This window comes from Mustela nigripes, chromosome 16, assembly GCF_022355385.1.
Source record: "Mustela nigripes isolate SB6536 chromosome 16, MUSNIG.SB6536, whole genome shotgun sequence".
NCBI classification, from domain to species: Eukaryota; Metazoa; Chordata; class Mammalia; order Carnivora; family Mustelidae; genus Mustela; species Mustela nigripes.
This window is the reverse complement of record NC_081572.1, coordinates 25,129,572-25,199,854: the sequence shown is the minus strand read 5'-3', so window position 1 is coordinate 25,199,854 and position 70,283 is coordinate 25,129,572. Positions and strand designations below refer to the sequence as shown.

The following is a 70,283-nucleotide window of genomic DNA, read 5'->3' as shown; positions in this document are numbered from 1 at the left end:
AATGGCAACTGACTAGCTTTTGGGAACTATGGCCAAAATGGTGGGCCTGAGGTAAGAGCAGAGCAAAGACAGCCTCACAGCCAAGAATTGGGTCAAGCCGTCCCCTAAGTCCACGACTGAGTCTGCAAGACCCCCAAATCAGTGAAGAGCACAAGTTCACAGCTGCCATCACAAGATCAGTCGTGGACTTGTCTAATGGATGCAACCACAAAACTAAACCCACCAGACAAGAAAGGAGGGAGAGAAAAACAGAGCATAAAGTAAAAGCAGAAATCATCAGCCATATCATGCCTATAAGCCAAAATTCCAAAGCACATGGAGAAATCACATGCTAAATAAACCAACCAACTCAACAACTAAAGTAAGCACACAGATGAAATTTATTTTTTTTATTAATCTCATAAAGACTGGAAAATAAGGATGCATGAAGAGATAAATGAGGACACCATTTAGCAAACAAGAAATTACGAAACAATGCATGAAATTATGAAACAATGAACATGGAGAAATGAAATATGAACAATTATAAATCTGAGAAATAAAAAGTAGTCATGAAATAAAAACATCTCAAAAGATGGGATAAATTTTAGGCTGGACATAGTTGAAGACAAAATTGATGAATTGGAAGATAGTTCTGAAGGATGTACACAGAATCCAGCAAGGAGAAACAGGAATTAAAAAATAAAAGAAGCAGGGGCACCTGGGTGGCTCAGTGGGTTAAAGCCACTGCCTTCAGCTCGGGTCATAATCCCAGGATCCTGGGATCGAGCCCCGCATCGAGCCCCGCATCGGGCCGTCTGCTCAGCAGGGAGCCTGCTTCCTCCTCTCTCTCTCTGCCTGCTTCTCTGCCTACTTGTGATCTTTGTCTGTCAAATAAATAAATAAAATCTTAAAAAAAAAAATAACAATAAAAGAAGCAGTTCAAAGAGCAGGAGAATGGATTGGGAGCCTCTAATAGGACTTGCAAAAGAAAAGGATGAAGAAAATGGCAGGGAAATCATACTGAAGATATGATAGCTAAAATTATTCCAGAATTGAAGAAAAAATTCATAACATACAATAGAGATTTTATTTTGTATCCAGTCTGATCATCCATATCTTCCTAAGTGTGTTTAAGCCATTCACTTTTATTGCTATTAATGATTTATTTGGACTTTCTTCTGCTATTATGCTATATTTGCAGCTCAGCATCCATTTTCTCCATATTTTTTCTCCTTTCCTGCCTCCTGTTGAATGGAGATCTTATGTTTTCCTTTTCTCTCCTAGCAGGACCACACTTTGTACTGCTTTGGTCAACTTGCTTAATGCTTTCTGTTTTTTTTTTTTTTAAAGGATTTATTTATTCATTTATTTGACAGACAAAGATCACAAGTAGGCAGAGAGGCAGGCAGAGAGAGAGGAAGGGAAGCAGGTTCCCTGCTGAGCAGAGAGCCAGATGTGGGGCTCAATCCCAACACTCTGGGATCATGATCTGAGCCACCCAGGTGCCCCATGGGTGGTTTTTTTTTTTTAAATATAGTCTTGTGTTTTTGGTTTTTTAAGATTTTATTTAGTTATTTGACAGAGAGAGGGACAGCAAGAGAGGGACACAAGCAGGGCAGTGGGAGAGGGAGAAGCAGGCTTCCCGCTGAGCAGGGAGCTGATGTGGGGCTGGATCCGGGGACCCTGGGATCGTAACCCAAGCTGAAGGCAGATGTTTAATGACTGAACCACCCAGGCGCCCCTAATCTTGTGTTTTAATTATCTTCTATTCACCCCATTGGTGAAGGAAGGATTCCTGCTCTGGGGTTACGGACATGGCCGAAGGCAGGTTACCTAATAGTGGGCAGTTTCCTCGTTCCATATGCTCACTGTGCAGGGAAGTGGGGAACAAGTACACTCTGCGGGGGCATAGCAGGGTGGGTTCAAGAGCAGAATGTACAAACGGGCTGTGTGAGGCAAGCTTTACGCTATCAAAAGGTGTGATAACCCCTGGTTTTCGTGGGAGGATATTATGGGCTTGCTTGAATAATTACACAGGCTAGGGGGGAACTGAAACCTGTTCCTCAGGAATAAGCAGGACCTACTTTTGGTATCCTTGATAAGGAGAGTTCTTTGGCTCTGGGACCTTAGCCGAGGAGTGAAGCAGGGACAAGAACGTGTGGTCAGGCCATTCAAAGCCCTCTTAATTTCACCACATGTCAAGGCAACACTTGATATTGTTAATTTTCTAGTGCCATATAGACTGTTTGATTACAATAATGCTCAATAATTTAGAAGGAAAGAACTAGAATTCTTTATTAATTCAATTCGTTGCCTTAAGGGTTTTCAGATGTTTTTGGTGTAATAGTTAATGATAATAGTCTGCAGAGAACTAGAATTTTTACTCCCTGTTGTGGAAAATCAGTTTGCCCACATTCATTCCCACTTTTTCTTAACTTCACCTGGAATTATAAACTTTGTAATTTTTATTCATTTTAATTTTTGTTGTTGTTGTTTATTTATGTCAGAGAGAGAGAGAGAGCTCACAAGCAGGCAGAGTGGCAGGCAGAGGCAGAGAGAGAGAAGCAGGCTCCCCGCTGAGCAAGGAGACCGATGCAGGACTCCATCCCAGGACCCTGGGATCATGACCCAAGCCGAAGGCAGCGTCTTAACCCACTGAGCCACCCAGGTGTCCCCAAACTCTGTAATTTTTAAAAAGATTTTATTTGTGGTGCCTGGGTGGTTCAGTCAGTTAAGCATCTGCCTTAGGCTCAGGTCATGATCCCAGGGTCCTGGGATCAAGTCCCACTTCGGGCTCCCTGCTCAGTAAGGAGTCTGCTTCTCTTCCCTCTATGCTTGCTCTTGCTCTCATAAATAAATAAAATCTTTTTTAAAAAAAGTTAATTAAAATAAAACTCTTCTTAAAAAAAAAAAGATTTTGTCAGGGAGAGAGCACAAGTAGGGGGAGTGGCAGGCAGAGGGACAAGCAGGCTCTCCTCTGAGCTGGGACCTCTGATGTGGGGCTCAATCCCAAGACCCCAAGATCAGGACCTGTGCCAAAGGCAGACATGCCTGACTGAGCCACTCAGGAGCCCCCAATTTGAAAAAAAAAAAAAAAAACCATTAAAATCCATTACTTAAAAAAACCATTATTGGGATGCCTGGGTGGCTCAGTTGGTTAAGCAGCTGCCTTTGGCTCGGGTCATGATCCCAGCGTCCTGGGATCGAGTCCCGCGTTGGGCTCCTTGCTCAGCGGGGAGCCTGTTTCTCCCTCTGCCTCTGCTGCCTCTCTGCCTGCCTGTGCTCACTCTCTCCCTCTCTCTCTGATAAATAAATAAAATTTAAAAAAAAAAACCATTATTTAGAGAAATGCATATGTCTCAACTTCAAATAACTTATAATTTTACATTTTAAGTTTAATGCCCCTTATTTATGAAGAAGATCATTTAAAAAATGAGGTGAACAATTTCAAAAGTAAAGCCTATTTATCGCAAGAAATCAGTTCAAAAGTGTTTCAGGAAAGCCAAAGCCAGTGACTTTCCTTTCTCTGCCCCCTGGCCCTACCCTTTAGAATTAACCAGATTTTTATTTGTTTTTTAAAATTCTGGTTAGTTCACATACAGTGAAATATTAGTCTCAGCTGTACAATAGAGTGATTCAGCACTGCCATCCATTGCCCAGTGCTCATCTGGAAGAGTGCCCGCCTTCATCCTCATCTCCTACTTCCCCCATCCCCCCACTCACCTCCTTCTGGTGACCATCAGTTTGTTCTCTTGAGTTACGAGTCTATTTCTTGGTTTGTCTCTCTCTCTTTTCCCTCGTTGCTTGTTTCTTTCTAAAATTCCACATATAAGTGAAATGACATGCGATTTGTCTTTCTCTGACTTATTTCACTTAGCAGGATACTCTCTAGCTGCATCCATGCCGTTGCAAATGCAAAATTTCACTCTTTTTCTATGGTCGAATAATATAGAATCAGCCACCCCTGACAGTCTGCTTTGCTCCCTCCACATTTGTCTCTCTGCTCTTGTAAATGTATGCAGTTGTAAACCCTGAATAGGTCCCCCTCTACGGTGTACAGAAATGGGATCATATGGAAATTATTCAACTACTTGCTGTTTAAAATCATTTTCTCAGATGCCGTTCTGGGTTTACTTCATCATGGACACTCTTCCAGGTTAATACATGCATAGCTGGTTTATTAGAAATAGCTACATGACGTGTACTACTTTAGTATGGATGTATCATCCTTTATTAAACCATTAACTGGTTATTGGATGTGTTGGTCATGGCTGGTTATTTGCCCATTACATATACTGCTGCAAGAAGCATCTTAGTTCATGTATCCTTCCACACCGCTGTCTTTGCTTTTGTGTATACATTTGCAAGGGTGAAATGACTATGTACATTTCAATTTTTAAAAGCTATTGCCAGAAGATTGGAATATATGAATCCTTCTGAGAATATATGAGAGCTCTCCTTTCCCTAGCCCTCTAAGTAAATGTCTCAAGGTGGATTTTTTTTTTCTCATTCATGAGATTTTGCAACTGATTTTTTTTTTTTTTTGTAGTGTCCTAGCATACATTTGCAAAAGGAGTATGTGATTTAGTCAAGGACAGTACTCGGGAGGGATTAGTTTTTAAACAACGTCCACCCCTAAGAAGGTCTTTTTATTCCCTTCGTTCATGAATGACAACATGGCTTTTCCTTTAGGTGTCTTTAGATAAGTGTATTTCAAACCCAGGTCATAACTCAAATCAATTTAATAGATTGTGACCGCATTTTAAAAGCATAGGATGATGTAGGCAAAAATAGAAAATATTGAAGTGCTTTTTCGGTAATTTTTGCATCATGAATGTCTGAAGATCTAAGAGGTAGATTTAAAATTTTTATATCATCTATCTATCTATCTATCTATCTATCAGTTACAAAGTAAAATGTATTTTTTTAAGATTCATTTATCTATTTTATTTTTTTAAAAAGATTTATTATTTATTTATTTGACAGAGAGAGACACACGCACAGTGAGAGAGGGAACACAGCAAGGGGAATGGGAGAGGGATAAGCAGGCTTCCAGCTGAGCAGGGAGCCCGATGTGGGACTCATTCCCAGGACCCTGAGATCATAACCCAAGCCGAAGGCAGATCCTTAATGACTGAGCCACAAAGGCGTCCCAAGATTCATTTATCTATTTTAGAGAGAGAGAAAGTATATGTGTATATGAGTTGGGGGACGGGCAGAGGAAGAGGGGGAGAGAGAATCTGAAGCAAACTCCCATGAAGCATGGAGCCTAAAGAGGGACTTGATCCCAGGATCCTGAGATCAGGACCTGGGCCAAAATCAAGTCAAACACTTAACTAACTGAGCCATCTAGATGCCCAAAATTAAATGTATTCCTAACAATGAGTTGAGGTTTAAAAAATATATATATATATATTTATTTATATATATGATATTTACTTTTCTGGATGATGTGAGAAGTTTGAGATCATTTTAATTTAGACTTTTGTTTTTTTCTTCCCCCCATTTGTCTGTAAGATCCTCATTTATCACCCCTCCCTCCAATTTGAGCTTATTTTTTAAATTATCAAAGAAATATATGCATGTGCTTTATACACACACACACACACACACCCGAACAAAGGATACTGAAAGAAAAGTAAAACCTCTCTCCCTCTTCAATTTCATTCCAAAGCTCGTGTATATGTTCCAGAAATTTTAACTTTTTTTTTTTTTTTTTTGAGAATGCCGCCATAGTGTGTCTAAATGTGGCCTTCTTTTCATCAACTTTGCTTGGGACTCAGAACATATGCTCAGCTTCCAACCGAGTTCTTTCTGTATACCAGCAAAGTTTTCTCCTGCCAGGTCTTTGATTACTGCTTTTGCTGTGCCCACTCTTTTCTCCCCAGATTCCTATTATTCCCAGGTTGTATCCCCTGTGCCAGACTGCCTGCCTCTTTCCTTTTCATCTCTTCATCATTTTCCCCTTGACCATGTTAATTGTATTGTCTCCAGTGTCTCCTCTGCTATTTACAGCCTCCGTCATGGGTTTTAACCCAGCCATTGTGGTTTCTGTCTCCCTGCTCTACTTCCTGCTCTCAGATTTCTGCCCCGTTATTATGATCTTTTATAGATTCTAGATCTTTTCCAGAGCCCCCTTGGAATCCTATTGAGAATTCAAATCTGATATTCAGATGTGTGTGTGTGTGTGTGTGTGTGTGTGTATTTAAACTTGTGTGGCAGTAAATTTTTTTCCCCCAGAGAGATTCCTCAGAACCTTCGGGGGATGATTATACTTTGAGCTGCAGAACCTTCCCAGATCCTATGAGCTTCCATTTGCCTCATCCTCAGAGGGGAGTCTGCCCAGGACGGCTGTCAGGGTAGAATCCTTATTCCCCGGTTTCATTTCCGTGTGGGGGTAAGACTAGAGGTGGGGGTTAACTAGGGGTGGGGTGGGGGCCAGTGTCCTCCCCACTCCTCAGAGGAATATCTTCTCTCATTGGTAACGGGGGTGGGGGGGTGGGGAGGGGCGCGGGCGGCTCAGTTCCTTCTCAGAATATTTCCTGGGCAGCTCTGGGCCTGCAATACTCAGCTTGGGCCTGCAGGGGGCAGTGTGGCTTGGCTGCCTGCCAAGCCTGTCCAATTCAAGTGTCCACCACTAGGGAGCCCATTTGAGGAGCTGAAGCCACTCTCCGCAGTCCCTTTGTCAGTGATAAACCTGGCATTTTGATCTCCAGTTGTCCAATTCCTCTGACCTATTTCTCCAATGATGGGAAGAGAAGAAAGGGATTTTTGTTTTGTTTTGTTTTTGTTTTTTTGCCGATCCAGCAACTACTCAAGAAGGAAAAAAGCCACGTTCACTGGAAAGTTGGTAAGACTTCCTGCCTGAATCTTTCTCAGAGGGTTGTCAGGTTCACACCGAAGGAATCCAGGAAACAGACAGAGAACACAGAGAGAATGATCGCGTCAAACACGGTGCGGCCCAGGAGGCGTGGCAGAAAGCAAGAGCTGAGGAGCCACTGCCAGCTGAGTGAGTGACATCTCCACGGATGAACTCGTAGAAAAGGAAAAAGAAAAAAATGGAGTTTTATTATTTTTAAATTCTCAAGAAGACATCACCATTGCAAATAAGTTAATCGAAAGTTTGGGGGAATTCCTGGCAGCATGGTGGCCTGCTTTTCTGCTTCAGAGAGCGCCCCCCCACCGGCTGCTTCTCAGGGCTTCTTGGTGGCTGTGCCCAGGTGGGACCAGCCAGGCATGCAGAGCACACTTGGGGTACTTGGGGTGGTCGGGTAGCTGCGGGCAGGCACAGGTAGGAGGAAAGCTTGGTGGGGGGGTGCCCTCACCCCACCATCTCTTGGGTGAGAGAACCCCCAGCGTGGCCAGCATTCCCTACCCTGTCCTGGACACATGTCCCCTGTCTGAGGGGGTAGCAGGCTGGCTTCTCTTGTGATGCCTTCCCTGTGGCCCCATGGGGTACAGTCTGACAGAAAGTTCTAGTTTCCTGGGTGGGGATGGCTAGTTTCCAGGACTGACATGAGTCTTGCCCTTCTTCTGGTGGCCATTTCAGCAGTGTTCTGTTAGGGCAGGAGGAGGGGACAGGCTGAAAATGGTATCCAGAGAGCCATGTCTACACGACCCTCCTGCCAGGAATTCCCAGCCAAGGTTTACTCACTTCCTCGTAATTCTTATGTGCATTTCAACGTTTGAAAACAAGCAAACTCCATGTTTTCCTCTTCTTAACGCCCTACATTCCAAGCTTTTTGGATCCTTTCCCCCCAGTTACCGTGATAGGATTTCCTCATGAGTCAGGCACTGAGGACAGAGCCTTCTCTGGGGGAATAGCGCCGGAGGGAAGAGATAGGGGCCTGGCCGGCCTCCACGCGGCTGGCCAGCTGTCGCCAGGTGAACCCTACCTCGTCTTTCTGTGCAGCTTACAGTCCCCCTTCAGTTCTCCTCTTCCTGGGCCATCCCCCTTCTCGAAGCCCAAATGGCCACATGTGTCACCCAACCCCCCAACCACCTTCCTGTGCCCTCACCCCCTCCCATCAGTGTGCACCCCTGCATTTGCTGGGCACGTGGTCCTTTCTTGGCCTCTTCTGATTTTCAAAGGTTTCTTCCTCACCTTTGATTTCTGATTGTGGAAACATTTCAAGGAGCCATCTTCTGTGCTTTTAACATTTTAAAATCTCCTCCCAGAGAGGCTGAAATAGCTAAAACCGGCGCCCGGTAATCAAGCCTCCTGGGTGTTTGCACCTGTGGAAGGGGGCAGATAATGCAGCTGAGGAGCACTTCGAGGCCAGGAAGGGGTGTGGGGGTGCTGGGCGGGGCGAGGGGTACAGCATGGAGGGCCTCGAGGCCTCCTGAGACCTTGTTGGCAGGACCTGACAGAACTGCCTTCTGCAAGGTTGTGGTGGGCGTCAAATGTCCCTTTGCACCCAGGGTGAACACAAGGAGACACGAGTTCCGTGGATGGCCAGTGGGCTCTCACTTGTCCTTCCTGGGGAGGACCCTGGGTCACTGACCAGACCCCCCCCCCAAACACGAAGTCTGCTTCCAAATGTCAGTGGGGTGCGATGGTGTGGAGACCTTGATTTACAGACTCAGAAGCTTCTCAGAATGGATTTCAGTGGTCTGTGACTTGTGATGTGTGTGCGTTTTGTTCACACACTCACAGACGGGGTGGGCGTGAGTCGAGGCTCTGAGGAAGCTCACACAGGCCTGACCCTGACTGGCTTTGGCTAAAAAGAAACTGGCTGGGTCTGGCAGGACTTAACTTGGACCAGACGGCTGATGCCTCGTACGGTGGTCTTCAACCCTCAGGGATCACTAGGAAATGTCCTGACGTTGGGGAGTTCTGCCTCGTTTGGTGGGGGCTAAGCTAACACCCCGTGCGGTGTTTTCCCTGAGGAGGGTCAATAGTTCTGGCAAGCCAGGAAGAGCCGGGTACCATCATGAAATACCAGAGCTCCTGAGATGGGCCTGAAACTGGGAGGAGGGAAAACCTCTCCTGTCTCTGGGCCTGGGGGTTATTGGACCAGAACTCCAAATAGGGAAGCTCTTCGCCGTTTAGCATCCAGCGGATTTTACTTGAGCACCTACTATGTGCTAGGCACCACTTTAAGTGTTGAGATACGGGGGTGAATGGCACGAAATCCTTGCTCTCAGGTGGCTTCCAATGTACCGAAGAGAGACAGATGACACACAGGCCAAGGTGAAGACTGATTCAGCGAGTGACAGGTGCTGTGAGGCCCATGAAGCAGGCAGAGGTGGCAGGGAGGGGCTGGGTGGCTCCCGTAGACAGTGTGCTCAGAGGAGGCCTCCTGGAGCAACATTCGCAAAGGAAATAAAGGTCAGAAACAGCCAGCTGGGTGACCCAGGACAAGCAGAGGTCCTGCAACGGGAGCAGGGTGGGTGCGTTCTTGGAACAGAATGAAGGCGCGAGGAGTTGTGGGCTGATGAGCAAGGGGAGGAAATGAGGTAGGGGTGAAGGCCGAGGTCAGCTGGCAGTTTCCCTGCCCCCAGCTGGGGACGGGTTGGGTCCGCGTGGGCAGCAGGGGAGGCTGGTGAAAGCAGAGTAGCGGTAGGGGCACAAGGTGGCAGAAACGAATGCGGTGACACTCCCCCGCAGATCCCAGGAGTGCTGGGAAGGCTGGGCTTCCTCCAGCTGAGTGGGCCGGGAGCTGGAACGCTGGTGACCTGTGCTCCTTTGGCAGGCCGGGTGTGCCAAGACCAGGGCACGCCCATAACCTGTGGCAAGCGCATCCCTCTGGCTGGGTGTCCTAGGCATGCAAAGGCAGGCTGCGGGCTTGGAGAGCGGCCACATGCGCTCTTTGGTCTGAAATGATACACACAAGTGTGGGCTTTTGTGCTGCAGAAGGAGCCAGGAGGGCCTCTTGGATCCATGGGGGTTACATTCCTGTGTGTGTCTGTGTCTGCACACACACAGACACACACACTATGTGAAAGAAATCCAGGAATGAGGAAGTGAGAGAGGAGAAGGGAGGGAATGGAGAAGCCTGTGTCCCCTGGGGCAGCCCGAGGAACTGGTTAAGAACATTTTTTTTTTTAAATTTTAAAAATTACATTTTATTGTGATATAATTCATATGCCATAAAATTCACCATTTAAAAATGCACAATTTAGGGCGCCTGGGTGGCTCAGTGGGTTAAGCCGCTGCCTTCAGTTCAGGTCATGATCTTAGGGTCCTGGGATCGAGTCCCGCGTCGGGCCCTCTGCTCAGCAGGGAGCCTGCTTCCCTCTCTCTCTCTATCTGCCTCTCCATCTACTTGTGATTTCTCTCTGTCAAAAAAAAAAAATCTTAAAAAAAAATTCTTATAAAAATGCACAATTTAGTATGTTCAAGGAGGTGTGTAACCCTTATTGTTATCTAATTCCAGAACATTTTCATCACTCCAAAACAAAACCCCATACACTGGATGATGCCTGGCAGGTCTCAGAGTTTTATTTTTCTTTATTCTTTTTCCTTCTGTTTCTCAGGCTGGATAATTTCAGTTGATTTGTCTTCAAGATTGCTGATTTTTCCTTTTGCCTGCTCAAATCCCTCTAGTGGATTTTCCCTTTTAGTCGTTGTTGTTGTTCTTCTTCTTTTTTTTTTTTTTAAATTTCTTTTCAGTGTAACAATATTCATTGTTTTTGCACCACACCCAGTGCTCCATGCCCTCCATAATACCCACTACTTGGCTCCCCCAGCCTCCCAACCCCCACCCCTTCAAAACCCTCAGATTGTTTTTCAGAGTTCATAGTCTTTCATGGTTCATCTCCCCTTCCAATTTCCCTCAACTCCCTTCTCCTCTCCATCTCCCCTTGTCCTCCATGCTATTTGTTATGCTCCACAAATAAGTGAAACCATATGATAATTGACTCTCTCTGCTTGACTTATTTTACTCAGCATAATCTCTTCCAGTCCCATCCATGTTGATACAAAAGGTGGGTATTCATCCTTTCTGATGGAGGCATAATACTCCATAGTGTATATGGACCACATCTTCCTTATCCATTTGTCCGTTGAAGGGCATCTTGGTTCTTTCCACAGTTTGGCGACCGTGGCCATTGCTGCTATAAACACTGGGGTACATATGGCCCTTCTTTTCACTACATCTGTATCTTTGGGGTAAATACCCAGGAGTGCAATTGCGGGGTCATAGGGAAGCTCTATTTTTAATTTCTTAAGGAATCTCCACACTGATCTCCAAAGTGGTTGCACCAACTTGCATTCCCACCAACAGTGTAAGAGGGTTCCCCTTTCTCCACACCCTCTCCAACACATGTTGTTTCCTGTCTTGCTAATTTTGGCCATTCTAACTGGTGTAAGGTGGTATCTCAATGTGGTTTTAATTTGAATCTCCCTGATGGCTAGTGATGATGAACCTTTTTTTATGTGTCTGATAGCCATTTGTATGTCTTCATTGGAGAAGTGTCTGTTCATGTCTTCTGCCCATTTTTTGACATGATTATCTGTTTTCTCTGTGTGTTGAGTTTGAGAAGTTCTTTATAGATCCTGGATATCAGCCTTTTGTCTGTACTGTCATTTGCAAATATCTTCTCCCATTCTGTGGGTTGCCTCTTTGTTTTGTTGACTGTTTCCTTTGCTGTGGTTAAGAACCTTGATGGTGACAGGCGTGGGCAGGAAGCTGAAGGATGTGGGGAGACGGCGCACACCTCTGTTCCTCTGGGACCCCAGGGGACAGGATGTGGTGTGGAGCTGCAGAGAGGCCCTTCTCCCTCTCTTCCTCTACCTCCCAGTCTCCCCAGATCCTGGGGCTTCCCAGCCTGAGGGCTCTGGGCACCCCAGCAAACACCAACTGACAGGGGGCAAAGCCTCACCCCTGCAGAGCTCCGGAGGTAGATGCAGTGCAGGGCCCGGCTTCCAGGGGACATGTGGGCAGTGGCTGGCTGGGGAGGAGGTTCAGACAGGGAGGCTTGTCCTTGGGCACAGAGCTGTCCTTCATTCAGAGATGCTGAGGAGGAGTGGCCGGGCATTTGGGGCGCTGCAGGCCAGAGCAAAGAGCTTTTGTGGTTTGGGCATTAGTGATAATTTGTACCCACAGGTTATTAAAGCCAGGGGCTGGGGGACCCAAGAGACGTGGATGCCCCTTAAAACCGACATTTTGTAAACACATTAATTGTAGATGGAGAAAAACAGATGCTCTGTCAATGAAATATATATATGAATTCCCTAACGTTAAAAATGAGGGACTTACACGTCTATCTGCTACATGGTCTTTTCTGAACCATTCAGACAATGCATTGGGACGCATATTAAACTGTTTAAATATTAGACAATAAAAAAGATCTCACCTCCTGGGTAAGCAGCCTTCCCCTCGTGTGATTTGATTTCATAATTTCAGCTGAGGGCAGCTGCTGCCTTCAGGGAGACGCATCAGAGCCGTGGCTGCACCTTGAAATTTGCATCTTGGAAGAAATACACCACAGAAATGGTTGAGGGCTGATGGACAGTATTTTAAAATTTGCACCCACTCTGGCAGGAGTGGGGGTCCTTTAGATCCTGCCTCTAAGATGCGGGGTCTCTTATGGACATGTGAGTTAGCTGGCACTGCTTTTCTGATTAAGGCCAAGGGGTCCCCCCTCTCCCAGGCAACAGCCATGCTAGCCTTCTTCTGAACCTGGCCCTACCAGGAGAAGTTGGGTTATACTCAGACATAATTAGTACCAGGTTAAGGTAAAGGTAAGTATAACCCTTCAGTTTGGAAGGAGGAGAAAGAAAAACCGTCTCATGAGACAATCAGTGCTACAGTTGGAGCCTCAAGAAAGATTCAGGAAAGTTAATCTATTTGGGGGGAAGCCCTCCAGTGGACATCTGAAGCCTCCCTCTCTGGTTTCCACTTATTTTTTTCCTCCTCTCCCCACCCCTGCCCCAACCAGTTGCAGGCCATTTTATTTATCCATTTGCTTCCCCATTCCAGGCTGTCCATCAGATGGTTCTTTCTGGTTTTTCTCTTAATGGAAGTGGAGGTGGTTTGTGTGTGAGGGAGAGGTTTTAGTTCCCTCTGAGCAAACACTGAGCCCTGAAATCGTCCCAAAATGGATCCCTTCTCGCAGGGCACTTCACTGAGTGATTCTGCGAAGGAAGTATCTGTCACTTCCCCCTGTCTTACCAAAATACTTTCTTGTATATATATATCCTAGGTTGGCATGGGGCCTAAAGCGAGGGGGAGGGTAGGTGCCCTCCTGTGGAGGGTAGGAAGGGGAAATCCCGACAGGCCACATGAGGAAACACTGCTGAATGTCGGTAGATGTCCTAAAGAGAAACAGGGAGAGGTAATGAATGTCCTGTTTGAAAGTGTCCAAATGGGGCTGGTTAATTACCTCTCTGGTGAGAGATTGGACACAACGATCTCTCAGCTCCGTCCTAGAAGTAAGAATCTAGGGACATTTTTCCTGGCCACTTGTTCCACACACAAATCTGTGGGCATCTGCTGTTTCTGCCTCCCACTGCCCTCTTACCCTTCTCTCTGGCCTGAGAGGCACTGGCTTCACCCCAGCCCCCGTGAGGTTCTCGGTGATCACATTAATGAGTGCTAAAAAAATTTTCACACCTTGTGCCCCCTCCCACGGGCCCATCCACATGCCTTTCCCAAGACCTCTTTTTTTCCCAATCTTTGAATGCTACTCCTTCTAGGTCCCTGAACGACCAGCCAAACCATATGCCATTCCCCCTGAATTCACGTGCATGCCTATTTCCGGCCACTTCTCTTTGTGCACAAAGCGGATGACCAGCTGTACCACCTGAAGGTCAGAGCATGGGGAGGATTTCTCCTCTCTGCAACTCCAGGGTCCTCCTGAGCAGAGCTCCAGGGCAGCTCTCATCCTTTGGTGGCTTTTCCCCGCATGCCAAGCCAACATATCCATGAACCGGACATTGTCTTTTTCTTCTCCTGTCATCTGATTATAAGCTCATGGCCTCCAGCCCAAGGTGGCTATGGATGTGGTAGAAGCAGGAGGCATGGAGCTAATAGTGGTGGATGTCAGAGGGTCAGACTGGGGAACTAAATGGTAGAAACGATAAGACCATCCTTTAGGTCTTGAAGGGTGACACTCATCTCTGCCATTACCCTGATGAGACAGAATTATTTGTTGACTTCCATGGGCTTCCCCTTCTCCTGCCTCCCTGTTATGGCCCTTACCCCCTAGGGCAAGGACCCAAAGTGAGGATTCTGTCAACTCTCAGCTATGTCGATCCCAATTATATATTGTGAGGCCAGGAAAACACATACTGGTTGGGTCTAAGGACCTGGTGGCCCTATGGAAAACTGGCCATGGACTAGGACAACTTCCTGATCTCCATGTCCTGCTTCTGCCAAGGGCCATGATGATACCTCAGGTCCCTGGGTAAATGTCCACTTGGACTCTGTGATCAAGAGTTCCCCAAATGTCTACGTGGTCCCCTTTCCCCAGTGTGTGATTTCTCAAGCAATCACCCAACTTCTTCCTCTGGAAGGATGGGAGATACTCACCCTACCACATGCCTGGTGATGCGGGGCACTTCTTTATTCAGTAGGTTCTAGGTCTTACCTTAGCCTGAGAACCGGACAAAAGATCATGACTCTTTATTGGGGCAGCTGATTATTTTTAAATAAGTTAAGCAACGCTCTTTCTCTCTGCCCATCCAACTTGCCTCTGGGAACACCATGTCCTCTTCCCCAGTTCCGTGGGGAACAGTTCCAATCTCTCTGAGATTCCAAACTTCTGGCTGCCTTCTGGCCTGGCAGCTCCTGGGAGAGTTGTGCCCATTTTCCCAGAGTCAAAGCCTACCACTTGGTCTCTATTATTATAGGTTCCTCTTATCCCTGCCGCTCTCAGGGAACTCATTCTATAGCAGCATCTCCCGTCTTCAGCCCTGGCCAATGGAGGAGGTAGCCAACAAGAAGTTCCTTAAAGAAGCTAAGCATGTCCTAGGGGTTCTCCTGAGAACAGTCGGTGGGGGTGTTTTCCACCTCCTCCACCCTACCCCTCACTGCAGGATTATCCAGCCTCGCAGACCCTCTTCTCTAAGCCATGTGGTCCTTGCCTCTACCATCTGCCCCAGCAGTTCTGGCTTTTCTTTCACTTGGTTTGAACCATTGCTGTTTCTAGGCTCTCAAAAGCCATCCTAGCACCTTCTCTTGGTGCCAGGGAGTGAAATCTTCTATCGCAGCAGAGTGCTCCCATATTATTAAATCTTCTCTAATCAACCTCTTCTGTTCTGCCCCTGTGGCCCTCATCCTTCAGGACCCAGGCTCAGGTCTAGTCTCTGGTTCCTGCCAGGATACGGTGGCATGGTCTGGTCATTCTTGCAGAGGACAGTGCAGGCCTGTTCCTCTCTTAGCAGGAGGCCCAGCACTGCCCAGGCTGGGTTTTGTGGTGGCTTGACTCGTATTCTTTGTCTGGTGGCCAGAAGAGGGATGGGAGAACTGTGCTAGAGAGAGACCCCTGCACCATCTTCAAGCAAGAACGGGGAACTTTAGCCCTAAATGGGGAAGATGAAGCACTTCTGATCAACAGGACCAGGAGACCCAAGATTTTTGAGAGCATAGACCCAGATGTTTCCATACCAAGTCTCTGAGTCCCAGTCCTCCTCTACTGGGGCATGACCTTGGCAGAGCAGACTTGTCTTGGTGGAGAATTTGGCTTTGGAGCTCCATTCTTTTTTTTTTTTTTTTCCTCCCCCAGGGTTGGGTTTTCACACTGTTGTTGGGGCCACAGAGGGGCCCTCCTGCCTGTCAGCAGAGGGGCTCACGGTTTCATTAGCTTCTCCAAATTTGGGCCATGGGGGTCTGGGTGTGGCTGGGTATGTCGGGCATGTTTCCATCATGGCAGAGGGGCGCTGGGTAGGCACTGGGTAGCTGTAGGGTGGATCATGATGGTGTACTTGGTGTAGGGCTGAGTGGGGACAGAGTTATAGCAGGGACCCCAGAGAGGGGGAACACAATCATCCCTGGCTCCTTAGCCCAGGCATTCTTGAGGAAGGTGTCCATTCCCGAAGGGGGTGGGTGAGAAGGGTTGCCATTGTGGCCATCTTGCCTGTGGCAGCTCCTTTCCTCTTCCGGTGAATTCCCAGACCAGCTTAGCCTTTTCTGCCTCCCATCTGCAGAAGATAAGAGTCTCTCTTTACTTGCTGCCAAGGAAACTTTCACACTTTTGCCTAAATGGATGATTCAGTCCTCAAACTTTCATTGCTTTTCTTTAAGCACAGATAGCGTCCAGCCATGTGATTCCTACTTCCCTCCCACCTCTGAAATGCCTGGGAAATGCCTCCACCAGCGCCTTCCCATCCATTTCAATCCATCCCAGTGCAGCCCCAGCGAAGAGTTTTAACTCGGCTGTGCTCCGCCTTCCAGCTCCAAACTGGTGTTTGCATCTCCTTTGTAAAGTCTTCCCAAGCCTCAGCTATCCCAGGTCTGGGTCCCTGGAGACAGAGTCTGGGATGGAGATCTGCAAGCCAGAAATCCAGTGGGGAGTGGTCTCAGAAGCACGGGGTCTCGGCAAGCAGTAAGAAGGCAAACCAGGGAGGATTGAGCAGAGGAGGAAGGGGAATTGACATAAGGTTGTAGCAGAGGGCTCAGCTGGTCCCACAGGGAGCTCTGGGGCTTCCTGAGGTGGCCTTTCTGCTGTCTCAAATTCAGGCAAGAGGCCTTGGCATTGTACCCCCGCCCTGACCATGCGTTGGGAGGCCATGCATCCTCAGGTGAGGCAGAGGATGATATTTGGCTAGGAGGTATTTGAGGGCTTACTAGTATGAAACAGGGGTCGTGAGCCATCAAGGGTCAAAGCCACCTGACAGCTGGGCGACTGAGAGCCTTGGTCCCGCAGTGGGGTGAGGGGTAGGGCTCTCACTATCACAACCCCCAGAGAGGGGGGAGGCAGAAAGATACCAAGTTCTTGGTGACATCATCCTTCCAGCTGCTGGATGGAACCTTGCCTGAAGTCACATTTCCTTTGTCCTTTGCAGTCAAACACGCAAACAAATTCTCCTTTTTTTAAAGCCACATAACACGAGCTTTCTGTCGTCTGCCATGTAGGGCCAACCTGTGATCTATGGAGTTGCGTGCCAATACTAATGGCTTATTGCCTTTTTAGAAACCGGAAACAAAGATTAAATTTGTGAAACGGAGAATTTATTAGTTAAAAAAAAAAGGCTTCAGTATAAATTCATGAGGATTTTTTTTCCTTTTTTGGGGGGGGGTGCAGTGTTACCTGTGCATGATGGAGTGGAAATTACTTATGAAAATATTTACAAACTTATACTGTGGTATAGTCAGTGCTTATTTGAACACTTCATTAATATTAAATTTTGCACCACTTCTTGAACTAATTTATTGGCACGTTTTTAGCATGCCGCCAAGAGACTTAACATAAATCACATTAATAATAAATGGCATGAGAGCGTTTTATATTTCTTTTCTGAGCTATTATTTTAAACTAATTTTCTAGGACAGGGGATTCTAAATGTACTATTGAAGATAAGACTTTCTTAATATCTGCTTCAGCAATCAACAAGAAATACAATGTGATTTTAATTACATTCGTGTCTTGGATCCTAACTCTCATGAAGTTCACCTCTTCCCAAACGGGCTTCAGCCATCCATGAAAAAACAGGCTTGCTCAGACAAGCGCTTGCTGCTCAAATGAAACTACAGAAGCAAGGTCATCAGATGAAGCAAGAAGTTTCCTTGCGGGAAGGGAACTGGGGCGAGACATGTTTGTCAGGGTGTCAAGGACCTAAACTCTTCCGGCGGCCGATAATTTTGTGGTCAGACTGTTACGGTCCGTCTGTTTCCTGGAGAGCCACCAAGTTAACTCCTGAAGCCAGTGACAGTTAGCAGTAAGTCATTCAGAAGTTTTACGTGGAAGACGTAAGAGGGGATAAACCAGCGAAAGCATTTTTTTTTTTTTTAAGATTTATTTAGGGGCACCTGGGTGGCTCAGTTGGTTAGGCGTCTGTCTTTGGCTCAGGTCATGATCTCTGGGTCCTGGGATTGAGACCTGCCTCAGGCTCTCTGCTTGGGGACTCTGCTTCTCCCTCTCTCTCTGCCTGCCTCTCTGCCTACTTGTGTTCTCTCTGTATCTCTCTGCCAAATAAATAGATGAAATCTTTAAAAAAAAAAAAAATTATTTATTTATTATTGGGATTGGGGAGGGGAGAGGGAAAGAGAGAATCTCAAGCAGACTCTCGGCTAAGCATAGGAGCCCAACACGGGGATCGATCTCACCACCTTGAGATCATGACCTGAGCTGAAACCAAGTGTGGGACGCTTAATTGACTGAGCCTCCCAGGTGCCCCAGAGAGCATATCTTTCAAGGCATGTCAAATTAAGAATTAACCTGTAGAATTTCAAAACAAATGAACTTTCACATAGTTTAAATTTTAAAAAAAAACATTTTTAGCAAAGCAGATGGGTATTAAAACTAAAAGCAAAAATGATACTTTTTTTTTTCCTGCAATGCTTCTGGAACAGGATAGATTCTTTGATCAGCAAGTAAGGGTGATGCGGAGAAAGTAAGAAGGGAGGCTCTTCCTCCCCTCTCCCATATCCTACGTCTACTTCCAAGGGAACCCCAAGGGCTAGGTAGCTACTGATTATTGTGCTCACCAGCCTTCTCCTGCTAACATCACCCCTTTGTTTTGGAGCAAAAGCCCCTGATTCCCTGTGCTCTTGGTGGGCTGCTGTCAATCACTAGCCCCTCCCACTCCTGCGTAGGAGGGGAGCCAAGTGTCTCAGGCTGGGCCTCACCTAGTTGTAGATCCTCCTGGACCCAGTGATTGTTCCAAGAGGTGGACATGTGACAAATAGTGGCCAATCAGAGGCCTTCCTTCTGATGACCTCAGGGCTGGGTCTAAAGGCTGATCGTGGTAAGTGGGGTTTCCTGAGTAATGTGATGGAAAGGGAAGTAGGCAGGAGTATGGTTAGAAGCTCAGACAGAAGCCAAACTATTCCACGAAAGGAAGGAGAGCCCTGGAAGGGGGGGTCCATGGGAAGAGTCAGGACTGGCAGGAGAAGAGTGAGGTAAATGGGAAGGGTGGGGTGGTGAGGAGCGCAGGGGTCCCATGGAGACATGGGAGGGTTGGGTGATGCTCTCTCTCTATCCCTGGTTTCTCTCCTCTCTTTTTGGGACAGAAGCCTCAGAACAGGCTAAGGGCAAGGTGGGCTGGGAGGGCTTGAGGCATCTCCGGCTTCACCCTGCATGGCCGGACCCTGACCCCAGGCCCGGCCCCTCCAGCATGCCCCCGCTGTCCTGCCCCAGATGGGTCAGCGTGCAGACCTAGCTTTCATGAAGATTAGAGAGACCAACAAACAAGCAAGGATCAAGGAAACAGGAAGTGGGGGGCCTGAGAACCGCCAGGGGCTGCATGGAGAAGAGAGTCGCGGGCATCCCTTGCCCAGGGGCTAGGAAGAGTCGTGGGCGATAAAAAAAATCTGAAGAGTTTGTCTGTCTGTCTGTCTGCCCAGTTTTTGCTCTGAAATACTCCATAAAATCCACAGTGCTCGTGAATGCCCAAACCTACAAGATTTGGAGGGGGGGGGTGTTCACCAGGGCTGCTGATGTCTCTGTGGTAACCTCCAGCACCCACAAAATATGACCAGGAGCCTCCTTTCTTAACGTTCTCCATCTCATTCCTTTGAAAGCCACAGGCAACACCATATTTCAAGGGGCCGTCTTCACTGTTACTACGTGCTGTGGTTCTGGAGGTCCGGTTCTTTGCCCTGAAGAAGGGGATACAGTTGACAGGGTTGGGAAGGAGAGGCTCTGGGGAGGCCCTGCCTTTAGTTTCCTGGCTTGTATCCTCCCAGAAAGACCAGTCCGGACGGCACTGGTCACCAAGTCCTCCTGGACACTGTTGGGCAAAATTGTCTTTACCTTATTCTTGCCCTGGGGGCTTAGAGGACAGTGTTTGGGTGGGAATCAATAAAGCCTGAGCCTTTACGGATATGAAACATTAGATGGAACAGTCTGGCTCGGTCTAGAGGGGATAAAAATAGATGGGCCTGCCACTAAACTCTGTCCCCAAGTGGGGACCAGGAGGACCCTTTGAGCCTTCTGCTCTGAGCCTGGTGCCAGAGACAGGAGAGGGTGGTGTTTCGGCCATCTTAGTGGGGCCCAGCCATGCGGCAAGGGGCTCATAGACTAATGTGGTGATGCTTCCAAAATTAAGACCCACTTTATCTGCCAGCTGTCACTTGCGCAGGTACAAAGCCCCCGTGCTACCAAGCTTTGTGCTTCAAGAGAACCAGTTCGCCCCGGTTGAGCTAATGTTGGCGGAACCAATGAAGTTACTCAGTCAGGAGTCTCCATATTGGATGGTGACTGATCGATCCAGTGAAACCCTTTCTTCTTGGGAAGGTTGAAGGTGAGAAGCAGCCAAAAGGAGGTGCTGGGGGAGGTCCTGAGAGACGGAAGGGGAAGAGAAGCTGAGCTAGACTCCAGTCCCGCCTTCTTTGTCTGGCAGATGCCACCCTTCCCCCTACCACCCACTGCTTGAACGTGCAGAGTCACAACTCCCTGCAGCCAGAAAGAAGGGGACCCACACGGCCCCTGGTCCCGCCACCCCTGTCAGAAGAGGACCGCTGCCTAGCTTGGCAAGTCTTGTCTCGGGAGCCTCTCTAGCCCCCAGGGCTCGCCCGGCTCACCCACCATCTGTTGGATGATTCACGCCTGGCTGGAAGCAAAGTCGAGGCTCGATTTGGGTCTTGGGACTTGAATTTGTTCCAAAATCAAAGGTGTCAAGCTGAGTGGCCTTAAAATTCTGGAATCGTTTTGGGAAATGAGAACCTTGTACAATCTCTTGACGTGTTCTTTGTTATCATAGAAATGTGAAGAAAGTTCCCCATCTGTGCTGGGGCCCCTCTGGAGCAGGGGTGGGAGCTCTTGGACAGCTCCTGCTCACGGCCACCTGCCCCTTCCTAGATCAGCCTGCTTCCCTCCTGTCCCCCTTCCTCCTTTGCTTTTATGTCCCCTCCCACCCCCCACCCATTTCAGCTTCCTGTGCAGAAATTTGAGTGTATTATAGGCCTAATTCATGTTGATCTGTTATCACTAGTCCATGCAAGGCGCCTCTTTTGTTTGTGATTCTCTTTTATCCACAGTGCCTTTTGCCATTCTGTACCCCCTCTCCTGCCACAGGCAAATACTCCAGCAAGTGAATCTTGTCTTTGTAGGTGTCCTTGTGAAAAGAGTATTGCTGCTTTGTCTTTTGTATTTTTTTTTAGGTGCATGCATTTTATTTTATCTTATTTTTAAATATTTATTTATTTGACAGTGATCACAAGTAGGCAGAGAGGCAGGCAGAGAGAGAAAGAGAGGAGAAACCAGGCTTCCTGCTAAGCAGAGAGCCCGAAGCGGGGCTCGATCCCCGGACCCTGGGATCATGACCTGAGCTGACGGCAGAGGCTTTAACCCACTGAGCCTCCCAGGTGCCCCTAGGTGCATGCATTTGAAACACAAACAGTGTTAGGTTATTTATCTTTTTTGTCTCACCCAGTACCATGTTTTTGAGATCTGTCCCTGTGGCTCTGTGTGGCTCTAACCCATCGCTTCCAACCTTGCAATGTTCTCCCTGGTGTGCGCACTGGGCACTCCCCACTTGCCCCCAGGCCCGCTTTCCGAAGCCTTGCTCTGTGTTCTGGGAAGCGGAACTCTGTGGCTTGTAGCTGCCGTGTTCTCTTCTCTTCCAGCTTCCAGTTGGGTTTGGCCTTGGGGAGGCGCCATCAGGAGATGAGAGGATAGATGGAGGGTGAGGCCAGGATGTTTATTTGATCTGACGGGCTGGGGGAGCAGTGGCTGAATTCCTTTACCCACAGCAACACGCCAAGCAAGGCTCATGTCCAAAGGCCAGTTCCTGCCCTTGTACCTTCAGGCACCAGGGAGGTAACAGCTGCCAGGGACTACTATCTGGAAGGTGCTTTGCTGTCCTTTGTCTCTATCTCTGGATGCTTCCCATCCCTCATTGAAATCCCCCAGCTGCCCCGTGGGGTCAGCGTCCTGCCTGTTTCAGCAGGTACGCCCCACATTTATTCCTCTTTGCTCCACCAGCGAAGAACTGGGCTCCTACTTTGCCCCCAACTCCCGGCACCAGAAACACCTCCGGGATAGATAGCTGCACTCTCCTTTTGCCCCGGTCCCTACCTTTCCAATCTCAGTGCATTCCTCTAGCTCTTGAAGCTGGAGCGTCTAGGATGGTGGTTCTTCCTCCTCCTTGTGATCAGGTAAAATGGGGCTTCACAGCCTGGCGCAGGTCCATCCCTAGGGGACAGCTGAGGACATTTAGGACAGTCATGATTGGAAGTGCGGATGGTGAGGTGCTAGGGATACTGCAAAGAGATTTCAGTAAGGACAGCCCCCCTCCCCGCCCCTGAATTATCTGATCCCAAATGTCAGTAGTACCAAGGTCGAGACCTTGGAGCTAAGAGAACGCCACTTCGGATGTGAGACTTAAGCTTCCGTTGGGTTCTCAGTTGTTCCAGGAAGGTGACGGGAGGGTCCTCAGATCTCACTTGGACTTCCAGGTGGAAGAAGCTTGTTAGACTGACTTCCGGGCCTCCCTCTCTCCACCCTCCTTCCCTGGCTGCTCCCAAAGGAGGAGCTGTGACTTCTCTGATTGCTGAGGGCAGATGGATGGGGGTGGGAGGGCAGGAAGCCTTCTCAGCCCTTTCCCGGCTCCTTGGAAGCCAGTGCTCAGGGGAGGGGCGTGTTCTGCTTGGTTCCTCTGTGCCCTACACTATGCCTTGTCGGGTTGGGCCCCTGGCTGGGGAGGACCGTAGGCAGCACACCCACGACTGGGGTGCAGTGTGAGAAAACCAGCTGTCATTGCTGACCTACACCACGCTGTCCCCCAGCTGCCACAGTCATAAAGCTGGTGTCTTGGTCACCATCTGTTTCCATTGCCAGTCCATCATCTGGTTCACAACTTGGGGAGGAAGGGTCATGGAGTCTAATTATTGGGACCCTTCAAATCCCAACAGACACTGGAATGTGACTAGAGCCTAGCTCTCCGTCTTAGGCCCCTCCCGCAAATGCAGGGTAGGACAATGGATTAAGAGCACTGGCCCAGTGTCAGGGGCTCAGGATTCTGCTTTTGCTCTTGATTGGAGACAACTTGGCTCTTTTGAGTTTAGTAGGGGAAGGGGGGTCTGACAAGTGTGGGTGGAGCTGAATGCAGGGGCCCAGGAGCTTGGCAGGGACCAGCACCCCTCTTCAGGTTACTGTGCTTCTCTCCTCTGTGTTGACCACAATCTCAGGAGGGCTCTCCCCTCCGAGTGGCTGCCTGCTGCCACCAGACCCGATACTGCAAGTTCAAGTCCAGCTGAAATAGTAGCATCCAGAACAGTGCTCTGATTGTATGGCCTCAGACACATCTGTCTCCTGGACCGAGGATTGAGTTCTGGGGAATATCCTTTGCTGGTCTCGTGGTCCTCCCCTGCAGGGCGGTAGTGTCCCCCAGGACCATGAGGGCTGATGGGGGAGGAGGGTTGGACCCCAAAATGAAATTCCAGTGGACTATCCTATCCTGACCTTCTGATCCCTGGCTGTGTGATCTTGGATAAGCTACTTAACCTCTCTGGGTTTCCTGTTTCCTTTCCTGTAAAGTGAGAATAATATTAGTACCTATGTCACAGCATTGCTATGGGACTATTTGAAATGATACATACAAAATGATGGGCATAATGTTTTGCTAAATGGTAGATATTACCACCAAAATGGTTGATTATGAATCTTTCTCTGGACTCTGATTCCAGGGGTTCTCTGAGGGAGGGTGGGCAACTGGGTGAGGGAGGGCTGAAAGCAGGTGCTAGCATGATTGGGCCGAGAGGCCTTCGAGAACAACCACAGTAAAAATGGTGGTATGAGTTTGATGTCATTTAGGCACGAAGTCCTGATGCCATTAAAAGGATATGGGAAGGGAGTTCCGGGTGAAGCAAATAGATGCTTTGACTCAGAACTGGCTGTTTGACCAAGATATCAATGTGGTGACATGATTCCTAGGTATATAGGAAGGGGTGGGAAGCTGGATGAGAAAGCATTTTAGAGAAAGCTTTGGTGTGCCATGAGCCCCCCATCCACACCCCCACGACGGTGGTAGGTTGGGGGTGCCTGCCCATTACCTTAAGCTTGGAGGCCAACCCCTTTGAATGCTTCGTACGCGTCCACTGGAACTCAGAGTGCGGGGCATCTGACTCCTGGATGGAAGACCTAAAGGGTGGGGCTGGGAAGAGGGGACAGCTTTAGGGGTTTGCTGGGGGGAAGGAAGGGTGAGTGTTTCCTGGGGATCAGATAAAGCTGCTGAGGAGGGGCTGCCTCAGTCCAGCCCAAAGGGGCAAACGCATCTTGGCAGAGTTGCTAGAGATAGAGCCAGAGGCCCCGGGCTGGGGCACCTGCCTTGTTGAGGGAGCTACTGGAAGCGTGATCACTGAGTGATTGCTGATGGAAATATGGACTTTAGTTAATAACAATGCATTATGGGGGCCTGGGTGGCTCAGTCGGTTAAGCGCTTGCCTTCAGCTCAGGTCATGATCCCAGGTCCTGAGATCAAGCCCCGCATCAAGCTCCCTGCTTTGCGGAAACCCTGCTTCTCCCTCTCCCTCTGTCGCTCCCCCTGCTTGTGCTTCATCTCTGTCAAAAGAATGGATAAAATCTTAAAAAAAAAAATAATACGTCCATATGGGCTCAACTGTAACAGACTTACCACACTAATGCAAGATATCAGCAAAGGGGGAAGTGGGTGTGGGGGGAGGGGTACGTGAGAAGTCCATATCTTCCATTACATGTTTCTGTAAACCTAAAACCAATTGGAAAAAAAAAAAAAAGTCAATTCATTAAACCAAAACAAATCTACTAACACAAGTCATATTTCTAATCCCTTCCAGTGAAAATTCAGAGCACATGACTCTTTTCTGCAAAAAAGAAAAATTCTTTTCAAAAAATGATATAAGCCTTGGTTTTCTCACATTTCCCCTCAGTATTTATATACACACGTGCACACACACACACACACACACACACACACAAGCTTTAGCTGACACAGACCCTGGGCTTATATGTACAGAGTCCCTCAAAATTTGCACAAGTAAGCATTTTCACACTTTCAACAATTCCATTATTTACCTTTGAAAAATCCCAGAGCCTTGGATAAATAAACCATATCGTGAGCTCTGAGAAATGAAACCACCTACACGTTCCTGTTTCTGGGCGGTCAGTCTCCTTCCCCAGGATGACATTCTTTGCCAAATAAGTCCTGGTTCCAGCTCAGAAGTGGGGAAGTTTATAGACACACACAGACACACAGACGCGCAGACCCGTCCTGGAGTCTTACGCTTTTGAGGTTGTCAGCAGAGGAACCATGTTGACCGACTTCCTGTGGTGGGGGAGGGAGGGTGGACCACCAGGGAAGGGAGTCTGGGGTCTCTGCCTGGCTGTTTCCCCATACCATTTCCCCGCTTTGCCTCCAGCCCACACTGTACGGCCTCCTTCTCCAGGCAGGCAGCCGGGATCTCCTGGCAAGCGGAGGCAGGCCCTCTCTGTTCTTCATCAGCAGGCCTGAGCCTCTCATAGCCCAGATCGGCACGTCGTCCTGTGTCCTCCAGTTGCCAGCTGTCGCGTAGCCCAAACCCCATCAGCCTTCCTCACGGGTAACATTTTGTTCTAATGGGCATGGTTTCCAGTGCTCCCCAGCTCTGTCCGTACCTGGCTTCGCGGGCTCCCCGCCAACTGATTGGAACCCACACAGCTCTCACTGTTCCTAAAATAGTCCTCTTCCAGCCCCGCGACGGGGCAGGGGAGAAATTCATCTTATAATAAATGTCTGAATAGCCTCATCCCCACCTCCCCAAGAAGCTCTTGCTTTCTGGAATCAAAGTCCGTCTCCCAGCATCAGGCTCCTACCCCAGCTGCCGGACACCAAGGTCCTGGGCCTGCCTTCTGTGTGCCCATCCCCAGCCCATGGGCACCTGTGCTCCACAATGGCTTGGGAGACCACAGGGCACCTGGACTGCCCTCACAGGCCCTAGAGCCAGGCAACATGGGTCCTGATCTTCTACAGGCTCCTGGGTGACCTTGACTGAATCAGAGAACCTCTTCTAGTGCTGGTTCTTATCTGTAAGGTGGGGGTAAGAGTTCTACCTACTACCTCCAGTTGTAGTAAGCCTGCCAACAACTGGGAGTCACTGTATCACCATTATTTTCTGACTTGTCCCGGGCGGACTGTTCTAGATCTCCCCTTCCCCGTGTCACCTTGGGCTGAGGGCGGGGCAGGCCTGAGCTGCACCCTTATTGACATTCCCACCCCGCTAGCTTACCGGCGGCACCTTGTTCCCGGACGGCTGCAGTTCACAGGCATTTTTCTGAAAACTGGAAACAGTCAAGGGCGCCTGCGGACGCAGCTACTGTAGCCCACCCGTGGTGTTGCCCATAATTCTCCCAGCTCGGGGGTGGGGAAGCACGGGAGGGCCAGAGCCTGCCAGTCCTGTCCTCGGTGGAAACCCAGGCTAGGTTGCGGCCCTCAAGGACACACACATCTTGATCAGGAACAGCCTCTTCTTGCCCCATTGGTGGGTTTTGGATGAGACAACAAGTGATTGCGGTCTCTAGGGGACCTAATGAAGACCATCTGAAGATGTTCCACTCGGGCTCTTCAGAGATCCTGTTCTCTGGCTGAAACCTCTCTCAGACACATGTAGGCATGTGAAAACACACACACAAGCGCGCACGCACGCACACACACACACTAAGAGCCTCTATCTAATAAACTACTATTTGGTCCTTTAATTCTTACCTCATAAATCAGTGCCTAGCAGATGGGAGGCTCTGACCTGTTTTCTCTTGACATGCTAGGGTGTTAATAACCATCCCAACCCATTAGGGACTTGGTGAGCACCGTGGAGACATGCTGCCTCTGAACCTGGTCTCACCTGCCTACGGAACTCCCTCCACCAGTTTCCATCCAGGCTGTCAGCCTCCGCTTCCTTCTAAGCTGAATTCCTCAAACTCGGGCCCTGCTCAGGCACCTGGCCTTCTTCAAAACTCTGGAATGTTCTGTGTGCAAAGCAACAGAGAAATCCCAAAAGAAAGACCAATGGATTTGACTACGTCAAATGTAAGACTTCTGACGGCTAAAGAAGCAATAAAGTTAAAGGCAAACCACAACCCAGGGGGAAACGTTGGCCATCGATAGGAGGGATGAAAGATGGTGTGTTCAACAAACACTTACGGAGGGCCTAGCACTGGCTGGGCATTGGGAGACAGAACCAAGCGGAGCACGGTTTGTGAGGTTGTCTTGTGTGTGCACATGCACCCATGTAAATGTGTGTGTGCTGAGTGTGTGTGGAAGGAGTGTCAGTTAGAGGGAGTCCAGGTGGGACAGAGCTTGGCACGAAGGAGGGGTTGGGAGGAGGTCGATGGAGCTGGACCGCAGACGGCGAGGGGATGAGGCCAGGAGGGGAGAGAGGGTTTTCAGGAGGGGCTAGACCTGCCAGGCTGTGTAGACTTTTATTTTATTGATTTATTTTTAAAGATTTTATTTATTTATTTATTTAGGCGAGCACGAAAGGGGGAATGGGCAGAGGGATAGAATCCTCAAGCAGACCCGTGCCGAGTGGGGAGCCTGATGTGAGTTTGGTCTCATGAACCAGGAGATCAGGATCCCAGATGAACTCAAGAGTCCAATGCTTAACTGACTGAGCCAGCCACATACCCCTCCTTTTATTTTTTATACTTTATTCTAAGAGCCATGATAAACCCTGGGTGGCTTTTAAGCAGGAGGCAACAAGGTTGGATTTGCCATTTTCCAAGCTCACCATGGCTGGTAACTCGACGGAGGGTGGAGAGCAGCGTAGGGGCGGAGGCGGGGAGCCCTGACAGGACAAATGGCAGTTGTGCGAGGTCAGGTAAGCGACAGGGCTGGCTTGGAGCGGGTGGCATAGCCCTTGGGTGGCCGCACCTGCAACAGGTTGGTGATGTCTCGAGAGACTCTGAGCCAGAATTACCCACCGAGCCGCTCAGAAACACTGTTAGATAGTAAAGATTTGTTGGTTGAAAGTGCTCGGTCTGGGAGTAATTTTGAATGCAGCAATAGAGAACGCATACGCCCCTGACTCTTGTTTTAGGCAATTTTTTCATCTAACAAATCTTCGTTGAACAACTTCAAAGAAATCATACTTAAGAACCCCAAGTAAAAAGCAAAGCATACAGGAGAGCATGGGGAATATAATCTGATTTTTATAAAAATGTGCACATGCACACAGAAAATACTGAGAAGGATATTTACATACCGCCATGCTTTCTATCGCTTTCTACTTTCCATTGTCCTAGATCGTCTGAGTTTCTTTACAGCAAACGAACGTGTAGATCCTGGGGATTTCCTAGGGAAGTCGGACGCCGATGTGTTCAACACCAGCGCATCACACACTCTGACACACATTGCTGGTGGCAGGGGGATCCGTTAAAGAGCTGAGTCTGATGCAGTAAGCTTCCAGGGGGGCCCGAGATCCTGCATTATTCTAGCAATCTCACATGGGGTGCGGATCCCGCTGGTCACAGACTGTCCTCTGAGTGGCCAGGCTCTGAAGCAACCCAAGATTTGGCTCAGGGCTCCAGGTCCGAATGCTGACTCTGTCCCTAAGGTGTAGTTCAGCCTTGAGAAAAACACTTCGAAGAAAAAAAAAAAAAGATTTTATTTATTCATTTGACACAGAGAGAGAGAGAGAGAGAGAGAGAGAGAGAGAGAGGACACAAGCACGGGGAATGGGAGAGGGAGCAGCAGGCTTCCGGCAGAGCAGGGAGCCCAATGCAGGGCTTGATCCCAGGATCCCGGGATCATGACCTGAACCTAAGGCAGACGCTTAATGACTGAGCCACCCAGGTGCTCTGAGAAAAACACTTTACTTGCCTTGGTTTGGGTTTCCTCTTTTGTAAAAGGAAAAGAAGGGATGTCTGTCATTGTTGGGATCCCCTCCATTGACATTGGGTCCCCTTGGAGCCCTGAAATGGGCCTAGAAACCAGCATTTCAAGCCAGGCTCCCGGTCTCTTCATGTGAGATGCATGGCTGGCCCCTCCGAAGTAGGCCCTGGGTCTCTCAGTCAGTAGGAAAGGGGCTCAGTTCATGTTGTCCCCCATCCCTGTCTGGTCCCGTGGGTCTCCCTGAGTCTCTGCAGTCCCTCCTTTGTCCAGATGATGGCAGCGGAGGACAAGGAGTCCCAGAGGGTGGCGTCCAGCCAGCAGAAGGTGACAAGTGGGGCTTTTGAAATGTGTTTCCATGTTCTCTCAAATGCTTAGGAGACTAACTGTGCCAGTTCTAATTCACATTTTTATTTGGTTAGGATTTAGACTCCAGCTTTTTTCCCCTAAGAAGATTTGAACCATTATGCTAAGTGGGAGAACTCAAATTAAAAATAGAACAGAAACCAGACAGACAGATCTCCACCTTGCATCCGAACTGACTCTTGGGTCCTCAAGTTAGCTTTGAGTTTTGTGGAAGGTGAGGCCAAAGGAGGAGCATGGGGCCTTCCGGGGCAGGAATGGAGGGGGTGAACGCTGGCCCAAGCCACAGTATCCGGGCTGGGATCTGGAGGCTCATTTTTGCTTTCTAGCCTCACAGTCCAGGGTATTTTGAGCTCATTTTACAGAAGTGGGAACAGACCCAGTGAGGCCAGCATGTTGACCACGGGGCAGAACCGTGACCTTTCCCCCACCTCCCTCTCTCTCTCTTTAGAGACAGGATTTTCATTTTCTGGTCCAGCGGCCATACCTACCACCACAGAAAGGTTTTCTGACCTTTGTTTTTATCCGTTGAGGTCACACTCATCAGACTGTGTCCAATGACCCAGCTTCACAATGAGCTGTGGTTCGCACAACGGTGGTGCAGGGCCGGGCCTCTGTGTCACAGATGGGTGTGGGGCACACGGCGTTAAGGGTGGAGGGTAACAAGCCAATTTGGAATTCCTGGAGACTGGGAGAAACTGGTTCAGTCCTATTGTTTTCTGATGGTTTCCTCCCCTCTGGTCACGTGGGCGTCCTGGACGTTCCTCCAACATTCCAGACACGCTGCTACCCTTGGGCTTTCGCACCTGTTTCACCCTGCCCAGAACGTGTGTCCATCATCAAAGCCTCCTTCAAGTCTTGACTCTAAGGAGTCTTTAGGGGGCCTGCCCGGATCTTTGGATTTACAGTTGTACCCCCTCCACCCCACAACACTGAGCCCCCTGCCCTTGCTCTATGCCTTCCCGTGGCTCATCAGCTGGGAGCATAGGTAAAAGTACATTTATTTATGTCTGATGCCTACTTATTCATTCATATGCTTCCTCTGCTGTTGTTGGGGTTCTATTGAAGACTAGTAATTTGCAATTACTTCAGTGATTGCCCTGCCATTCATTTCTTGCCTTCAGGAAGGCACGGCTTTTAGTTTTTTTTTGGTTCTCTGTTGTATCCACTGAGCCTAATACAGTGGCTGCCACGTTGAGTAGAAACTCAAGAATGAATGAATGAGCTACCCTCTTGGTACATGTCAGACACACACCAGGCCTATCAGAGACAAGCTGCCCAGTGGGCAAGTGACTCACATAAGAAATTTGTATGAGCACATGTGGCCGACACATGCATGATGTGTCACCCACCTTGGCAAGTGCTAGATCAAAACATGACAGAGGGAATGTGCAATGCACATGTGGACACAGGTGAATCAAGGGACGGGATATAAAAGACATGGGAGGGAAAGGTGGTGGCCCAGGCCGAGTCCACCGAGGGACACAGGACGGATCAGATGGGGTGGGTGGCAGGCACACCAGAGACAGAGAGGCTCGTGGCAGGCCCGTGGAGATACTACCGTCTGTACCTCTGAGTCTTCGGCATTACCTCGCAGAAACAGATGCCCTTCCCAAACAAATGGCTTTCACTTTCTCTTCAAAAAATAGAATTCCACTTTTCCCCCAACACCCCAAATATCTTATGCCTGGAACCTCTTCACAGAGTTCAGAGATTTTATTTTTATTTTTTAATTTTAATTTAATTTTATTTTTGCCCTGGGCTTCTTTGGCAATCTGTGGAAGTCTGTGGACCCCTTCTCAGAAAAATAAATAAATGTGCTTTTAATGTATAACATAAAAGACATAGGAACAAAGACACAAACTGTATTAAGATTCAATAACCAAAATATTCAGGAAAATTATGATTAAAATAATGCATGTGCCTCTTTATAAAAATAACTAAATATTAAGACATCTGGCAGTGAGTCTAATAACTACCTTAATCTTAAAGTAGTTCTGAATGTAAATGATATTTCAAGGCACTGACAAGGCCTGTAAGGTGTGACAATATCTGTGGCTTCTGTGGGATATATTCACAACTCCTACTGTGGCTTGTTGCCTACCTTCACACCAAATTGCAGGTAGAGGTTTCTGAAAATCAAAGCATAATAGCTTTCCCATTTCAGTTCACGGACTCCCTGAATTCTCTCCAGGAAACGATTGGGAGTCTGTGGACCTCATTGTTCAAATCTGCCTTCCAGTCGCCCTATGGAAAACAGTCTATCCTGGCTATAGGAATTCAGCTTTAAGACTCTCTCCCATCGAGGAGGTAGAAAGTGAAATCTCAGTGAGGAGGAGCGGCATGCTGGCAAGGCTTGATTTTGGTGGGTCTGGAAGGAGGAAGAAGCAGAAGGTCCTAATCACCCATCGGACGTTTTGCCATCTGCTCACAGAGCTGTTGACACTGATCACCGCTGGAGGCTTGAGCCAGTGGGGAGCAGCCTACCCCTTGTGGCCACGACTGGAAAGGTTCCCCCCACACCAAAGAGACTGAGCTGGAGTCCTCCATGCGCTTGCGGGTCCAGTACAGAGGGCCTGGTGGAAATGGCATCAAAGAGGAGCTACAAAGGAGGGGAAGCCCAGGAGGAAGGCAGTCAACCTGACAGGTGATGGCCAGGTGCTCTGGGGAACCTGGATGGAACAGATCACTGTCACTGAGCAGTTCCATGGGACTGCCAAGCGCTCTTGACTTTGAACCCATCCAGTTCTCACAGCTTGTGCTTAGGATTCCAGAGGCTCCCCAAAGCTTTCTCCTGTGTCTGGGCCTGAGAAGCTGCCCTGGGGAGTCCCCATGTTTCCCGGGTTAAATGAGAGTCGGGCAATTGATCCATTCCCATTTCTGGTGTGAGCATGGTGGGATCCACGGAAAAATAAATAATGACAGTTGATCTGGATTTTCTAGGAGAGTTCTGCTGGGGCAGACTGAATGCAGTTAAATGGATAGAGAAGATGTGGTATGTCTCTATACAAGGGAATACTACTCAGCCATCAAAGATGACATTTTGCCATTTGCAATGATGTGGTTGGAACTAGAGGGTATTATGCTTAGTGAAATAAGTCAATCAGAGAAGGACAATTAAATGATTTCACTCATTTGTGGAATTTAAGAAACAAAATAGAGGAACATGGGCGAACAGAAGGAAAAGCGAAACAAGATGAAATCAGAGAGGGAGACAAACTATAAGAGACTCTTAATCATAGAAAGCGAGCCAAGTGTTGCTGGAGGGGGGGGGGGGGGGGGGATGGGTAAGGAGGTGATGGGCAGTAAGGAAGGCACATGATGTGATGAGCACTGGGTGTTATACAAGATTGATGAGTCACCGACCTCTACCTCTGAAACTAATAATACACTATATGCTAATTTAATTAAATTAATTATTAATAAATAATTAAATTAATTAATTTAAGTAAATTTTCAAAAAAAGAATGTATGTCCCACTTTTGGGTATGGGGAGTGCAGTAACCACACACGTGGATCAGGTTAATGTTTTGGAGATGGGGGACATTTGTTTTGCTATATGAAAACTTTGGCTAGGGTTTGTGAATGGTATCTGTTGGTCCAGAATTCAGCAGAATCACTTTTACAGAGACAATTGCTCCCTGGATCAGGAAAAGCACCTTGACTAACATTTTTGTGCACGGAAAGCAAGGCCTCAGAGAATGGAAAGTCTTAGATAAAAAGAGTTAAAATGCTACAGACTCAGCCCACTCTGGAGGAGTCTGGGGCTCTTTTGGGAACACGGGGAGAAGAAGAGAGACGCAGCTACAGCTGGGGCCCAGGGAAACCCCATGCGAGGTGGACCCGAGCTGGGAGGGCTGGAGTCTCAAGGTCAGGGATGACTAATACACATCATGTATGTGTTTGAAATGTAACCCTCTGGGGATGCCAGGGTGGCTCAGTCATTAAGCGTCTGCCTTTGGCTCAGGTCATGATCCCAGGGTCCTGGGATCGAGTCCCACATTTGGCTCCTTGCTCGGTGGGGAGCCTGCTTCTCCCTCTGCCTTCTGCTCCTCCTGCTTGTGCTCTCTTTCTGACAAATAAACAAATAAAATCTTAAAAAAAAAAAAAAAGAAAGAAAGAAAGAAGAAAGAAAACAAACAACAAACAAAAAAAACCAACAACAACAAAAAACAAATGTCACCCTCTGGGCAGGTTCTACGGAGGTTGGGGTTTGGGGTTGCCCAGAACTTGGGCTCTGCCTCAGGAACCCAACCGGAGTGCCATGTGATGGTGGCAGGCTCAGGGGGCACTAGAGGCCAGTGGGCTGGGCCCTGTGGCTTCTCAAGGCATCCCCCCCAGCCCGATTACTGGAGGTATTCTGCCTGTCCTGGGTAAAGATCTGCCATGTCCGTGGTAGCTTTAAGTGGAGCTCACCAAGCAACTTGTCCTTCCAGCCAGTTCTTCCTGAAACCCTCACACAATTGCCTCATGGGGCTGTAAAAGCTGCTTCCAGAAAGTTCCCTGGGGTGGAACTAACAGGTGGTTCAGGAAACAAGTTCTTGCTTACCACAGATTTCCAGTCCAGGCTCTTAGGTCATCTATGTAGCAGTGACCACATTGTTCCTGCATATATATCACACGACCTTCCAGGCCCATCGCCGTTGTTACCCCAAATTTTCAGGGAATGTCCCATACACAGGACTTGGTCAGTGGGGCTTGGGAGGTTGGTGGGGTAAGGGAAACAGGAGGAGAGCGCCACCTGCAGGACCTCACCGGGATGGCAAGGTGGAGCCACTATGCAGAGGCAGGCACCTGGACCTTGCCTCCCTTGCTCCCTGCATCTTATATAAGGGTGACCTCAGAAGCCTGGAAGGCTTGTGGACTCATGGGCAGCTGGCCCTTGAGTGGGTCTCGCATCTCCCGTTAGCCTGGATTGGGAGGATTTTTTACTGGCTCAGTTTAAACTGAATCCTGCAGGACCTGCATGAGAGTTTTGCAAAGAGATAAAGATCTCCTTTGATCCCATCTTCCTTATGTGAGAGCTCAGCCACAAATAGTGTGGTGTCCTTTTAGTTTCTACCTCTAACAAGGCTGACTTTGTTCTTTCCATTCTCAGTTTCCTGTGTCGACCCTCCAGGTCCTAGTTTCCTAGTTCTGTTTTGGTGGTCTCCTATTTTTATCCTTTTCCCTTTGTTTTGAGGATACGAGGTGGTACAGAGGCATTTCCTTCCAACTGAGGGCTTTGGAAATCTACAGTCTCCTACAGGCTTTAGAAATGTCACATGGCAACTGCAGGAGCAGTAGCTGGGCAGAAACACATGGGACCTACAGTCTGGAAACTCAAGATTTCATTATAGCCCAGGTACTCACTCACCCCGCAGCCTTTGGGAAGTTAGGGCCTTTCTCATAATCTGTTTCTTCACCTGTAAAGCGAGGGAGTGGGGCTAGTAGGTTACAATGGGCTCTCTGGGTTGCAAATGACAATAAACCAACTCACACTAGCTTGAGCAAAGTGGGGACTCTTAGCTATTGGTTGCCAAAGAAGAGTGGATGGCAGCTGGACCTCAGGGAAAAATGGAACCAGACATTTAATGGTCATCAGGACTTTTTCTCTCTGTCTCCTGTCTCCACTTTCTTTTGAATGTTAACTTCTTTTTTTCCCACTCACCAGTTTTCTTCATGTAGTGGCCAACATGGGCCTGGCGGCTCCAGGTCCTCCATTTAACAGCTGTGCTGCCTGAGCAATCCAGAAATTAGAAAGACAGCAATGAGTTGCAAATCTAAAATTCTCATGGGCCCAGACTGGATCAGTGCCCCCTCCCCAACACGTCAGCTCTATAGCCAGAGAAGCAGAAACATTTAGTGAAAAATGGCTGCTCCCTAGTCCCGTGGTGATGATGTGAATGGGGATGCAGGTGCAGGTGGAGACAGATAGAGAAAACCTGGGGACAGGGCATATGGGGAAATATGCAGTATAAGAAATCTGGAGTTTAATTGTTAATGAAAGTTCTGTTACTGCTTTGTCAAAAGAGCAAAAAAAAAATTATTTTCTTGAGTGTCAAAGCTCTTAACCACTCTTGTTCTGAGAAAATGTTGACAGGAGACTAAAGCAAGTTTTGGTAAGTTATTGGTTGAATTTCAGCTCTCATAACTGATTTCTCAAGCGGGTACAATTAAAATATAACCCTGCCGAGAGGATCCTGGGAAGATCACGGAGCAGGAAAGCAACAGGGATCTATCTCCTCACCTAGACTACAATTGCACTGGCAACTGACTGTCTGATGTAACTATTTTAGAAGTCTGCAGTCCATTAAAGGCTGGCAAGTTCCAGGGGAAGGCTTGGGCAGTAAATTGCAGTTAATTTCAGTCAATTTCAGCTCTTAGCACAGTAGTAGCTGCCCATCCCCCACCCCCATCCAGGTGGCAGACAGCTGTGCCTGAGTTCCTGGGGCGGCTTACACACAGTCTGTGGGAACCCTGGTGGGCAAAAAGGACCCTATCCTCTAAATAACGGGGATCTGTGCTCTGACTGCTGATTGCTACCTCTAATCTCACAGTCACAAAGAGGAGAGTCCCTCCTAGTAATGCAAAACCTACCAAGATAAAATCATGAAGGAGTAGACAGTTTGAATAGATCTATGACTAGTAAGGAGTTTGAATCAGTAATCAAAAATATTCAGGCAAGGGATGCCTGAATGGCTTAGTCGTTAAGCATCTGCCTTCAGCTCAGGTCATTATCTCAGGGTCCTGGGATTGAACCCCATATTGGGCTCCTTGCTCAGTGGGACCCACTCCTCCTGCTTGTGTTCCCTCTGTGTGTGTGTCTCTGTCAAATAAATAAATAAAATCTTTTTTTAAAAAAATCTTCAGGCAAAACAACAACAGACTCTGGACCCGATGGCTTCACTGGTGAATTCTACCCAATACTTAAAGAACTAATACCAATTCTTCTCAAAATTTTTCAAAAACCAATGATGAGGAGGGAATACTTCCTAAATCATTCTATGAAGTCAGCATTACCCTGATACTAAAGCCCCAGACGAAGACACTATAAGAAAATTACAGACCGGGGCGCCTGGGTGGCTCGGTGGGTTGGGTTGCTGCCTTCGGCTCGGGTCATGATCTCGGGGTCCTGGGATCAAGTCCCGCGTCGGGCTCTCTGCTCAGCGGGGAGCCTGCTTCCCTATCTCTCTCTCTCTGCCTGCCTCTCCATCTACTTGTGATTTCTCTCTGTCAAATTAATAAATAAAAAATCTTTAAAAAAAAAATAAAATTACAGATCAACATCCCTTATGGGCATTGATGAAAAAATCCTCAATGAAATACTAGCAAGCTTAACTGAGCAACATATTAAAAAGATTTTATACCGTGACCAAGTGGGACTTATTCCTGGAATGCAAGGATGCTTTAACATATGAAGACTGATTGATGTAATACATCCTCTTAACAGAATGAAGGGAAAAAACATACATGATCATCTCTGTTGTTGCAGAAAAAGAATTGGACAGAATTAAACAGTTATTCATGATAGAAATCCCAAAAAAATTAGGATTAGAAGGAAATGACCTCAACATAATAAAAGCTGAATATTAAAAACCCACAGAATTTACAGAACTAGAAAAAATAATCCTAAAATTTATATGGAACCACAAAAGACCCCAGATAGTCAAAGCAATCTGGAAAAAGAAGAGCAAAACTGAAGGGATCATAATCCCAGATTTCAAGATACACAACAAAGCTGTAGTAATCCAAACAGCATGGTACCGGCACAAAAATAAACACACAGAAAAAATATATAGACACACAGACCAATGGAACAGGATGAAAGCCCAGAAATAAACCAATGATTATATGGTCAGTTGATCTTCAACAAAGGAGGCAAGGCTATGCAGTGGGAAAAAGACAGTCTCTTCAAAAAATGGTGCTAGGAAAAAAGAGACAATATCAAGAGTAACAGGGCAGCCCACTGAATTTGAAAACAATATTTGCAAATCATCTATCTAATAAGGAATCAGTACCCAGAATATATACAGAAATCCTTAAACTAACAACAACAAAAAAATGCAAACAGCCTGATTTTAAAATGGACAGAGGGCTGGGGCATGTAGGTGGCTCCGTTGGTTAAGCATCCCACTCTTGATTTCTGCTCAGGTCATGATCTCAGGGTCGTGAGTTTAGACTCCATGGAGGGCTCTTGTGCTGGGTGTGGAGCCTGCTGAAGATTCTCTCTCTCCCCTTCCCCCCCAATCCCTGCTTATCTGCACTCTCTAAATACATACATACATACATACACACATACATACATACATACATAAAATGGACAGAGGACTTAAACAGACCTTTCTCCAAAGAAGATTTGCAAATAGCCAAAAAAGCACACAAAAAGATGCTCAGCATCACTAATCATGAAAGAAATGGAAATCTAGTGAGATACAACCTCACACCCATTAGGATGGTTACTGTCCAAAAAACCCCCAGAAAACAGGTTATGAGGGCAATTTGGCTGGGACATCTGTCACCCCACTAATCGCCAGGATTGATGAGGCTGATCTGCCAGGCTAGGCAGGTGTCACTTCCTCACCCTCACCACTCTACGTGCTCGCTCCATGGAAGAGGATGCCCTTCCCCCATAGAGGAGGACCGTTCTTCCGGTCAAGGGTATACCAGTAGCTTTGTTCCCCTGCTAGGAGCTCCAAACAAGCTCTCGGGGTCCATTTGTAGGAGAATGTCATAGAGTCAAGCTTCCAAGTTTCCAGACACAGCTAGATGACGTGCCACATGTGGCTGTCTGCCTTTCAAAAACAAACAAACAAACAAAAACAAAAAGTAAAACCCAGAAAATGAGTGGAAAAATTAAAACCTTTGTGCTCTGTTGGTGGGAAGGTAAATTGGTACAGCCTGGTGGAAAATAGTTTAGCGCTTCTTCAAAAGACTAAATATAGGGGGATCTGGGGGCACAGTCTGTGGAGCGTATGATTCTTGGTTTGGCTCAGCTCATAATCTCAGGGTCGTGGGATCGAGCACGGCATCAGGGTCTGCTCTGTGTGGGCTCTGCTTGAGATTACTTCTGCCCCTCTCACTCATGCTTTCTCTCTCTACTAAATAAACAAATCTTTAAAAAAAAAAACCCTAAACATAGAATTACCATATGGTCCAGGAACCCCACTTGTGGATATGTATACACCCAAAAGAATTGAAAGCAAGTTCCTGAAGAGCTACGTGTACAGCAAATTCAAAGCAGCACCATTCACAATAACCACCCAACCCAAGTTCCATGACACATGAATGGATACGCAAAATGCCGTATATGCATACAATGGGATATTGTCCGACCTTAAAAAGGAAGGAAATTCTGACACTTGCGACAGCATGGATGAACCTTGACAATGTTATACCGAGTGAAATAAGCCAGCCCCAAAAGACAAATTCTGGATGATTCCATTTTTGAGGCACTTAGTCATCTATGAGGGGTCAAAGTCATAGAGACAGAAAGCAGGATGGTGATTGCCAGGGACTTGGGGGGAAAGAAGGAGAAAATGGAGAGTTACTATCTGCTGCACAACATCACAAATGAGTTGATACCACCTGAACTGTACACTTAAAAATGGTTATGGTACTGGGTGGGGGGTAGGGAGAGGGTGGTTGGGTTATGGACATTGGGGAAGGTATGTGCTATGGTGAGTGCTGTGAAGTGTGTAAGCCTGGCGATTCACAGACCTGTACCCCTGGGGCTAATACTACATTATATGTTAATAAAAAATAAAAAATTAAAAAAATATATAAAATGGTTATGGTAAATTTCCATGTTCTGTATCTTTTACTGCAATAAGAAGAAAATGGAAACGAAATCGGAAAAACAAACAAAACCACAAGAAAAGCAACCGAACACCACAGGCAAGCTGGGAGGGGGATAAAACATGGAAGAATAATATTTGTTTATATTATGTTTTAGTTCAGAAGTCCACAAACTATAGCATGTGATAACTATGTGTATATATTATATATTAATATGCATCTCATGCCCTACGGAGGTCTATCCAGATGCCCAGGAAACATCCCTGAACTTGAGATCTTCTTCCTCTTGCCTCTGTGTGAGGAGGAAACACATTTGGTGACAAGAAAGTCATGGTCAGGTGTGAAAGAGGGAGAAGATGGATTCATCTTTGCATTCACCAGTGCAGTGGAGCAGCTGAGAATTATATCCCCCCATGCCCAAATGACTAGTTTAAATGAACTGCACATAGGGGTGCCTGGGTGACTCAGTGGGTTAAAGCCTCTGCCTTCGGCTCAGGTCCTGATCTCAGGGTCCTGGGATCAAGCCCCGCATCGGGCTCTCTGCTTGGCGGGGAGCCTGCTTCCCCCCCGATCCCCCGCCTCTGCCTGCCTCTCTGCCTACTTGTGATCTCTGTCTGACTTGTGAAATAAATAGATAAAAAATCTTTTTTTAAAAAAAGACTTTTTTAAATGAACTGCACCTGAACAAATGCAATAAATGAGGCTTTGCCTGGGACCCTGGACACATACCCCGAACTTAAATTTGACCTAATGATCTTTAACAACGTAAAAAAAAAAAAAAAAAAAAAAAAAAACCTCTTGAACATGGAGGCAGAAAACTGACTTTTTTTTTTTTAAATAATCTTTTTATTTTGAAATCATTGTTGGTTCATAGGAAGTGACAAAGACAGTAGGAAGAGGTCCCAGGTTCCCTTTGCCCTGTTCCTCCCAGTGGGTACCTCTTACCCACAGTCTCAAAATCAGGAAACGAATACCAGGACAATGTGTGTGTGTGTCATTTTATCACCCATGTAGATCTGTTGTAATCACCTCTGCACACAAGGTTCAGAGCTGTTCTGCCAAGGCAGAGACCTCCCTCCTGCCACTCCTTCATAGCTATACCTGCTCCCTCCCACTCCCAACCCCATGTCGCCCCTGACCACAGGCACCCACTAATTCATTCTCCTTCTCCATCACCTTGAGGAGACCGATGAGTTTTATTTCTATTTTTTTTTAAAGATTTACTTATTTTTAGAGAGAGAGAGGGAAGGCGTGTGCGTGTGCCCAGTGGGAAGAGAGGGGTACAGAGAGAGAAAAAGAGACAGAGAACCTAGAGCACACTGACTGCCCTCTGAGCATGGAGCCCGACTTGGGGCTCCCTCTCATGACCCTGAGATCATGACCTGAGCTGAAATCAAGCATCGGACACCGGAGCGCCCTGAGACTGAGTTTTATCTTTATTTATTTATTTTTAAAGATTTTATTTATTTATCTGACAGATCACAAGTAGGCAGAGGGGCAGGCAGAGAGAGAGAAGAGGAAGCAGGCTCCCTGTTCAGCAGAGAGCCCGATGTGGGGCTCGATCCCAGAGGATCAGGACCTGAGCCGAAGGCAGAGGCTTTAACCCACTGAGCCACCCAGGCGCCCCTAAGACTGAGTTTTAAATCCAACTTTTGGTCCTGCCCAGCTGTGCGACCTGGGATGAGTCACATTGTCTTTTCTGGACTTTGTTCATTTCACCCATAATAATAAGAGGTTGGACTACATCAACATTTCGCTCACATTTCAGTAGGAAGGTAGGATCCCAAAGCTCCACAAGGATTGTGAGAAGGAAAACGGGTTTGTGTTGACATAAACTGCACCCAAGCAGTTCCTTAACTTAGTGTCTCTCTTGATGGGACTTTAGAGCTTTGCTTTCGAGGTGGCTGTGAGCACGGTGGTGACAGGGTGAGTCAGTCAACAAAGAGGGACGTCTGCCACATGAGCATTACTCTAGACTTCGGATGGGACCAGGGACGTGGCAAAACATGGTCCCTGAGGAGGCTGGGTGCAGAGCTGGGAAATAGAATGTAAACACGTAAGCACACAGAGAAACAAGAGCCCTTCCTGTCCTGGGAAGCACGGTAAGGAAGAGAGTGCGGCGCTGTGAGTGTCACAGAGTGGGGTGGTCAGGGAAGGCTTCTCGGAGAAGGTAACAGCTGAACTGGAACAAGCGTGATGAAAAGGTGGCCACCGTGTGAAGACTGTGGGAGAACTTGAGGGGAGGGGGACAGATCCAAGCAGAAAGGCGGTCAGATACCCTGAACCAGGCTTATCGGGACAGTCAAGGCTCAGAGAGACGGCCGCCATGGCTGGGATGCAGCGAGGAGGGAGGGGAGAAGTAAGAGGTGATTTTGGAGGGGATGGGAGGGGCCACACCTGGTGTGTCCTGCAGGTCAAAGTCAGGGGGGTGGATTTTATTCTGACTACAAAGGGCAACGAGTAGAGGCTTCCAAGCAGCGAAATGATGTGTCCTACGTGGGCTTTAGAAAGCTCTCCCTGACTTCAGTGTGTAGGATGAACAGAAGGGACAAGACGGACACGAGAGCAGCAAGACAGTTAGAATGTCCCTGGGATGGCCTAGGCTAGACCTGACCGTGTTTCGGTCCAGCGCTAGGACAGTGAAATGGAGAAAAGTCGTATGGGTCTAACATGGAGGCAGGACGAGAGGATAAGAGACAGAGGGAAGTCACGATCCCTGGCTTCAGGCCTCCGCAGCTGGCCGACTGCCATCTATTTAGGATGCGACAACTTGGGAAGGACTAAGACTTGGGGCCGGCTGGAAGGAAGTAGAACCTAGCGGTGGCCGTGCCGTCTTCCTCCAGTGTCCCCGTGGAGATGTTAGGTAGCCGAAGGGGAGTTAAAGACAGACATCTGCAGTTCAAAGGAGACGTCTCAGCCCCAGATAAAGATTTGAGACCCATCGGGCATAGATGGTTTCTGACGACACAGAACCTGATGACAGCCACTCTGGGTGGGAGTGAAGGTAAGGACAGAGCGAAAGTCAACTCGGATCCCTCAGGTCAGCTATCATTCAGAGATGGCGGAGGAGGGGAAAGTGAAGGAGCTTGACCGGGAGCTGAGGGCGAGTAGGAGGAAGCCCAGGGAGGGTAGCATCAGGGACATCTGGAAAACAAAGTTTTTCAAGGAGGAAGTGACCAAGTGTGTCAAATGTCACCGACGGACTGAGTACATGAGGTTGGAGAACTGATTTTTGACTTCGGCAAAATGTAGGTCAGTGGTGGCATGGACAAGAGAGTCACTGCAGGTCAATGACAGGGACAAAGGGCTGGCTGGAGAGCGATGGGACAGGATGTAGTGGGGGAGGGGGCACGGAACAGTGGGCGCGGGAATGAGGGTACCACGGCGGGGCTTCAATAAGACGGGCGATGAGGCGTACTTATGCCCAGAGGATAACGACAAAGGTCCACTCGGGAGGGAGAAATGGCTGATGAAGCATCACTCGGGGGATGAGGTACTGAGAGGGAACAAGGGGTAGAGCCCAGCAGGGGGACGTCACCGAGGTTGGGGGGTGGGCGGTGTCAGGTGGCTCTCCTGTGACTGTATCCATTTCTGTCTCTGAAGTCCGTGGCACCATCACCAGCTGGAATAGAGGCTGGGAGTGTGGAAGATACAGAGAGTAGAAGACAGGCATCAGCCATCTCAAGAATGAGGATGGGAAGCTTCTAGGGGGGTGCTGGAGGAGTTGAGGGCCCGCTTGGGATCTACAGTTTGGATTCTAAAGTGAGCCCAACCGTCCAGGTGTGCTGGTTCTTAAGCAAAACCTGGACCCAACCAGAGTCTGCGGTTTTGCCAGGAGAGTATCATGGGTGGAGGGGGGTGGGGGGAGAGGCAGGGTCGGGGGAGAGGCAGGGCGGTGATGATCAGGCTGGATCTAGGTCTCCAGGCTGGGTGAAGAGGCGAGCAACGCGTGGCGCCATACGGGGCAAATGGCCCTGCATGGGGGCTAAGGCTCAGAGGGCTCAGGGGCTCAGAGAACAGCTGCCCTGGGGCTAAGGCAGTATCTGAGCTGGAAGACTAGGAGGTGACCTTTGGGGCTGGAGGTTTGATGGATGACACGCTGGAGTGTGTGGCTGATGGTGGGGGGGTGAGGGGTGGAGGTGAGGCTGTTGCAGTCAAGGGCGATCTGTGAATTCTTTGACCTCCTTAGCCCTCCCCACGTGGGAATCCGAGAGCTACATCCTACCAGAGCTGGGAGCGATGAACCTCTCCACCGTACAGAGAAAATGAGACCCAGGGATGCCGGTGCCGAAAACCTCCAGATCAGAATCCGGAGTTCTAAATCTCAGCCTCAGGGTGGGGGAGATTCTTGTTGCTGCCATCCCAGTCCCCCATCCCCAACTTGCCCCCTGCTGCACAGCTTTCCCCTGCGCACCCCCTCCTCTCGGGAAAGTCTCCTGCATACACAGCCCCAAGGAGTGCCCTTCTCGTTTTGACCATGTCAAAACGTTCGGTGGCAGATCTGCACCCTCGTTCTGTCGTTCACCCTCCCAGTTAATTATTTTCTTTCGTTCATTCACTCATTCATTCATTCATTCATTCTGTGATTCCATCTTTCATCGTTCTTTCGCTAGCTTCGATCTGTTAAACCAGGTGCGAAGGAGGAGTTCTCAGCCACTGGGAAATTGTCATCCACCCGACCAACCCTCCAGACTCCCGACGTGGATGGCCTGCCTGCCAGTCCCAGAGCTGCCTCAGCTAACATGTGGGGATCACATGTCCTCAAACGCCTGGCAGGTGTCCAGGCTTTCGCCTGCCCGCTGCTCATCTCATCCCTGACTGCCTACGTCGTATGTGTGCCAAATGTCGGAGCTCTTCCAACCTCTCCCCCATAGCCGGCCTCATATATGAACTGCTGTCGACCAAAGTCCACAAGGCGAGTCTTCATAAACTTCTAAAGCTGCCTATATCTCCATTAAAAAAATCTTTTTTTTTTTTTTAATCCAAGGAAGCAATCCTTGCTCCTTGGAAAAAAATATGACAAAGTGGGGCGCCTGGGTGGCTCAGTGGGTTAAAGCCTCTGCCTTCAGCTCAGGTCGTGATCTCAGGGTCCTGGGATTGAGCCCCGCATCGGGCTCTCTGCTCAGCAGGGAGCCTGCTTCCTCCCGTCTCTCTGCCTGCCTCTCTGCCTACTTGTGATCTCTGTCTGTCAAATAAATAAAATCTTAAAAAAACAAAAAACAAAAAATGACAAAGTACACAAGGTAAAAAAATCCCACGGTGCCAACCACTGTTACAAGTGGGGCAGTGGGTGTGGTTTCATTTGTATCTTTCTAGATCTTTTCTAAACATTCATAAAGGAAAGAAGCATATATATATGTAAATATGCATGATCGAGTATGTATTTACAAATTGAGATCACAGACTATTATTCTGCAACTTGCCTTTTGCCTGTGACAATAAATGATGAGCGCTGTGACAGGCTGGTGCTACAGATCTCCTTTGTCCTTTTTATTTTTTATTTTTCATTTGACAGACAGAGATCACAAGTAGGCAGAGAGGCAGGCAGGCAGAGAGAAAGGGAAGCAGGCTTCCTGCTGAGCAGAGAGCCGGATGCGGGGCTCCATCCCAGGACCCTGGGACCATGACCAGAGCCGAAGGCAGAGGCTTTAAACCACTGAGACATCCAAGTACCCCTCCTTTGTCCTTTTTAAAGGCTGCACTGCACTCACACTGTGGATGGACCTGGCGTTGTGTAATTGGTTCCCATCGATGGCTGCGTAACTGGATTTACACCCCCAGCTACAATGCTGCACTGGACATCTTCCTGGGTTTCTCTGAGCTTCTCTGAAGGCTCCTTCCTAGAACTGGAACTGCTGGGCCATGTGCATTTTCGATTTTAACAGATACCCAGTGCCAGGCATAGCGCCCGACACATAGTAGGAGCTTCGCAAAGATTTGTGGTGGGAAAGGATGCTGCTATGTCACGCTTCAGGGTTATACTCTTTCCCCTCCCCGCAGCCATAAGCAGAGACACCTAGAACTGACTGTTGTCTGCCACCAGGTCCCAGCAAGGCTGGGTTTCAGGGGGACCAGACTTGCCCTCAGGCCACTCTGGGGCTGCTGGGGAGGACTGAAGGGTCTTTTGCCATCTTCGATGAAAGGCGGCGGCATCCAGGCTGAAGAGGTCCTCCTCCTTACGGTCTGCAAAGCCCATTGCTTAATGTGCCCCCCGCCGAAGGTGGGTATTTACCCAGTGAGGGCAGCATCAGCCCTGGGACTTCTCCACCTGGGGCTACACACACTTGTATGAAGCAGCAAAGACATCTTCCTTCTCCCCCACTCCGGATCAGTCCCAGAAACTCAAGGGAAACTTCTTGTGACTGTGCTCATTCTCCTAACTGCTAACTCTGACATGGTATTGTCCCTAGCTACTGTTCCCCCTCGGGAGCTCTGTCCCCAGCCCCAGCCAGGCAGCCCCTCTCCCTAACATCTCTGGGGCTGGCTGTGCCTTTCTCTCTTCCCGGCCCTGCCACCTCCCTGGGTCATGACATCCTAAGTCTGGGTATTATTGAGAACACTGGGTATTATTGAGAACACTGGTGCAAGTCTGTGAATCTCCTGGTTTATACACTTCACAGCACTCACCATAGCACATACTCTCCCCAATGTCCATAACCCAACCACCTTCTCCCTCCCCCCCATCAACCCTCAATTTGTTTTGTGAAATTAAAAGTCTGTTTTATGTTTTGTGTCCCTCACGATCCCTTCTTGTTTCATTTTGGGTATTATTGAGAACACTGGAGGCGGCATCCCCACCTGCAAACCACTGCCCGTCCTCCTTCCGAGTTTTGGCCAGTGTCTGGGGAGGAAGGCCACTGGCATTCGTGGGCTGCAGGGGAGCAGGGAAAAGATAGGGTCATGGCAGAGGTGGCATCCTTGCCTGAGCTCTGGGACACCAGCACGGAGGGGGTCTTTTTCTCTCTGCGTCTCCCATGCTAGTCCTCTAGCTCCACGTTCTGCTGCAGGCCCCATGGGGACTCATGCCCCGCGAAGACTCTCTCCCGTGATGCAACGACAAATGCTTCTTTCCTCTTAGGGGTTAACCCCACAGATAAGCTCAGGTGGGAGTGCCCAGAACCACACATGGGGCTGGAAGAGGGAGAATCTGCCCTTTCCTCTCCTTCCAGGAGCTTCCAGGGTGGGGCAGGTCAAGGTCTCTAGAGTCCCTGCCTCACAGATGGCCAGCCCCCTCCCTATACTCATGGTGAGAAAGGCAGGAGCTGAGCGCCACATCCCCTGAGCAGAGCAGTGGGAGACTGGATGGGGAAGAAAAGAAGAGTCACTCCTGCATCACCCCCAACTCCCGGACCAGGCTCTTTAGCATTAAGCCCTGGGTCTGGGTCAAAACATCTGCAAAGATCCTCTCCCAGAGGGTGGTTCACAGATGGATTGTCTGCCCAAGCTCATCACCGACAAAGCAATGGTGGGATGTGGGGTTCAGTGGCCTGCCCACACCCCAGCCCCCCAGTGGCACGTGGACTCACTCCCCAGTTACCTCCCCACACAGCCAGAGGCGGACTCTCAGTGACAATCAGTTAAAATTTAGTGAGTACACAGATTATGGGGGGCACAATGGGGTCTTCTCTAGAACCGATGCAGTCAAGTCTCCCAGGAACAGGAGTGCCCTCTAGAAGGTCTCGGAGCTGGCTGTCCAGTCGAAGATGTCTGTATCCCCCAGAAACAGGGTCCTCTCCATACCTCAGCACAGCCGGTCCCACTGTCTGGTACCTGACATGCTCCTCCCGCCAGCCTCTGACATGGGATTGGGGGTGGGGGTGGGGCAGATGCTGACCCTCCAGACCACTGCTCCTGACCAGAGAGGCAGCGGAGGTGGAACCGGGACAGGAAAAGCAATAAGTTAAAACCAGGAACAGCCAGAGACATGGCAGGACAGGTGGGGACATCACAGGAGTCCCAGGAGTCTCTGCAGGCAGGCGGCTGGGGTGCTCAGAAGGCTGGGTTGTTGATGCCCCTGGGCACCCTGGCATATTCTTCGGGACTGAAGCTATAGGGAGGGGGCGGCTCCATGGGGGGCAGGACAGGTTTCAGAATAATCTGCAAGTGAAAGAAGGGACAGAGTCTTCTCAGGGCCTGGCACCAGCCATCACCACCCAAGTGTTGGCTGTGCATCCCTCCCAGGGAGAAGGGCGACCCCATGGTGGCTGCAAAGCCCCCTCGAGGTCCGGGGGCCTGGTGGTGGAATGACGACCTTGCTATCCCCGTTGCTCTAAGAATCTGGACAATAGGGAGGTCAGGCCGGCTGAGGAATGGAGCAAGGAGTGGGACAGAGACACCCACCTCGCTGTAGGGAGGCGGGGGGTCAAAGGTAGACGTCCTGACCCTCTCTGTGGAGGCAATGGAGGGTGGCTCCGGGGGCCCCTGGTGATCCACTGGGGGGGTCCTGCTCTGGTTCTCCACAGCTGCGACAGAACCGCTTAGCCAGGCAGCAGATGCACAAAAGGGGAAAGATGATGAGGAAGGTGATGACGAAGATCCTGGGGTGAGGAACCACCGACATCTCCCTGAGTCCCTGGGCTGTCCCCACCGCCCCTCCCACCCAACCTAGACCACCCTTTGGGCAGGAAGTCCCAGTGCCCCCGCCATGGGTATGCCAGAGGAGCCTGCCCTGGGCTCACCTCAGGGGACTGGAGAAGAGCTCATATTCTTGGCAGCAGCTGTCACCACAGCACTTGAATCCTTTGGGGCACGTGCTGGGGGCGGGGGTAGGGGGGTAAAGAGAGACTATTGGTACCAATGTGGCAGGAAGATCCCAGACTCCCCCAAACTCACCCATGTCCTCTGGGCACAAGCCACCCCCCAGCAGGGTGGGGAGTAGAGGACCTGCTGGGGCCCTGGGGAAGAATCTGGGGCTGGGACTCAGGAGCTGGATTCTAGGCTCACTACTTGTGCCAAGTCACACTCCCTTCTGGGTCTCAGTCTCCTCATCTACGAAATGGGTGTAATCAATGTCCTATAGACTTCAGCAGGCAGGTGGGGGGGGGGGGGGAGGGTTTTGGGGAACCCCCTTTTATGCCCCCAGGGACTAAGGGGTGAAAAGGAGTGTGTGTTCCTGGGAACATCCAGGCTAACTTTTTTTTTTTTTTTTTTTTAAAGATTTTATTTCACAGGGGGAGAAGATCATAAGTAGGAAGAGAGGCAGGCAGAGGGGATGGGGAAGCAGGCTCCCTGCTGATTCAGGGCTCCTGAGATCTTGACCTGATCCAAAGGCAGAGGCTTAACCCATTGAACCACCCAGGCGCCCCTCCAGGGCTGACTTGATGGAAACATTCATCCCATCAGGGACCAGGCCACCTAAGCCCCTCCTCATTGCGCTCAGGCGTTCGGGTATTTACGTTTTAAGATGGGCACAGGCGGTTTGCCGGCCCCACTCCCCGGGGGTGGGGTGGGTACCCTCCAAGGAGAGACTGCCTGAGACCCAGAGAGGGCGGAAAGAGGGGCGGGGATTAGACTTCAGACACGCCCATAAGTGCGACTCCGCCCCGCTTGGCTGGAGGAAGAGGGCGGGGAGTGGGGGCAACGGGGAAACCCTCTTCCGCAAAAAAGGCAGTGGGTGAACATGACAAACGAGGTGACTTTCTGCCCCGCACCCCCCATGAAGGCAAGTAGAGGACGACTCGCGGTGTCTCCACCCCAGACTGGAAGTTATAGCCCAAACCCCAAACTTACAAGAAGAGTCCACATTTGGCAGCAGCCTGTGGAAGAAAAGAGGCAGAGGTTGGGGGTGGTCATAAACCGGGGAGCGGCATCTCTACCCACCTGCTGCCCGGTACCTGAGAACCTGCAGCAGGTTCCCAGTAGATCAGCACCCTCCCAGATCTGTGACCCGAGCCCCACCTGACACGGGGCACCCCCAGCTCTTTCTCTAGGCACCACACCCGCTCACCCCCAGGTCTGTAAGCTCACGCCTCTTACCTCCCCTCCAGGCCATCTCCTTTCCATGCCTCATCTACAATCAGGGGCACCAGCAACTCCTCTCATCCCATCACTCCTCATACCGCAGGCCAAGTTCCTACCCAGCCAATCCCATCACCAAAAACCTTGCTGGAGGCTCCCCTTCAGTGGTCCCTGGTGCCTGGACCCCCAGCAACCGGTCTCTCCTCTTTGCCCTCTTGCACGCACACACACACACACTGGGAGTTCCCTGAACACTCCTGGCTGTTTTACACCAGGGAAGGCCTTCTTCCTCCTGCCTTCCTCCTTCACGACCAGCCAAACCCCTATTCATCTTTCAGATCTCTGCCTGACAGGGTGGGATGGGGTGGGGTTCCCTGCTCTTTGAAGCCACCCAGACCCTCCTCTCTGGGCCCAGCTCCCTCCCTTCCTCTTCTGCACCAGTTCTGTGGGGGTATCTTGGGTACGGGTCCAGAGTTTAACCACAGGAGTAGCAATGATGTGGAAAACCCTTGCCTGAAACAGTATTACCCCAGGTATCTGTAAAGCTGGCTCCTGCCCCCCACCATCTTATTGAAAACTCCATCTCCTCCCCGCCAGCACCCCCACCACATTCTTCTGCAGCGCTCCTATCCACATCTAGCATACTCTAAGTTTCCCCTTGTCTTGTGCATTGGGTGTCTCATCAGAAGAATATAAACTCCGGGAAGGCAGGCATTTTGGCCTGTCATCACTGGTGAAAAATCCATCCGCCACAACGTGCGCAGAATGAAAGGAAGAGCCTTCACTTATTACCTGGTTTCATTTCCTCCTCGTTGCTCCCAGGCTGCTCCCAGACTGCAGGGAGGGCGGAGGGGGGGGGAATGCATGGGTGGGAACCGAGGAGGGAATGGGAGGTTATCTGTCACTCCACCCCAGCCTCGGGGGACAAAGAACCACAATAAGAAACACATGTCGACCTTGGCAACAAGACTATGAGTCTTCATACCTTGACTTGAAATAACTCAATCACCTTTCAAATACTAATGACAGTAAAGCTAAGAAATCCAATTGACAGCCAGTAACGCGTGGGCTGATTCCCCATTCCGGGCTCAGGTCCTTCCGGAAGCCTCCCTCCCATAAGCCTTGGCCCCGGGGGGACTAGAGCAGGAATCAACCCCCAAAGGCTGGCCCAGAGAGGCCTGGAGCTTCACAGCACACAGAGGCACCTGCAGAGCTGGGGACAGACCAAGGGGTCCAGGCACTTGGGGGTACCCTCTTCCCTCTCCAGATTCCAGACCCTGTCTCTCCCCACTCTCCAGGCCCCAACTAAGAAGGACAGAAAACGAACAGGTTTAATAAATTAATCTTGAGTTGGTGTTTGGGAGGGTAGATCTCTCAAATCCTCTTCCCCCACTTTAAACTGGGATCATCTTGTCTGAAGTGGCTCCGTTTTGAGTTTCACTGAGCATTAGCATGGTCCTGGGAGCCTAAGCTTCCAGACACCTGCAGCGGGGATCCTGTCAGCCCCTGCTGCCTGAAGTTGCTGGGAGGAATCAAGAGGATGCTCAGCCCAGGGCTGGCGCCCAGGCTTGCCTGGCGGCTGAGGAGGAGGAGCGCCAGGGCTAGGGGGCAGAGCCCCATGAGGCAACACAGTTTGTGTGACTGTGCCCTGTTCTGGGGAGGGAGCCCGGGATGTCACTGGCATTCTTTAGTAGAAGTGAAAAATTCCCATTCTAGGCCCATGTCAGTTGCCAGGATGATCTCCCATCCCAGGACGGGACAGATCTCCCACAACATTTTCGGAGTTTAACAGAGAACAGGAGGAATGAGGGGGCGCATAAACCCTGCGACCTGCTCAGAATCACTAATTTCAAAGGTCAAGGCAGCCTTGGGTCCAGCAGCCAGATCAAATCCTGCCCAGGCTGGAATCCTACTGCTACTCCCAGGAGGGGTGGAAGGAGCCTTCTCTCCCCTAAGGCACAAACAGACACAGTCCCAGAGAGGGCGAGAGCTTCCCCCAAGGTCACCCAGCACTAGAGGAACAGGGTTAGGGTGACAGGCTGGCCAGGCATCCAGGCCTCAGGCCCCCCTAATTCCCGCTTTCTGACGCGGCGGGAAGAAGCGGGAAGGACAAGCCCTGGCTAATAGGAGGGTCAAAGTCCCCACTCACAGCGAGGCACGAGGTGTCAGACGGTGGTGGGCAGGGGTGGGGTCCCTCTACACGGTCCCCCCGCAGGCGACAAGAGCCCAGACCTTCTCAGGGACTCCCCGGCTGCCCCCCCCATCCACCTCCCCGGCAAAAAGAGAAAGGAAGTCGCTAATTGCGTTCGGTCACGAGGAAATCCTGACAATGGAAGGTGGTGACCGGGTTCCAGAAGTAGGCCCCTGACCCACAAGGGTAGGGCCCTGAAAGTTCTATACTTTCACCTCCCAAGCGCTCACCTGTTGGGGGCCGGTCAGCAGACCGAACAGCAAAGTGGGTACGAGGCCGGGGACCCAGGTGTCGGACATCCTGGCACGGGGGCCGAGGAGCTTCCGTGTGTAGGTGGAGGAGGGGAGAGGCGGGGCGGCGACCTCTCCCACTTCTGTCCACCTATGGGGCCCCGCCTGGGGATGGGGGTGGAGCTTATGCACCCGCGAAGGGCAGGACTAGGGGCAGGAAGGGGGAGGAGGAGGGGAGGAGAGGGGGAAAGATCGGGTTTGGGTATTGCGAGTTGGGAGGTAGAAGAAGTTAACCGGTTTAAAAAAAAAAAAAAAATGGGGTCAGTTCTCGAGCTACTCCTTGCTCGCCCCCGCCCCTCCCCTCCTAAGTGGCCCCGGGCTTGAGGGAGTTAGTGCTGGGCCGGGCCAGGAGTGGAAAGGATGCGGGCAGAGCGAACCGCCCACTTCAAACCCCTTCCCATCTCGGCTTGCGGGGGACAGAGGTTGAGGGAGAGGGAGGCCCGGGAGTGGATTGAAGGCATTGTATGGGGGCGAGGTATCACCTTTTACCTTCTCTCTCTCTTTTTTTTTTTTTTTTTTTTGGCCAAGAAGAGAGGGAAGGGCGGCTTGGTTGATATCAGGAGCATAACATTAGTACATTTGTGTGCCCCCAGGGTCCCCTGCAATCCTGGGAGGATGTGTTCGTACACTTCCTTTATTTGACTCTAGGGGAAATTGAGGCCCAGGGTTCGGAGACTTGCCCCCTGGCTCGGCAGCTGCGGGAAAAGCGGAAGCTAGGCGAGCAGGGGCGCGGCCCAGCAGGCCCATCCGGATTCCTGGAAAGACCCCGCGGAGGCGGTCCCGGCTGGGAGAGCGGGATTCCCACCCTCAGCTGCCGCGCCCCAGCCTTCCAAGGCGCGCTGTGCTTCCCGGGTCCCGCCGGCAGGTGGCAGCATCGCCCAACGCCGGATTCCCACGGAGCTGGGCTGCGCTAAGCTGGGTCCCGAGTTAGGGTTTCCCTGAGCACCCGCCCAAGGGGAGCTGACTGGTGGGCGGAGTGGAAGGCCGCCTCGGGGGTCATAGGCGCGGGGTGAGATCCAGATGTCCAAACACGGAGGAGATGTGTGGACCCCGTGCCGGAGCAGGAGAGATGCGGCCCGGACCCCTGGGGAGGGGGCGCAGTGGAGATGGTGGATGGGGGTGCTGTTCCCAGGCCGGGGGAGGAAGGGCTCCCGGCAGGAAGAGCTTTTTAGGCATTCCCCTACCGCGTCTCAAATCTGACTTTGCCACTGAAAAAGATCCCCAACTTAGTAGGGATGGTCAGGCTTCCTCCTCTAATGTCTTTTATTTTTCCTTTTTCTCTCACCGCTTTCTTTTTGCCTCTGTTCTCATCTCCGCCCGTCTTCTGTAACTTCTCCTTGTCTCTCCCCATTCCTCCGGGTCCGTCCTCCTGTTTGTTCTCCCCCATCGCTGTCTCGGAGCGGTTCCTCTCCATCTCTGCGTGTTGGCTTGTTTTCCCATCTCTGTGAATCACTGTCTCCCTTGGAGTCTGTTTCTCTCTCTGTGTGTTTCTATTTCCTTTGTCTCTGATTTGGTCCTGTGTCTCCCCGACTGTATTTCTCACCGCTCCCTAGTCTCTCTCTCTGTCCCTCTTTCCCTTTCTCTGTTTCTCATTATCTGTTGGCCTTTTTTTTTTTTTCTTTTTTTTTTTTCTTTTTTTTGCCCCTAAGGACAGAATCTTCCAGTGTCCTGATCCAAGTGAAATCAGTGTCTGGCCCCACAAAATGTCCTCTATTTCCAGTTCCTGGTGACTCTAAGTTTGGCGAAGGTCATGGCCAGGGGCATCTCTTCCCTCCTACCCATGCAGTTGGCCCTGGCCCCCGCTAGCCCTTTTACCAAGGAGGGGGCCTAATCCATCAAGTCCTGGAACCTTCTCCTAGCAACAACCACACTGCTGTCTCCTTAGTGAAGTTGCTGCTAACCCGGGCTTTCCTCCTGACCCTCTCTCCCCCCTGCCCCTGCCCTGTAGCACCAACACCCCTGGCTGGGATCCCCTACCACTCTGTCCAGACCTGGAGTCCCACAGAGGCATGGCCTTTAGGGGAGATGAAGATGGATGAGCTCCAGGCAAGAGGCTATCGTGGGGAGTGCAATGATGGAGCTGAGAAGGGGATGGAGGACTTTGGGGGAGTGGATGTGGAAGACTGCGAGGACTGAGGAGGTGAAGGGACCAGTGCCACGAGCGGCAGCCAGAGGGCAGGAGGCTGGCATTGCCAGACAAAACACAGGATGCCCAGTTAGATGAGAGTTTTCAGATAACTGAAAAAAAATTTTTTTAAAGATTTTATTTATTTATTTATTTGACAGACAGAGATCACAAGGAGGCAGAGAGAGGAGGAAGCAGGCTCCCCGCTGAGCAAAGAGTCCCATGCGGGGCTCGATCCCAGGACCCTGGGATCATGACCTGAGCCGAAGGCAGAGGCTTTAACCCACCGAGCCACCCAGGTGCCCCTAAACTGAAAAATTTTTTAGTACGAATATACTAAGTATTCCCGTGCACTATCTGGAACATACTTACACTAAAATTTATGTGCTGCTTATCTGGAATTTAAATGTGACTAGGTGTCCTGTATTTTTGTTACCCATGTTCCTAAAATGTCATAGGCACAGACACTTGAGAACCCCTGTCCCACACACCCCCTCCCCAGTGGGAAAGAGAGGCCTGTGGGGCAGAATCCAGAGGGCCTCTGGCACCTGCTTCTTGGTCCCCAGTTTTTTTCATGACACCAACCTGCCTTTCTCTGCACCTTCCTGCAGCTGGGGACAGGGTGGGGACCCGGAGGGGGGTGGTCCCAGCTCAGTCAGGCCAAGAACACCAAACCTCACTGTCAACATGCCGGGGCCCCAGCATTCTTGATGGATGAGATTGGGGTGCGGGGACACCACGGGGCCCCAGACGGAGGAGGCAGGGGCCGTTCTTGGCGAGGAGCAGGAAGGTCCTGCACAGGGACATCATCTTCTGTTGGATACCTCATCTGGCCGCGGGCGGGAAGTGTGTGTTTGCGTGCACGTGTGTGCTTAGGCATGCGGGAGGGGAGGCCTGGAGGCCTCAGGCAGTCAGTGGGTCCCTCTGGATTCCAAGCCAAATTCCATCAGGAGTTTCCCAAGAGCAGCAAAGAAGTCAGAATGTCTTCATTCTCGCTAGCTGCCTCCCCGGCCCAGTCACTGAAGAACGAGCCGATTGTCTGCATGCCACAAGGGCCCAGCTGCAAGCGTCCTGGAGGTCAGCTGGCCCACTTGGTCCCTTCTCAGAGAAGCCAACTGGGGCCTGGAGGGGTGGGAAGGCCAAGTTACTCAGGAGCCTGGGGCTGAATCAGGACCCGAACCACGCAGGTCTCAAGACCCCACACCCGCAGGCCACCTCGGAGGAACTGCGGGGTTGCTGCTGTGGAGGGAGGAACTCCTCATGGGGGCTGGGGTGGGAGGTCTTGCCCAGTCCCGAGAGAGGGGGAAGAACCAGGCTGAGTTCTGTGCCTCTCGGCCCCTCCCCTGTACTGTGGTGGACACTGATCCCCATAATGACTCATGGCTGAAGGGCTGGATCTTTCTTTTCAAAGTCTGCAGACCGCTGTTCTGCTCCAGCCCAGCTCTATCTGTGGGGAGGGACACTACTGTGTGGGTAAGTGTGTCCGTGACTGCGTCATGATGTGTGACCTTAGTCAAGAAGCTCACCCTCTCTTTGCGCCTTAGACTCTCTGTGGAGGGGAATGGGGGGGGACACTACCCGCTTTGTCACAGGGGGTCATCGTGAGGATGACACAAACTGCTCAGTGTTGGCATAAATAAATGGTATATTAAATAAATAAATAATAAATGGTAAATAAATGTTCGCTTAGTCATCACAAGCAATAAATGTTTAACTCCTGGCAGGGGAACGGAGCCCAAAGCTCCTTCTCCCCATATCACGTGGAGGCCCAGGGAGGTGCTGCTGCGTCCAGTCCCCTGGGCCAGGCATCAAGTGAGTCCAGGCCCCACCCAAGAGCCAGATGAGAGAGGGCAGGGCCTGGGACCTCCCTCAGAGAGTGACCTGGTGTTGCTAACCGTCCTTTCTAGAGAGCCATGCAGGACTGGTTGTGGTGCTAGTGCTGGGAGCAGAGATTTGAGGAATTCTTTCTGCTCCCCCACTTCTGCTCCTCCACAGCCGGCTGAGCACTACCTGGGTTGGCCTCCTAGTGGGGGCCCACCTCTCCCTCAGGCTGAGAGCCCAGGGGGACTATGCCCGTGCTTATCATAGGTGTCTCCCCTGTCACCGCCTTCATGTGCAGTGACTTCCCTTGCCCCTGCCACCAGCCTTTGCAATGGGTGCTCTCTGTGTCCTCTGTGTTCTCCAGCCACCCTGGGGACCTGTGCGACCCCCCTTTTTTCCTTCTTCCCTCTGTGTGGGCAGTTCTCCCCACCTGGGTCCCCAGACCCCTCCCTGAAACCTGAGAATTTCTTACACATTCTTCAAGGCTCAGCTCAAATACCAGCTCCTCCAGAAAGCCTTCCAGGACTCCATCTTCACACCCAGGCCTTCTCTCTGGGCCTCTCTGCTGGCCCGGGGCCATTCTCCCTAGAAGATACTTATACATGTTCTAATGTTCCCACCAGACTGTGGGGGTTGGCCCAGTTCTGATTCATTTCTCATTTCCCCATGATGCTTTGTTCCAAGTAAACACTGGCTCCGTTGTCACTGAATTGAAACTGGTTGGGGGGCCTCCCAGGGTCAGGGGCCAGAATTCTCTGAGGGGATAGGGAATGAATTCCCAAAATCCTTTTGGGAGGGTGCTCTGATTTTGGGGAGAGGGTTGTCCCAGGCTCTCTGGGCTTCTCATCTCCACCAGCTGTGTTCGGGGTGTGGGGGGGGGATCCATGTCTTCTGCTTCTCGCCCCCCCCCCCAAGAGGACACATACCCTCTAAGTGAGTAAGATGGCTCCCTAGGGAAGGAGGAAATCCCATGGAGTGAGGTGCTAGGGATGCTTGGTTCCCTGACCACCTTCCAGGAGGAGGCTGGATGTGTGCTGGGCTGCCAACAGGAATTCTTGGCCATGGGACCAGGATCTGAGACTCCTTCCCAGCATTACTTCGGAAACTGAAGCCCACAAGTCTCTCACTCATTCTTGGGGTGATGGGCACAGGGTGGGGAGGTGACTTCTAGAGCTGATCCCCAGTCTGAGCCACCAACCTGTGGGTCAGCAGGGTGAAGGGTGGAGGGCCACCTGACAATGAACGCTGCGGGGGAGCTTATTATCCTAACCAGCAAGCCTCTGGAGGGGCACCGCTAACACTCACCTTCCCAGAGGCTTAGCAGAGACAAAAAACAGCATTTCGGAGCCATTATCCTTCCAAAGTGTAGGTTTCCCGGGCACGACCAGGGGTGGAGAGAGAGAGAAACACCTCTAACAGGTGGGGTGGAGGTGGGGGCGGGCTGGGGGTGGTGAGCTAATGTCCTGTGGCTGACAGGATGGCCTCTGGAGCAGAGCCACTGAGACCCAGGTAGGAGGGGCTCAGGCCAGACCAAGTTAAAGGTCTTGAGACACCACGCCCCCACTCCCCCACTCCAGGACCCCGCCAGCCCTGGTCCCCTCCCTCTCTTTGGGGCTCTTTCTCCCCCTTTGGCCCCACTCCCACCCCTAGCCTTTGTTGACTGTTTTAGATAGAACCCTGTAGCCAAAGAGAAAAAAATGAATTGGGAATTCCCTAGGGTCCCCCACTTTCTAGCTTTGTTCTAGTTGGTCCCTTGAAAGAGGACCCTCCTGCATCCCGCTTCTGGGTGCCTTTGTGTCAGATCCTGATGTTACCGCGGCCTGGAGTCAGACTTCAGAAGAACTTCCCAGTCCCAAAGAAGCAGGGAGTTCTGGCGGCCCCCGGGGAAAGAGGAACCCCTCCTCGGGCTGGGCCCATGGATGCGAGGGCCCCGAATGGGTCTGGGGGCTTAGACTACAGTGCAGAGAAGGCATACCTTGAGACACCCCTGAAGCGGATCACTTCTTAAGGACCTGGTGGGGGTCAGGCAAGGAATGAGGGCGAGCAGAGGGGCGGGAGCAGTGAGGTGGGCTGAGATCACATTCTTCCGGCAACCCAGAGCTCCTCTCAGCAGACACATCATCTGGCCCCTGGCCCAGGACGGACTTGGCCCCAGCTGTGCGCACGTACCCATGTGTGGACGCATGTAGCATGTCTGCTTGTGTGTATACACATGTGCACGTGTGTATGCCCACCTCCTCGGCCGATGCGGTGCTCCAACCCACCGTCCTGGCCCCCCTTATCACCAGGCCAGCCGTCAGAGGGCAGCCTCCAGGATCCCCCTCACCCCAGTGGCCCTGTTAGCACCTCCTCCCTCCCTTGTTAGCACCTCCCAGCCCCTCTTCCGCCTCAGGCCCCTGCCATCCCTGGAGAGAGGCCCCGTGGCTCGCAGCCCAGTTCTCATCTTCCCACTCCTCTTGGGCTGCTGTTTTCCTTCTTCTCCCAGCGCTGAAGCCCCCTTTCCTCTCCATCCTCTCTCATCCACGTGGAGAGGTCCTTTCCCCAAAACAGGGAGCCGGGGGGGATTAAGTAAGGATCCAGACAGTGGGCCTCCTCCAGGCTGTGGCACCCAGTGAGCCCCTCGGCCTGTCCTGCCTGCAGGATGGGAAGGGGCAAGTCTGGGCAGGAGCCCTGTTCTGGGGGCGGACGCTAAGCCCTGGTGCCCCTGGTGTCATCCTCCCCGGGGTCCAGTCTCCAGCCAGTCTGCAGCCCTGGTGGGGGGGGGGTGATCGAATCTCCCAGCAAGCGGTGCCCCAGCGGAGCCTGGGCCGCTGAGTGGGACAGGGTGGTCCTCTGCCCGGAGCCAGGCTGTCAGGCCGCTAGGACTGCAGGTTTCCTCTACAGAAGGGCCCCTTCCTGGCCGGCTTTGATGTGTCTGCGAGGTTAGTGAAGGATGTTTGGCTTCAGGGCCCGGGGCCAGGATAAACTGCCTTTGCCTGCTGGGCCAAACCACTGCCTCCTCACAGCCTGGCTTGCCTGCGTCCCCCGCCCCCCACACCCGCGCCTAGGACCTGGCCTCCCCCAAGGCCAGCGCCATCCTGCCCGCCCGCTGCGGCGGGCACCAACAGGCCAAGGTGGCTGCCACCTGTGAGACCGCTGGTGGTCAGTGGATGTCCCCATTGCAGAGACGGGCACTGGGCTGCTTTCCTGCCTGCTAGGAGATCCGGCCCTGGCCCTGGGCGGGCGGGGGCGGGGGTGGGGTGAGGTTGGCGGTGGAGGGGGCCAGACCCTAGCTCCTATGAAGGGTGGGAGTGAAATGCAGTTTGGGGGAGGGGTATCCACGTGGAGCTGGCTGCACAGGCTTCGGCCCTTCCAGATGTGCTGAGACTCCAGATGTGGGGATGACTCAGCCCAGAGTGGGAAGGGGTGGGCGGTCCATACAGGGTGGTGCGGGGGGGATGACAAGCAGGGGGAAGTGAGGCCCCTCCAGCAACTGCCAGCTGTTGCTCCCCTTCCTCTAGAGCCCCCAGACTGGGCTGGTGGAGCTGCCGGGAGCTGCCCAGATGTGCAACCTGTGTGCAGATGGGGGAGAGGAGAGTGTGAGGCTCCAGGGCCCGGTCCACTACCTAGGAGGTCGCCCAGAGATCAAGAGACAGAGTCAGAAGGTTGGGGAGGGGGGCCGCAGTGAGTGGGGAGGGGGGTGGGTAGAGGAGTTGGGAGGGAGGATACAGATGGGGGGAAGCTCATAATGAAATTTAGACTCCTCTTGGCTCCTTTGGGGGTGTGGTGCTAGGAAGAAGGTGTGTATGTATGTGTGCGAGCATGACCTTGCTGCTGGAGTGTAGTTTTGGGTGCGGTAGGGGTTAGGGGGTACGGGGTATGGGATAAGCAGCACATCTGACAACTATAAGCTGATTTGTGGGCTGAGTATTAGAAGACTGTGCATGCTGGCTGCGGTGGGCTGCGGGGCTCTGTCTCTGTGGTCTGTACGATGAAGAAAGAACACGGAGATAGTGTCTGTGTGGGGATTGGAGGGGTGGGGGGCTGGGACGGTGTGTGCTTAAGTGATGCTCCCTGTGCCTTTGGGTGTGGTGGGTCAGTCCCTAGGAGCTGGAGAGTCAAGAGGTGTCCCGGCATACCAGAGTGGGACTCCAAAGCCCTGGGGCTTCCTCCACCTCTTCCAGCCTCCCCACTGCCTGGGCCCCACCTGGACTGTGAGATCATTTCTCACAGCCGAGCAGAGAAGCCCCTGACCTTTGGGGGGGCTAGTGCCCGGTGGGCTGCTGTGCGAGGACCAGGTTTGCAGCTGTGCTGGAAGCCTCTCCCTGTGTCCCTCCGCCAGCTCCGCAGTCCTGGCCTCCTTTCTGGCCTCCAGGTGGGTCCGCTGGCTGTGTCTCTGGCCGCTCCCTGGAGAGCCCCACCTGTGCCAGCTGCCCATGCCAACGTAAACAGGGTACTAAGTGTCTGCGCCGGTGCCCGCCGCGCTGGGCACCGCCTCTCTGCTCTAGGCTCTGCTGTGGTTTGGGTGGCCTCCTCCTGCTGAGTGGCAGGTCCGATGCCCCAGGCCCCATAAACAGGGTTTTCTGGGCAGCTAGGGGTTATGGGGACCTGGTACGCAGCCGGATAATCAAGTTAATAGGGAGATGACATGTTACCACCTCTAAGTGGGGGGGAGGGGGCTCTTGTAACTGGTGCCCCCCCCCCCCCCCCCCGGCCGCCCCGGGGGAATCTTTCTTCCCCCCCCCCTTCCCCCCCCCCCCCCCCGCCGCCGCCCAACCCGCTAGCCTGGGATCTTGGCACAGTTCTTGGCACCTACTTTATTTGTGAATGCAAATATCTCCTTAGTGGTGGCCCCCTGGCGTGCTCCTCTTGTGCTGTCCTGTTTGCTCTCTCCTCAGTCCATGGATAAGCCCTGTCCCCTAAATCACACACATGAGCTATGAACTTGGATGTGTACCTGGTCCTCCAGACGTGACAGTACCACACCTACCTCCCCATCCCCAGGGCCATCTCACTCTCTCCTCCCGGTACTCAGGTCTGTGAGCCAGCTCCTTGGGGGCGGGTTCTCCTGGCCTCCCCACTTTCTTCAGCATCCTCTCCCCTCCTCTGGGGCTCAGTCCGTGGTGGGAGGGGGCCCTTATATACCTGTCCACCTCCTGAACTCACTTCTGCTCCCCTCTGCAGGGCATTGGAGAGGCAGGAGAAGCCCCTGAGGGGCAGGCAGTGTGGGTGGAGGGGAGGGGGTCCAGGGCAGGGGTGGAGCAGCGGGGAGCAGCAGTGGGACAGTCTCCCTCCTGGGGCGACCTGGAGGCCCTTTACCCACCTTCCTGGAGAGAAGGGCAGAGGGGCCAGGGGCCAGGGGACAGGCAGGCGTCTGGGCCCACAAGTGCCACACAGAAGATGCCAGGTGCTGCCAGGCCAGGGCCAGCCCTGTCTTCCCGGGCTTTGTGTTGTCACGCACCTCGGTGTTTCTGGGTCTGTGTCTTTCCTTCATTCTGTTCCTCTGTGTGCGCACGTCTCTCTCCCACTGTCTTCTCGAGTTCCTTCTCTCTTGACTTTTCCCTCCCTTCGCTATACTCGAGGGGAGCAGCTCCAGTCCGGAACTGGGATCCCAGAACGGAAGGTGGCTTTTCCAGAGAGGTCCTTGGCCTGGGCCTGTGGTCTCAAAATAACCACATCCAGCTTTCCACTATTTTTGCTCAACCTCTGCCCCTCCCACCCCCCGGAATCTCCCTGTGCCTGGGGCCCTTGGAACGAGAGCAGTCTTGCCCTTGCCAGGTTGGGGGGCAGGAGGGGCTGCCCATCTTCTGAACTGCTTGCTTGGCAACTAGGGGGCGAAGGCACCTCTTTCTCTCTCTCTCTCATTCCTGAGAAACCTGCATTCAGGGAGAGAGCAGTTTGGGCCCCATTCCTGGGTGACCAGATGCCCAGTGTGCCCAAGATCCAGATCTGTGCCCTTGCCAGGGTGTAATTGTTAGCAGCACCCCCAAAATATCCCGACAGGACTATAAATGAGATCCCCATGCCGGTCAGACCCTGGGGAACCTCACAGCTTCCCCCACACACTTGAGCCTCCTGGGAGAGCTGTGTAGCCTGCTTGGGCCTCACCCACCCAAGGACAGCAGGGCCAGACAGCAAAGAGGGGAGCTGTATAAATAGTCATCTTGGGGGGAGGCCCCCCAGCATTGGGCGGGGTGGAACTACTTGCTGCAGAGGGGAGAAGGAGAGTTGTGGTTGCCCCCAGGCAGCATGTAATTTAAGATTTATTTTGGGGCACTCTCTTCAGCTCGGGTGGGGCTGAGGTTAATTTAAGGGTTTAATGGGGTGGGGGTTAGAGAGGAGGGAGGGAGAGCAGCCTTCCCCCTCAGGCCTGTCTGGGAAGGGGGGGTCCCTCTCCAAGACTGCCACCCCCCTCGGACGCTGGGTCCATTTGACGAGCCCTCCCTTAAACCCGCTGCACCTGCTAGCCAGGGCTCCCACTTACAGGTCTCACCAAGAGCCGAGAGAGGAGCCGCCGCCTCCGCTGCCGCTGCTACTGAAGACAGCAGTGGTGGCTGTGGGGGTGGGGGGCAGCGGTCAGCCGGGTCAGCCAGCATGTAAGCCTGAGCTGGAGAGGGCCCTGCTGGAGGAGGCTCCTGAGCCAGGCTGAGGAAGCAGCCGTTCCTGGGAGCTCTCTAACAGCTCAGCTCCCGCTCCTGGATGCTCCCTTCCTGTCGTTCCTCAGAGGGGCGGGGCTCCTAATCTGATGGAGGAGACCGGCTCTGCCCACAAGGAGCCCTGGGTCACAGGCTCCGTTCAGTGGCTGGTCATTATTTTCTTCACAACCCCTATCATGATCTTCATTTTTAGTCTGGGTTTGTTGACAGCTTCAGAGTCTGTGTCTCATCCTAGAACTTAAACTCTGGGACAGCAGGAACTTTAATTTGGCCCCTCCAGCACTTGCCTAGCACATAGTAGGAGCTCAATAAATATTTCCTGGATGGATGGATGGATGGATGGATGGATGGATGGGTGGATGGGTGGATGAACAAGAAACAGCACCAGGTCGGAGAGCCCCAGGTCAAGAGACACCTGTGGACATGGTCTGGGGTCTCCCTTGGCACCCCACACCCCCGTGCTCTGGCCCTTTCACCTGCCTCCTCTTTGGGACCAGCAGCCACCCTGAGCTACGGGCTGCCGTGCAGATGTAGGCACCTTTCCACGGACACACCCTTTCTTTCTCACCCTCCCCTCCTCCTGCGGTTCCTTTTGCGGCCATGGCCACTTGGACCAAATCCTGCTAGTCCTTTCAAGCCCTGGGTAGAGTCGGTCACCTTTTTGGTGAAGTCTGTTAGGAACCCTCTTTGGGATCCAAACCCCCATAGCCTCTGGGCTCTCTTGGCCTCTGGGCCTCTGCGCCTCTCCTCTCAATGCTGGGGACATTGCTTCTTTCTCCTTTAGGAGAAAGCCTGGGGGCTAGGCTGGCATGGAGCTGTCCGGGAGCCTGGCAGCCCACCAGGATTTAATCTAGGAGACCATGAGTCCCCCGGGAGGCCAGAGGTGGGCTGTGTGCTCTTCTCCAGCCCAGCTTCGGGATCTGGGTGATTCTCTGGTGAGAGGCGTGTGGGATGGTGGACAATGTTGTTGGTGTTGGAAGTGGTGGAGGTGGGTGATTTCAGGGGCTAGAGATGGCAGCCAGGACCCAGATGGGGGAGGGGGACATGGAGTTCCTCTTAGAAAGAGGTGGAGCCTTGGGTCAGAGAGAAGGAGTGAAGTTGGAGAGGGCACCTGGGGAGGAGTGAGGGGCATTGAAGCGTGGGGGACACGAGGGGATGGAGAGGGTAGGGGATCTGGGAACAGAGAGTCAAGGAGAGGCATGACCAAGGGTCAGAAAAAGGCAAAGGCTTCTTGGTCCCTCGACCATGTGTCCTTTCTCCGGCCTCAGCCTGCTTCACCTCTGTGGCCCTCGACATTGTTGGCCTTAAAAAGACCTCCTCCTTGGGGCACCTGGGTGGCGTGGTGGGTTAAGCCTCTGCCTTCGGCTCAGGTCATGATCTCAGCGTCCTGGGATCGAGCCCTGCACATGGCTGTCTGCTCAGCAGGAGCCTGTTCCCCCCTCCCCTGCCTCCTTGTGATCTCTGTCTGTCAAATAAATAAATAAATAAAATCTTTAAAAAAAATAAATATAAAGAAGACGCCCTCCTCCTTTGGGGACTTTGGCAGCCCCTCCTCTCCCGCTTTCCCGCCTCCCTCTCTGGCTACTCCTTCTCTAGCAGGCTCTGTCTCCTTGGTCTTCCCATAGGTTTGAGCCTGGCCTCTCTGCATCCCCTCCAGGAGCCCTTTGTACCTCCAGCCAACCCCCGGGGGGTAGGGGCAGCATCCCGTTGGATGCCTGCACAGGCTTATCAAAGCCACTGAGTTCTACAGAAAACTGCCCGGCCAGATGTTCCAACCAGAAAGCCAGGAGCCAGCCCTTATCCCTCTGCCCATCTGTCACCACGTCCTGTGACTTCTGCCTCTTTCCACCCTGCCGCCACTGGCCTGGGCCTGGCCGCTGTCACCTTCTACCTGGACCTCTGGTGACAGCCTCCTAGGAGCTGCTCCTCTTCCATTCTGATCACTTCCCAGCCAGTCAGTCCTCCTGAAATCTTCCTGGATCATGTCATCCGACCCCCCCCCCCCCCGTGCCCCCCCCCCCCCCACCAACCACCCTAAGTGCTCCTGCAGCTCCCTCCTCCCCTGCTCCCTTCCCTATCCTCCCCCTGCAGCTTCTATACCTGCCACTTCTATACCCGGTTCTCTCTCCTGCTGGGTCTTGCAGGGGCTGTTGCAAGGACTGCTCCCCGGAGGCCAGCCCCACTCCCCCTCAGGCCTCCAGTCTGGGAAGACTGTCCTGATGCTCTGCTCCCGGAGCTTGGGTCAGGAGTTCTCTCCCAGGGGCTGCTGCAGCCTGGACCTTACCTCTCCGCACCCCCCTACCCCCTGCATTGAGCTACAGCACACTTCAACTCCTTGCTTCCCAAAGCCCTCCTGGGGCAGAGGCTGAAACTGCCCATGACAAGGCCTGGCACCGGCCCGGTAGGTGCCAGGAATTGCTTGTTAGTGGAACATTCATTCAGGGGAGACTGACAGGGCAAGAAGGAGGAAGGCAAGGGGGCTTCCTCTCAGGACAGGGGAGTGAGGCAGGGGCATGGGGGAGCTCCCAGGGCCTGGGTTTGAGCAGGAGGCTTTGGTTGGGTGCTGGCCCTGGCATCCAAGTTGAGGCTGCCCTGGGCCCGTGCTGCTTGTCCTATGGAAACAGACCTCCTCTGGAGACACAAGACTCAGTAGCCGGCTCCGGCCCTGGCCTCTGCCTCCCAGGATGGGCTAAGGCTGTCCACCCTGACCCAGCAGCTGTGTCAGTACCAGCCTGGGGTCCGAACAAACTGGCTACACACAGATTCGCCCATGGTCTCCTCCTTCTTTGTGGCCAGTTCCAGGGGGGACAATGCTGTTCCCTGGCGTCTATGGACAGTGCCAAGTGGAGATCTTTTCTGAGAACTTGGAAAAGAAAAATTCATAGTCCGTTTTACTCCCTACCCGCTACTATGTCCTTGCATGTTTTAATATGAAAATAATGCTTTAAATCACTGACTACTGGGGGAAAAAAAATGGACACTCTGGGGAAATGAAGCAAATGACCAGGACTGACTTGGTCTTGCCCTTTTCGTGGGTTTGGCATGAGTGCAGACCAGGAGCTCGGGCCCAGGTCTTCAGCCCCGCTTGGCTTGCACAGAGCATGTCTGCAGCGTCCACAGAACAGACGGTGGGCCGGTCACGCGTTGGCTGAAGACAGTGGCCTGCATTCCATGGAGCAGTGGGTGTGAGGACCCAGTGATTCACCCTGGGAACCTTAGGTGCCAGGCTGGAGGTCTGGGAGACTGGCCCTCTCCAGGCCTCCCTCTGGGACGGGCAGAAGCAGAAGGGAGCATCTAGGCCTATGCCTCTGGCCTGCAACCGCCACCCCCAGCTTCCGGGGAGCAGGCTGGGGGCTGGGGGTCCAGGCAGCGGCCGCCCCCTTGCCGACTAGAGGAAAGGGTGAGCTCACCCGCTGGCCCCCGCAGAATCAACCGGGTAGGAGAATAATTAAAATGCCAGAGGTTAGGAGGTGAAGTTACGATGGAAAGAATGAAGCCCGGCGCTGCCGCCGCTCGCCGGCTGCTCTCCCACCCCGCTCCCTCTGCCAAGCCCACATTTGATTTTTATTTCGGGAGCCGCCAGCACAGCACTTGGGAGGGAGCAGAGAAACCTCACTCCTGCCGGCCCTGCCACGTCTGGAGCTGGGGCCCCACGTAGGGGAGGGGCTCCTGGGGCCCTGAAGAAGAGCCTAGATGGCCCTCACCCCGGGACCAACCAGGCACAGGGGAGGGCGGCAAGTGGGACAGGAGTCGGGCTGGGAGGCAAGGAATGGAGACCCAGAAAGAGTGAAGGATATTCCTTCCTGTTTTCATTGCCCTTTGCCCCTTCGATTCACTCATTTGAAGTGAAGGAGAGAAAAAGCCTCCAGCCTCTAGCCTGCCCCCTTGTTCCAAATCCCCCCCCCCCCACTCTGGGGATGACCAGTCCGTTGACACGTAAATGTATGTGGAAGGGCTCTCTCTCCCATCTTGGTCCTCATAATTTGCTGTGTGATCCTGGGGAAGTTACTATCCCTCTCTGGGCCTGTGTTTTTCTGTGAAATGGGAGGGTAGGTAAGACAAGCAGGTTCGCGTCTAGAGGCCTGGGCACTGTCTTCCGCAGGGCATCTTCTCCCAGGCACATCTCTTATGTGCCCCCCCCCTCCAGGCACTGGGAAATGGGGGAAGCTGCTGGCCCGTCCTCTGAAGAGCACTGAGCCCCTTCTTCCTGTAGACGGGAGCCTCGGGGGCCAACTCACATTTTCCTGCTCTCGGCTTTCTCTACCGCCCGTAATACACTCCAGATGGTTTCTCCATCCGAAAGCCGAGGCAGCAGATTCCAGAGGGAAAGTGGTTGGGCTCCTCTCTGGGCTCCTCTTTCCATCAGGCTGGAGAGGGGGCCTGGGTCAGGGACTGGGGTGGCTGGAAAAATGGAGTGGGGAGTGGGGGTGGCGTTAGATTGACGGGAAGAGGGTGGGAGATCTCCCCGGCTCCTCTCTGCCAGACAAGGTGCTGGGATCAGTGGGAGAGACGGGGCTGTGCGGGGGCGGGGGGGGGGGGGGGGGGGGCACGGCCAAAAGCACCTCGTGGCTTCCCGCAGGTTCGCTCCCCGACAGGGCAGCCCACCAAGTACTGTTCAGGGGGCTCTGGGCCCCGGGCAGGAAGGCTTTCCAGGATTTCCAGTGCTGGGAAAAGAACAGCATCCAATGAGCCAGACACAAATCCTGACTCTGCCACTTTGAGGCTCTGCAAACTTTGACTTCTTAGAGCCTCCGTTTCCTCCCCTATGAAATGGGGACGGCTAAAGCGGATTGGGGTCATGGTGAGTGTGACGTGGATCATGGACAGAAAGGCTTCCAGGTGTCCAGAAATACCCAGGAGCTGCCTGGGGGACCCTCTGAGCACACAGCTTGCCTCCTCCTTAGGACAAAGCCCTGGACCGCCCTGACCAGGCACCCTCTCGCTGCAGCTTCCCAGTGGTTCCTTCTAGGACCCCAAGGGGACTTTAAGGCACTGTTTGGAGGCTGTTTTGGCCATAAGCCTGGGGAGAGGGTGCTATGGGCCTGAGTCTGAACCCAGGCCAGCGCTGGCCTCCTCCCAGGCCCCGCCCCCTCCACCTCAGCCTCTGAGGACTGAAGCCTGGGCCTGGAGAGCCACGTAGAATGAGGGGGCTGAGAAGGCGGGGCTGGGGGTGGGGTGGGGGGCAGTCTCTCCCAGCCAGGCCCCGCCTGCCCCTCAACTTCCCTGCCAGGCCAGCCTCCCAGCCACGCTCAAGCCTTCTCCTCTCCGCCTCAGCTGTACCAAGGGGAGCGCTTCGATTTTTCCACCAGAAGAGCCAAGAGCAAAATGGGAAACAAATCCAGCCTGGTCCCCCTGCCTGACCCATGGGGAATGGAAGGAAGCGGACAGAAGCCCCCAACCCATTCCCTACCCCCACTCCTATTCCCCCACCCAGGACACAGGCCTGCTCCAGGATGCCTGGGGCCAAAGGCCTAACTGAGGAGGGGAGAGGAGAGGTTGGGGGGAACCCTCACTTCCCCACACCCACCACGAGGCAGAAAGTCTGGGGCTCACACTCTAGCTGCTCCCCCCATCCCTCGCCCTGGCTTTCTGGAAAAGAATGAGAAAAGAGGCCTCGTCTCTGAAGCTCTGCTTTGGGGATCATTATTAGAGGGGAAGGGATGGTTGCTGCTCTCAGGTGCTCCCCATCTAGACAAAGAGATGGGACCTCCCAGCCCCCTTCCAATTAATAACCTCCCCCAGTCTCTTCCCCTCATTGGGCTCCCTCCTGCCCCCAAGCTCCCCTCCCTCACTGACACCGCCCTCACTGAGTAGCTCTCCCCACCAGCATATCCTGTTCCCTTGCCCACCTTCTCCACCTACCCCCCTTACCCTTCTCTGCAGTGAGCTTACCTCAGCCACTCCAGGAAACAGCCGCTGCACAGAGATGAACAGAGATGCAGGCAGGGTCCCAGCCAAAGTCCTGGACACCTGGCAGGCCTGAGTCTTTCCTTTCCTCACCCTATGAGGTGGTCCCCTCTCCTGGCCAAAGCCCGTCTCCCAGGGCTCAGGCGCCTCCCTGGGCTCAGGCGCCCCCCCCACTCCTGCCCCCGCCCCCCACCCCCAGTTCTCGGGGTGCTGCCTGCATCTCCCACTGGATGGGTTTCCTTCCCATCTGCCCACCGACACAGGCTACAGTCTCTCACCTCCCTGAGTCCCTGAAGCCCCACATCGCCTTCCTGGCTCTGTTCTCCCTTCCCAGCACACTTCTTCTAAGGGCTGTCTCAGCAGCCAGTGAGCTCATTCCTTAACCTGCCCCAATCTGGCTTAACTCTGGGACCCTGGAAGGAACTCTGTCTTCAGAAGGAATGAAGTTTTCCATGGAGGAAGATGGCATCAACCAGAGCCTCGACAACCTGTCCCACACAGAGTCTGCCTTTCCATAAAAAATTGCCAGGCGGCTGTCTTCTCCTCCTCCTCCTTGCCCTCCTCTTCCTTTCCCTCTTCCCTTCAGTTCCCTTTCCTTCAAGAGAAATTCAGTCCAGTCCGGAAGCCTTTGGATAAGTCAAGATAGATGACCCTGGGGGTTGGGGGTGGGGAACGCAGTGGTCCTGCAATGGTTTGGGGGCTCAAGTGAAGTAAGGAGGGCTTCTTTGCTTGGGAGGACAGCCAGAACAGGACCAGCAGTGGGGCAGGGGAGAGAGAGAGAGAGAGAGAGAGAAGAGAGTCAAAGCTCAATTGTGCAAGCAGATAACCTCACCCACATGTCAGCACTCAAGCAGGAAGAAGGCATCCAAGGAGGAAGGAAGATATCTGCGTGCAGGCCAGCTCCATGAGGGAGATTGGTTGGACCCCGAAGGGGCATTTGACAAAGGTAGTGGCCAAGTGTTGAGAAGGGGGTTCTACAGGGGATGAGAAGGGCATCCCTGAAAAGGAGAGGGCAGGGCATCCAAAAGGTGTGGAATATCAGAGCCTGTTGAGGTGAAGAGCCCATCCATGTGGGGAACAGAGTGGTGGTGGTGGCCTGGGGTAAAGTGTTGGAGCCCAGGAGGGCACAGGATGGGTCCCCATAGGGAGCAGGGGCAATGGGCCATTGGTTACCCATAGTGGAACCAATCCAATAAGGAAATATATTGAGGGAGTGAGCCAGGTTTCCCAATGCTGGCAAAGGATGTTAGAAGTATGGGAAGGGAGAAAACTATAATGAACCCTACAGTGTTGGTTTGGAATTGGAGGTATTGGTGAGAACTCATGATTTTCAAAGTAAATAGGTATAGAAATAAATGTTGATGTAAGTGTGTATGATATGTTTATGTTGTGTGTTTGTGTCAATGCATGTACATTTATATATATATGCGTACATTTCCTAGCTTTACCCACTGAGAGGGCTTGGGAGCAGTGACATCCTAATAATAAAAAGCATAGCTAGCCCCCAAGTCTTGATTTCTTTCCTTTTTTTTTGGTTAAAATACAGTTGATACACCAAGTTAACATTAGTTTCAATAACACAGTGCACAATAACACAGTGATTCGACAGCTCTATACGTTATGCTATGCTCTAGTCTTGATTTCTGACTACCACTGTCCACCAGAAGAAACCAGGACTCCTTTCAGGAAATGGCTGATTACAGGGATGGGGCAGAGAGAGTACAAGACAAGCCTGAATCATCTTGTGCCAGAAAATAAAGAAGTACTCAGAAATGATTAAACAGAGTTACCATATGACCCAGCAATTCCATTTCTGAGCATACCCAAGACAAATAAAAACACGTGTCCACACAAAAACTTGTGCAAGAATGTTTATAGCAACATCGGTCATAATAGACAAAAGGTGGAAACCACTCTCAAATGCCCATCAACTGATGAAAACAAACGAAACATGTTCTCCATACAATGGATGGAGTATTATTCAGCCACAAAGAGGAATGAAATAATTATACCCGGTACACCTCGGATGAGCCTTGAAAACATGATGCTAAGTGAGAAATGTCACATATTATTTGATTCCATTCATATGAAAGTCCAGAACAGGGAGATGTATAGAGACAGAAAGTAGATTAGTGGTTGCCTAGGGCCGAAGTGGGGACAGGAGGATATGAGGAAGATAGCTAAAGATTATAAGGTTTCCTTTTGAGACGTTGAAACTCTTCTAAAATTGACTGTGGTGATGGCGGCACCCATCTGTGAATGTACTAAAAGCCACTGAATTGTACACTGTAAATGGGTGAATTGTATGGTATGTGAATTACGCTCAATAAAGCTCTTCCAAAAATAA

At 51.5% G+C, this 70,283-nt stretch overlaps 1 protein-coding gene and 3 long non-coding RNA genes across 4 annotated transcripts; 2 read left to right on the top strand and 2 right to left on the bottom strand.

Moving 5' to 3' along the window:
• The first annotated feature begins 18,868 nt into the window (after window positions 1-18,868).
• LOC132003837 (uncharacterized) lies at window positions 18,869-20,709 on the top strand. The gene is made up of 3 exons (XR_009400334.1): window positions 18,869-18,989; window positions 20,156-20,332; window positions 20,432-20,709. It is a non-coding gene; the product is annotated as an uncharacterized LOC132003837 (long non-coding RNA).
• A 552-nt stretch (window positions 20,710-21,261) lies between these two features.
• LOC132003795 (uncharacterized) lies at window positions 21,262-26,341 on the bottom strand. Its single transcript, XR_009400315.1, has 4 exons — window positions 26,274-26,341; window positions 24,665-24,757; window positions 24,084-24,184; window positions 21,262-22,235 (listed from the first exon to the last, which is right to left on the bottom strand). It is a non-coding gene; the product is annotated as an uncharacterized LOC132003795 (long non-coding RNA).
• A 15,907-nt stretch (window positions 26,342-42,248) lies between these two features.
• Window positions 42,249-44,259, top strand: LOC132003724 (uncharacterized). Its single transcript, XR_009400280.1, has 4 exons — window positions 42,249-42,503; window positions 42,614-42,772; window positions 43,200-43,345; window positions 43,624-44,259. It is a non-coding gene; the product is annotated as an uncharacterized LOC132003724 (long non-coding RNA).
• A 2,318-nt stretch (window positions 44,260-46,577) lies between these two features.
• TMEM92 (transmembrane protein 92) lies at window positions 46,578-51,543 on the bottom strand. Its single transcript, XM_059379434.1, is given in 6 exon segments — window positions 46,578-47,107; window positions 47,351-47,449; window positions 47,451-47,547; window positions 47,689-47,763; window positions 48,740-48,765; window positions 51,389-51,543. Coding segments are annotated over 6 exon segments (474 nt in total). The 5' UTR covers window positions 51,458-51,543; the 3' UTR covers window positions 46,578-46,999.
• Window positions 51,544-70,283: the final 18,740 nt, after the last annotated feature.